Here is a 72,089-nt window from a genome sequence, read left to right as displayed (position 1 = left end):
TGTTAAAATGAAATCTGGAAATCTCTTAGGCATTTTTAGTTGCCAAACAAAGTAAAATGCTGGGGATTTACTTACAATATGAGTAAACATGGTGGACAGCGGACAGGTTTCTAGAAAATTACAAGTTCTGAGCATCTGGGGCTGATGCCCTTGCTCTTCTTCCTGGAACACTACTGGCTTCTTTTCATTATATTTGTTGACTACTGCAAACATTACATTACATTTGAGATTCAATTTTAGAATAAATGTTAGGACAATTGCTCTGGTCAAAATGGCCAACTGCAGGGCAGCAGAGAATGGTAAAACCTGATAGCAGTGTGTTAATAATGCCTTGCTTTTTTATTTTGCGTTAACATTATCATTTTTATGCTGTAACAGTAATTATCATTCTTTCCATTTAAGAAAATAGGCATCAAAGATAGGTCTCACTGTATATAAGAGAAGGAAATAATAATTTAAGTAATTAATATAGGTATTTAATTGCATATTGCCAAGTATAAAATTAAAAGGCTTAAAAATTGTGGAAAAAATATACAATATACCTTCGTAACATAGAAAGTATCAAACTACAGGTACTTAACAAAATGATGAGTCTTCACACTACAGAAACATTGGAAATAACTCCCTACACTGTCAAATAAATTATTCTCAGTCAGGCTGACGGATAGTAACTGCTAAGTTGTAGTACAAGTACAAATAATAATGAATGGAAGTTGGAGGAAACTGAAAGGACATGAGGAATAATCAGCCTCTCAAATAACCTCAGTTTGTAACAGAATCTTCAATCTGGTATGAGGGTCAATTTAATGAGCAGAGGCACTAACTCACAGCCTGCCAGCTGTCTCCTTAAAACTATCATAGCTGATCCTGCCACATTTGGATGGCAGAGGTGGAAGAAATTGATTTCTCCCTCACTATAACTGTCCATGGAAACGAGGAACTGCCAAGCAGGTAATATCTTGTGGTGTGCATTGAAACTTTTGTCATTGGTCAACCTCAGGAGGGACAGAGCTGCCAGGATTCTCCCTGGTGTGTTGTGCCCCTAGCAATCAACACTGACAAAGGTTAGTTTCTCAGAATAGATGAGCGGATGCAAATACACACACTATCCATCACAGTTTTCCTTCAAATGTCCAATATTTATTTATAGAACTACAGTATATATGTAAAAAGATGATATCCAATGTGATACATGTTGTTGAAATGCTGAAACTAAATAAACTAAATCAGAATCTTAAATTCCTTTTTTAAATATTCAGATTTATAAATGTGCTAACTGGATGTAAATATTAATCAATTTAAACTGATAATGGATTGGAAGAGCTGGGTTCGATCAACATAAAAAAAAGACATGCAGTGATAAAAAGGGATAAGGGAAACACACTTTTTTTGCCTTTTCATTCAGAATCGACTCAAATAAATAGATAGAAATCAAGAATATAGTAATATAATAATAATAATAATAATAATACTGAAAGCAGGGTAGTTTTGGATTAATAAAGAAATCAATGGAAAAATAACCAAGACTGTGCTTCCTATAGGAACAATACGTGAACTTCTGCCATGAGTTTCAGCAAATGTTTTTGCATTGAAGTGCAAAGACACAAGCAAAACAAAACAGTGAGAGACTTTGTGTCAAATAGGTATATCATAAAATATTTGCCTACGTAAATGAACAAACACAAACCTTTTTATTTCATCTACATAGGACGTTTCGGCGACATCACTGCTCCTCACATTTTTCACTAGACCAAAGACCTACATTGATTTGCGACTCACATGACGAAGGACAGTAGACGAGGACACGAGTAGGCGTAAAGTAATTAGCAAATTGGAAAGAACCTTTTCCTTGTGCCATGCCACACCTGAGAGACCTTGCTGACTGGTGACTTGAGTGGTTCTAATTAGCTGATCGTTTCTAGCTGACCTACGTGACTTAGCTTTATATCTGCGGCTCAGTCAAGCTTACCCGACACTGATGATAATTATTTAGACTGGAATGTTTGCTGCTTCTTAACTTTCAACCCACATCACCTGCTCATAAATAGAAATAAAGTATTTCTAAATATAAAACCTCTGTGGTAAGTTTTCAAATAGACTAAAGACAATACCTTGTATAGCTGTCTTTGCTGTAGATTGTGATTGTTGTCCTGATGTTGGAAGCTGTTTTAGAACAGGAGTCTGTGTTTTGGTACTTGACCAGCATATTGAGATTTCTGATGCCTCCTTTTATATGTTCTGTTGTGTACCTACACCTTTGCAGTTTTAACTGAGTGGATAATGGGTGTTCTTTGACAATTATGGTTTAAGTTTGCTGCTGTGTACCCCTGAAGTCTTCCTTTTGCTTTCCTATTTTTCCTTCACCTTTTGTACTTGCAACAAAAGCTTTGCCGTCCTCTACAATGTATGTTTTATTTCAAGGGAGGGAGCTCATAAACTATGCCGCCTCTTCTCAATGTCAGCTTTGTCCTTGAGGTAAGTAGCTGGTTCAGTTTAATAGAAGTTCCTTTTGAGTAAATAAAAAGGGTCACAAGAAATCGTTGCATACAGCACTCCTGTGTCTTATCATCTCTCATAATGCCCTGATAGAATTGTCTTTGCTCTACAATTTCTATTAAATTCACATTTATATTTAAATTATATATTACTGTATGTTTGGTATCAGATGTTTCATTTGTATATTTAGTCCAATCTTTTCTTGACATGGTGACATTTTCCAGCAAGGATTTAGTAATACTGTTACTTTGAATCTTCACATTACAAACTGATGTCTGAAGTGAAGAGAAAGTAGTAAAACAGTATAGTGTAGTACTTTTGTATTGATCCTCTGTTTTAGTGAGTCACAGGATTTTTAGCTACTGAAAACATATTTACAAGGTCATATATACAAGGTCATACTGACTGCGTCAATTTGATTTATTTTTTATTGTAATAGAAGATAAGTTGGGAAAATGTGTAAAGCTGTAAAACCATATCAGTTCGGAGATAATGTCTATATATTTTTTACTAACTACAACAAATATCTCTGTGGTGCCTCCCTACTAAAGGAGTCAAATAATTGCAGTGATAGCAGTAGCCCAGGGAAATATGTGGGCACAGTCTGAGCTATCAACTTAAGAGTTCCAGCATCATCACGAAATTAAGAAGTGTGTGTAAAGACCCCGAGGGACCCATGCTGTGCTCATGTCTCTGCCACTGTTATCTTACACCAAAGGTTCCCTCAATGACAATTTATTATTGCTCTCTCTCTCCTGTCACTGTCTTACTCTTGCCTCCTCTTCTCGCTTTGCCTATCTGTTGCAGTCGGCCCACAATCCTTCTTATAAAAGTGCCAGTGAACTGTGGCTGCTGGGCCTAAAAATATCCGCCCCTTGACAATGCTCTGTGACACGTCTTTCTGCCAGCTACCTGATCCATTTGAGTTTCTTTTCTGGCTCATCTTCGCCAGTCCCATTTCTTTCTCCTTGAGCTATGTCAGCCTAACCTGGATGTGCCAAAACCTAATATGACACTTAGGACCCATGTTTCCCCACTCAAAGTCACCACATTAGAGTCACAGTCAATATGGCTTTAATCTACAGGCTCTACTGAAGTGAATCAAACAACCTGTGTTAATTGTTCTTGCTCATAGTGGGCTAAAGTTTGCTTCATTTCTTTTTTTTTTATATTTGCTGTCGGGATATTACAGACATAATTGCATCTTAGAAGTGAAATTGAACACTCAGACAGGAGCCCCTGAAATGGAGACAATTTCCTCTTAAACAAATGTCATTGGCAGGGTATTCCTGTCTTGTTACGGTCTCAGGTTTCACGACACAAGTAATTTCCTGGATCGACAAATAGCATTGATTTGAGTTGCATTGAAGTCACCATTCAATTGCATTTCTTTCAAAATGCAATCAGGCATCACTCGCACTATTGATTTAAAAGTAGTCCTGGTTTGGATGAAAAAAACCTCTTGTGTCTAAATCCACTGGGTGTATTTCTTCATCCCATCAATGCATTTTGCCTTGACAGAGGATAAGATGTGTCAAGGACTCACTCGTGCAAGACAATTCAAAAACAATTACCTTTTTTCTCCTTTACTGTTGAATAGTGTAGTGTACTCTTTTTCATTTAACAAAAAAAGTGTACACAACCATTCGTATGTATTAGAGTTTCATAGATCTCTTGTGTAGGCGAACATGTTTTAATTCTATAGGATTTTGGCCGCTACATGCATGTTGAATATATGTACATGTGGGGAGGTGGTGTTTGTGGAACGTGTGTGTGTAAAGGATGGTGGGGGTGTGAGAGAAAAGATAGTGGGCTTCAGAGAGCTTCTTAATGAGTCAAGGTAATCAATGCCAAAGGAGATGGCTTTGATGGATGCCTTTGAGAAAACAATGTGTCGTGATGACCTCTGTCTAAAGAAAGCACAAAGCAAAGATTAAACAAGAAAACTGACCTTCAGCAGGTTGTTGCCAGCATGCAGTTGACCCCTTAGAATAGAATAGAATAGGGAGGGATGAAACCCTCTTTAATGGTCACACATGCAGAGCACACAGCACACACAGTGAAATTTGGCCTCTGCTTTTAACCCATCCTAGTACCAGGAGTCTAGTACTAGGAGCAGTGGGCAGCTATTGTACAGCGCCCGGGGAGCAATGGGAGTGGGGGGGAAGGGGGGTGTCCGGTGCCTTGCTCAAGGGCACCACGGCAGGGCAGGAGGTGAACTGGGACCTCTCCAAGTAGAAGTCCACACTCCATATTTAGGTCTGGTCGGGGACTTGAACCAGCGACCCTACGGCTCCCAGTCCAAGCCCCTACTGACTGAGCCACTGCCGGACTTAAATCACTTTTTGTGCATACAAGTGTTGATTTAAGCTTTCCTTGGCGATTCGAAACGGAGATTGGTGAAGATTTATCTTTCTGACTGGTAACAGATAAACTCCTGTGTGGTTTAGCCACACTCATTACAATAAGAAAATGTACAGCACAAAATAAACTAACCACATCCTCCAAGAAATGACAAAAGAGATTTGAAATGTTTCAGATGCCTTGATTAATTAACAACATATTTGTGAAATATGTATGCAAGGTAAGGCTTATTTTAACACCAATCAGCTAAATGGGCTCGGCTACAAATATATTTCTGATCGCACTGCTATCCTCTCCAAACTGTACAAAATGTATAACCCTGATGAATTTAGCAACACAATGGCAATTGCCTTTTCTTGAACTGAGAGGGATAAACCCAAAATGCCTGGAGGGGAAATTAGTTTCCAATGTAATTCAAGTGAGGGTGATGTCCTCCTTTGTTCACTCACAGTTATTTTCCTCCAGTGAGGGGATATGGTAAAATGCCTCATTCTATTATGTAAAGATGGTTACGTTTTGAGTGAATTATATACTATGCATGCAACACTCAGACACTTGAGTAAGGAATGTGTCTTCTCCTCATTCATGCATAGGGATTTTGGCAGATGTGTGGTCGACCTCCCTCAAAGTCTTGAATTTCTGCCTATATAATGATGTATGACACAAAGTCATTCCATATTTGGTAATGAAGAGAAGCCATTACATTACAGTGCATGACATGCTACCCATCTCACCATTATGCAAGTTTAATGGGAAGCTAACCGCAAGTTAATGGACTGCACGCTGTGTCTAAGAAATTGTTTTACAGTGAACGATATATGCATAATTTGACAAGAAACTTAGCTGGAAAATGGAAAATTGCACACATTTAGATGAATGTCTTTTGATGTGTTCTACATTGTAGTAGAGCAGCACAAGATTATTTTTTTTTAATAACTTTAAATACGGACTGACAACATTGTAATGGCTGATAAAATAAAACTAGCATACAATAATATTCAAAATACTTACAATTATTCTATCACTGAAAGTGTGTAAGACTGTTGAAATATCAACAGATAATTGCACCTTGAGCCATATATTTGAAGAAAGTGAAGCTGGTTTGACTCTAACTAAACAATGCAGTGCCTTTATAAAACAAAGAGGTATATATTTATTATATATGTATACTATTAGCATACATTTGTATTCATGTCTTTACTGTTATATTTAATTTATAAATATTAGAACGCATTTTCTAGTAAGCTCAGTCTCACAGTTGTCAATACTACCACTTCTCCTTGTGCTCCCTACACCTTTGCTACATGCAGAACTATCCCAGTCTCCCCACATCTCTGTTATTTACACATTAGGTTTCCCATCATGAAGCCACTATGTGTGCAGTTAAATAGCACAGACGTCAGAATGACTATGGCACGAGGCCTGGCTTAAGAGCTTCTGTCAAGAGTTGTCACACATATTAAGTCAATGTCCTTAGCACTTTAACATAAAGAACATAAACACTAAAAAAAGAACATGGCAATACTCATGAAGACGTTATCATTAAATGATCTTACACAGACATTACAATGTTCTCATACTCCACACATTCAGTCAAACATTATGCTTTTAAATGGCTACATTACTTAAGACCTACAGTAAATACAACTAGACCATAAACCATAATGATATATTTCTCTACTCAAAATACCCCATTAGTCCCTAATGGGCTGCAGGGTATTATAGGCTACTAAAACGTGAATATCTCTGCTTTTCCTTCTGCAGCTATTCAACACTTAAATGGTCGTGCATTTTTAAACACCCACAAACATCTGCAATTTACATATCATGCACCTGTCTTCAGAAAAACAGTGCGTTGAGAATAATTAAGACTTTACTTAATAGGGGAAATTGCATTAGATGGAAAATAGCATGCCTGCTGAGATAAACAGCAGGGGTTTGTCAGTATGCCGCATTGCATGCAAACCATAATTTCCAGAACATGATTGTCATCTTTGTAAAGTCCTTTAATGCTTAGTAGCAAGTACAGTATTTTTTATCTTGATTCTGTATATATTATTTTTGCTATCAGTCATGTTAACAACTTCCCAAGGAGTTACAAAAGTATCACAAAGCCCAGTGGCGCCATTTTGAGATGTGAACATGGACAGTTGGCAGGAAACAGACTATCATTCGTCAGGGAACATAGGGGACAAAGTGTGCAGTTAAATGTATGGATCACAAACGTGATGAGTACAAATGTTTAATACCATAAACAAACTAAATAAAATATTATAATATTGAGCAATATTCATGCAGTGATGTGTGACCTTTATAGGGTTCTTAATTGTGTATGTTGAGTTGAATATGCTCATCTTGAAAATAATTAAGCAATATCAGGATGCTTGGCAACTTATACTTTTGTACTTGTTTTCCAAGTTGAAATATACATCCTCAGTATAAAAAACAAATAAACAATTTAGTTGTCAAATGTTAATTAAAACGTTGTATCATAATGTGGAGAATGCTTTTGGCCAGAGGAAAAGGGAACAAAGGCATTTGGATAAGTTTGTGACATGCTTGGACATGGAAGATGTAATAGCTTGTTGTTGAGCCTGCTTGTAAGAAACCATTATAAACTATATTACTTTATCTGTGTGGGGCTTCAGTGCCAGGAGAAATAATACACTGGCCATTTCTCCCCAAATGATCATTAAGGGAAGATACATTTAAGAATGCTAATAAGCACATAATCAATGGAAATAGTTGGCAAAAATGAACACTTGCCAATGTCCACTTTAGTTTGGCCCTATCAAAAATGCTTCTCTCCATACATTTACAATATTTATATCATATTTTTGATTGTCATGCCTTGTCATACCCGAGATGTTTAGTTTTACATCACAATGCAATGTCTCCCTTGCTAAAGTTACATGGGGTTGCATCAGTGAAAATGTCAGAGGAGGATGAGAATACATTTGTATATGTCTTTTCATTTCTTGGCTTTTAAAAAAGGTTTGTTAGAGAATAATATTTGCAAGTACTTTGTATTGTGTTATTATCCGTTTATGTGTCCTATTGTGATATATTTGGTGACAATTTTTGTAAGTTTCCGGGAAGAAACCTAATTGGTTGTAGCACCTTCCCACTGTGGTCATCCTGTTCCACTTGTGCCATAACTTTCAAAAATATAAATACTTTTCCTTCCTAGTATTGACAGAATAATCCCCTGATGTTGACATCATTTTGAGCCACAATGTAAATTACAATTATATTGTGTGCTTTTAATGCACATGTAAGCCCGTACAGTTACCTGGACATTTTAGCAAACTAGCAAACTACCATAATGTACAGACATTGGTTGTGATGCACTACCAAAAAAGCACAATGATTGGTTGGTAACCCACATACCAGGAGGAAGTCAACCATTAGCTTTGGTTTCCCCAATACCAATTATCATGAATGATTGTAGATGACTTAAAATAAATAGGTTGAGATTAGCTCTCAATAGATGTGCACTGACTATCCTGAATCTTTAAACAACAGGCACTTAGATGGCCTGTATCCGTTATCACTCAAATGTGAGTGGAGTTGTGGTTCCAGTAAACAGGCTCAGTATTGAACTCTCGTCACAGTGCATCTGAGTATACGTGGGAAAACCCCAAAATGAGCAATTTCTTCAGGTATCACTATGCAAGTCAAGTCTTTACAAATCTCCAGTATACAAATTTGACATTAGATCTTATTTATGTTGTGGAATGAAAGGCTTGCAATATTCTTTGAAGAGGTAGGAATCACAGGGTCATGATACAATATTATTACAAGACGTTGCAAACAATGGTTTATTTGCTGAACCTCTAACTCTAAAGGAGCGATCATCCATTTGCCAAAATCCAAATGATGCTTCCTCTGGGAAGCATGAATGTTTTAACAACTACAAGTGCCTTGGATAATGAAGTGTGCAGTGTTGTGCATTAAAGGTATAGGAAATGGCTAATTGAAGAGCAAAAAGGGGATGACGACGCTGGTTAAGAAGAAGAGGGACAGAATGGAAATAAGGTGCTTTCATCGTGGATAACAAATTAAGCAGACATATCTCAATCAGTCTTCATACTTTTCATACCTGTGGGACATCAATATTTGTATTTCATCTGTAGAATGGCATAAAATGGAAAGCATCCAATGGTTGTTGAGATGTAGACCATAGACCATAATGATATATTATGTTGAGATATATCTGTCCAAAGTGGTGGGCCGGCCAATCGGCCAACGTTGCTTTCCCTGGAGCTATGCTACAAGCATGGCTAATACAATCTTACACCTATATACACTAGTGAGTTTAGGAACAAACAATTGTCTTTTTAATTTCAGGAATATTGTCTTTGAATCCGTTAAATAGAATAACTAAAATAAACATTGCTCTTGTGTCACCCTAGATAAATCCAACTTGGTTTACATTGATCAGCTTGATGCATGCTTGACTCACTCTTTTTCTTCAGAGGACATAAGTTAAACTGACAACAGTGCCAGAGAGATAAATGTCTCAGTTTAAAATTACCATTCCCAAGGTCATAGCAGCAGGACTTTTCAATTAGGCTCTTTTCTGAGAGAACATTTAAGTGAAGGGGATAAGTACTTAACAGAACAATGTAAGTTACATAAAACAGTCATCCTTAATTGAAATATTAAATAAGGTGGGAACCTGAAAACTTAAACATTTTCAAAATAATGGGTGTTCTTCAAAATGGTTCTATATAGATGTTCAGTGGTCATTTACAGACATGAATTTGAGATCTATCAATGGCCTTTTAGCTGGCAGTGTGTGATGCTTGGTTGTTTAATGTTTTTCCTGTCAATTCTGCGATCATAACTGACACATCTACTGTAGTGTCCCTGCTGGATTTCTTTGATCTGAAAGAGATGCATCAAATAAACATAAAAAAGGGAGGAAGACCACAGCCGTTTTTGAAAACTTTTCTAGGGATGAACCTGTCAATCTGACAAACAGGGAGAGCCACTCCCCTGTTTGTTGTTTGCCCATTAGTACAATGATCTCCATTTCTGATGGACAGTTTTGAGGATATCACCAACTAACAGCTGCTTACAATTTCACTGGATGCAGTTTTGGGAGTTAATACACTAATCTATAAAGATAGACTGCAGATATTGCAGACTACAGAATGTTTTTTGTTTACAGCCTTGCCCCATTGTAAGCTTGCAATAACTTGATTTTCAAGAATACCCTGCCAAACACTTTTAAGGAGTGGAAGTAAACAAAAGCTATAATATTGCCATTTTTCCTTCAGTTTATTGCATTGTGTTGTTGATCAGCATTTTCACATGCAATCAAATAATAACTTAATTTTACCCTGGGGAAAAAATCCAACCACAACTACTAAGTGACAATGCATTATTGAAAATCAACATTTAAAGTATGAGCCTAATAAATCAGACCTGTGATCATATTTACATATACTCCTCGGATAGTGCTAAACAGAAACGTTTCAGAGAAAGTCAGCTATGTGTGATTTTTAAAGGAACCTAAATGGAAACATACAGGTGTACAAGTATGGTTTTCTATAGTTGTTGCAGATGTGGTTAGAGCATGAAATTCAAAACCTGAAGAGCAATGTTGTGCGGTTAAAGGAAATAGCGTAAATCAGACTGTGTACTCATTGCATGGTGTACAATGTGTCATCTGAGTTACTTTAATAGAAATACCCATTGTGATCAATGCTGATGGTGAATTTATCATCCAAAACATTTACCCACAACATACAGTGCATCAAGAATCTGGTCATGGTTCTAGCACTATAAATAAATGCCAAAGGAAAAGTAAATTTCCTGTAAATTACATGTTATCATTTCTATCCATATGTCACTTATGTAAAGTGTTTGTGCACACCAAGGGAGGTGGGATGAAGTCGATTTCCATTTGTTTGTAGTGTGTGTGTCTGAAGCATGGCATGGTATCTGCACAGCTACAGGCAAATGATTTAAAGACTGCATTCTCTGCAGCTTCTACTTGCAGGATTATCTCTGAAAAGGTAGTGAGGACATTAGTGCAGTGATAGTATCTGTGACTCTAGTATAAGGTTGTTTGACGCGGTTTCCACATGAGGGCACAGAGTCTATGTTGTTGAGTTAGGGAGTGAAAATAAACCCTCAGCTCTTGGTTTCAGTATTTTATCTTGCTGAAAGCATTGTGTGTGTATTTAAACAGGATACATCAAACCATCTCCACTGAATGCACATTGAAAAATAAACCTCTGAGCTTCAGTTGACAACTATTCACAGAGTAAAACTTCATTTCATTTTATTCTGCTTAAATTTCCAGGCTAACATTGTCAATAATGCCATGATACCAGTTAACTGCACACACAGCTTTGATAGTACAAGCTATTGTTGAAATGATGCAGTTGCAAATAACTGTATTTTAAATAGACAACAATGCAGTTCAAGCACTCGTCTTCCAATATGTGGCTTCGATTGTGATACATGATTGAATTATTGTTGGCAACTAGTATGCATGCTAAGAAACTAAGCATTACTAAAACATACGCATACCATTTGCTGCAGACACTTTCTAAATGATTTCCTTTTCTGTCCCCAAGGAAAGGGTTAATTGCAGAAAAATCCATTTGTATACCCTGGGATTACTCCAAAGCTACCAAACTAGCGCTTTAGAAACAAATATCCACAAGAGTCATGCTAACCATCTACCCCCCTCTGATGAGAGGTGGATAGGTCTCGTTTCATCTGTGTCACAGTGAAAAAATGAGTCCATGGAGTGGTTATTAATTTCTGTGCTGCATCCAGTGTCCTTGTTTGTTTGAGAAAGACAAAGACCGCCTGCAAACATGTCTCTAGCCTACCCCGTATTTCTGTTGTGGTTCCTCTATTTCAATCTGCCCTCTTTAATATCACCCACCCTCACTCATAAAGCCCTCATCCAATCCTCCTCTCTGAGATGTTGTGGTGTCTGTAGCACCATCAGCGGTGTTCGAAGGGTCATTAACACAGCCATCATTAAATAAATGAAATCAATCCCAAAAACAGCTGGCTCCTGGGGAGGGAAGGGGATCTGGGAATATACCGGGAGGTTCAGACAGAAAATATTAATGGGGAGGCTGTTGTGATGTGAGTGTCTGTATGTACATGTGTGTGTATGTATGCGTATGTGCGTGCGTGTGTGGCTGGTGGAGGGCCTCATATCATGAGCTTTAGATTGTTCTCGATCCCCGCCACAGTAATTATGATGTAAGTGGAACAACAGCGTGAGGTGTGTGTGTGGTAATTAACCCCAGGCAGCTGAGAAATGAGTCTAATGAGGAGAGCGGGACGTGGAATCTGTTCAATCAATCCTTTCTCTCTTTCGCTCTCCTCTGGAGCATTTAAATGTATCAGTGACCTTGTAATGGTTAACTGCGACACACATTTGAACCCATTTAGCACATCACCGTCTCTTCATTTATTTTTCTTCACAATTTTTGTCACATTGAAGGGGACTCAAGGAGTCTGGTGTGACTTTGTGTTGTGAGAGTTTATCTCGTGTTTAATCCTACAGAGTATGAATAATTCTTCAATGCGGTCAGTCACATGCACTTGTCTCCATGTCAAATTAGTACAAAAAATTAATGAAGCCTTGAAAATGTTGTTAGATAATTAACATGAAAATGGAATATGAATTTAAGAACTACATTTCAAAAAGACGAGGGTAATAGAGTGAAGCGCACATTAGGGGCCATTGACTGAATGCCATTACACCAATATTATTATCATTTCAACTAAACAGCAAAAATTATTTGGTTCATTTTATTGCCTTGAATCAGTGACAATATTCAATATAATTAACAAAAACTTATATTAATTAAACTGTCATGTTATGCAATTAAACTGGCCTCTGGAGTAATTGGAAAATGCAGAACAGAATATTCTGTGAAAGATGTATATTAAATGTAATAATTTAATGTGTGTAAAACATGCAGTTTTGTGTGGTGTTGATTGAAAGTAAAAAATAAATACTTCATGCAATTTGAACAACTTGCTAAATACATTATCTATTTAGTCAAATATAAATGGTTGGACAATGTATCCCCATTTCATCATGTCAATTGTGAAAGTGAAATTAAATGTCTAATATCTATATGCACTCTGTCGACAACTGCCCATTTTTAAATGATATTACCTAGCCCCCAAGTATCATACCTGCACCAAAAACAACATGAAACGTGGCTTTGCTAGGTAGGTATTACATTAGAAACTTAACTAATTGTATCAGATGTTTAACTAGATTGTGTTAATTTGTGTTTGTACTATTCTGGTACATGGCTAAGGTGGCTTGTATCTGCATAGTTTCGCGTGCGTATAGCCCTATTATTTACACGAGGCCGATAGAAACGGACCCCACAAACGATAACGGGTCCCAAGGTGGATAGATTTGCAAACAAAACTCTCTGGGGGGTCAAACGAGTCCGTGTAATCGCCTCTATACGAATATTTCCTGAAAAAATAATGATAGCCCCACCTCTCCCCACCTCTGCTGCTCACTGCTGTAGCATGGCCAGTAGCCATCTGTAACGATCAACTATCAAAAATAGCTGTGTTAATTAAACGCACAAGGGGTTCTTGAATGAAATAATATTATAAAAGGCAAACCAGAATTGTTAACGCCCAATATACTCCTTAAACAAAATAAACAGAGTCAGATTTCATGCATTGATCCATTATATTGACAATTTTCCAGCCAAACAACACAAACAAAATTAAACAGTCCGCTCTGCGATACACCAAAATTGTCTTTACTGCCTAATCCAGGCCATTATTGTTCATTGCTCCTGCGCCCGTCGGCGGCAAAAAGAGAAATGTTTGTAGGCCTATTCAGGCTATAATCCACACAAAAAAAGGAAATACAGGACCGGCGTGTCCCAGAGGAGCGATCTCACCCGGTGTTTGTAGAGAATATCTCTCTTTCTGAGCGTGTCCTCTCCACGGAGACATGCTTCTTGGTCGGTCGATGCAATATCCACAGATTCGGTTTCTTTCAGTTAACTTCCCCGTTGCATTTATCCATATATTTACATGCTGAGGAAATTACTATATCCCGCTGAAAACCAGCAATCGCCACACACAAAATAACGATAGCCCCACCTCTCCTGCTCACTGCTGTAGCATGGCCAGTAGCTACTGTCAGTAGCTACTGCTAGTGCTACTGCTACTGACCATGCTACAGATGTTAGTACAACATCTACAGCTCGACCATGCTACAGATGTTAGTGCAAAATCTACAGTTCCTCTACCACAACCATCAGCAACAAGTGGACATGGAGAATTACATTAACTACTACATGTTGCTAAATCCACCGCGGGGCATAAACAGAAGGGTAGCCATGGCAACATTGCTGCGGGGCTGCTCCGGGGTCTTCTTCACTGCTTTTGGTGTATTTTGGCGGAAGTTACAGCGCCACTTACAGTCCTGGCATATGTACTACAGCGTTTCCAGCGGTCTCGTTTGAACAGACACGTTAAATGAAACGAATACATGTGAACGGAAGACTTTTTTGAAAGCGCATACTGTGCATAAACGCAAACGTTCCCGTGTGCACAACGCCTTAAAGTGGTTGTTTCTTCTGTTTTTCACACTATGCGAGAGGTATGATTAAACCAAGTGTTGATTACAGTCACTTGTCTTTCAGGAGAGGAAGAGCTGTAGTGGGGTTCATTTAGTCCAGTGGATTGTGGTGGGAGACTTGTGGATGTTTCGCCTATAATGCATGCCAGAAAATAGATTCAGGGTCACATCAGGGTCTTTCGGTATCTCATATGGAGCAGAGGTCGTGGAGGTGAGACACATCATTCCACACCTAGGGAATGGCGCATCAATCAGTAAAGTAACATCATCTTTCACAAATGGGGGTGTATACCTACCACAGCCAAACTCAATACGAAAGGCACTATTAGCAATGCCAATCAGAGCAGTGTTCATGCACACAACCAGGCCAACCTGCCAAATTGCAAGGCGCGTTCACACAGAGAGAATGCATCAATATAATTGGAAATTTAAACTGGAAACATGTTATTTTCAAGGGTGGTAATGCTGTGAGCCATACTGTGACTGAAATAGATTGAGCTCATGATGTAGAACATCGGAAAGTAAAACTACAGGGCAGTTCATAACTATTAGGACAGATTATCTGTGGCTCACTGGACATGACATTATTCACTGACTATGATGTGAGTGTCAACTTTTGCCTCTAATTTCAGGTTGTTTACCAACACATAATGATTTAATGCAACACTTTGTAGAGATCCCCATGGATAAAAGAGACTAAGAGTAAAGCACATTGATTGCGCTGTATGGATGTTAACAGCCTCAAACACCAGGAAAGCTGAGACTTGGCACTTTAATCTTAAAGTTATTGTTTCTTTTGAAATCCAGTTTGAATTAGTACTGAGCTAATACACTGAAATATATGTCACTGTCCAAACGCCTACAAATATGAAGTATATGTAATGCTCATATCAATCACAGTTACTGCAATCATTATTCTTAACATGTCCTACAGTAACTACGGGTGAATCAATATAGGATGTGATTTTATGAGTTTGCTGATGTCATCATGGATTTTGTGTTACATCAGGGCAAATCTATGGCTAATTTGGTAAGGGAGTGTTTGTTGAAGATGTGTTGGGCCTGACGAACCTCAGTGGACACACAAGGGGGCAAGACATTTATAAAGCAATATTGGGAATGCTGAATGAAAGAGGGTGCAGCTGCCTTTATTCATAACTGTGCAGCTCTTACACTGCGACTCTGAGGGATCAAGCACAGACACAATAACAATGAAAACTGCTGCATACAGATTATTTTTGTTTTTGCAACCTCGTGTTAAGAATCTTGTTGCAATTGTTTAAAAGTTTGAATGACCGTAATAAACGGACCTTTGTCTTATTGAAATTTCTGTTTTGGACCTTTAAGATTTGTATTTGAGTACCCCTGGTTTAATGTATCCAGTTTAAATAACACACACAATGGCTTCATTGCCCAACATGTGTTAACTCTAAAGTGCCAATTCTCCACAGCCAGGCAAGCATTGATCTGTGAGTTTTGGGTCCATTCTTTAGAGGGTGTTACATGCCCTCTGTATAATTTTGATCTGTGTGAATCAATAAACCAGAATCAAATAGAGCTAGAGGTTATTGATATCCTTTTCTGCAAACCTTAATGACACACTGTCCTTTCCACACAAGCTCAATTTGAACATTGAAATTATTGTTGCCGTGGATCAGCAAAGTGTTGAGACCAGGAAATGTTTCACAGCAAAGATGGATTATTAGTGTTTAACTGAATTATGACCACAGTATTATTTTGTAGTTTTAAATATCTACCATAACATCACTTTTTTTTATAATAGGATCGCATTACAAGTCTGTCACAAGCTTTTCACTTTGGCATACAGATATCTGGAGGGAGCTTGGAGTAGAGCCACTGCTCCTTTGCGTCAAAAAGGGCAAGTTAAGGGGGTTGAGGCATCTAAACAGCATGTCCCCTGGGCACCTCTCATTAGAGTTTCGAGGCAGACCCAACTGGTAGGAAGGCCCGGGGGAAGATGGATGAATGGATGGATGTTTTTTTGGTTTTTTATATAAAGAATATTGTTATTATATCCAATATGTTTCAGTAGGTGTTTTTCAATATATTTCACTCAGCCAGTCCCTGTTCTGTGTAATGCTGTCTCGGGCTGTGACACACCTTGTCAAAAGTTATTTTTAATAAATTATTTTAGGATTTAGTACCCTTCGAATTCTTCTTCCACAGAAATGAAAACAACATTTTGTCAATCAAGACTTTGCGATACTGATAAGTACAGAATAACTCAACAGTTATTGTTAGATCATGAGCCTTTCTTTACCTCTCAGTGAATGTTTTGGTCCATCTTTAAGAGTCTTTATATGGTTCTGCTTCACCCTGAATGTGTTCCTTTCTCACTGCCTAAGCCAGTTCCCATCTCCGTACCAGACCTGGAACCTGTATCTCAGTCTGATCCTTTGTTTTCTGTCCCTCAACCAAAGGCTGCGCATCGAACCAAGTCTGTTGAACATGTATCTGTCTCACTGTCATTGCAAGCCTCTTTCTCTTCTCCAGCTTTACCTTTGTAAGCCTCTGCTCAAGCCTGTTTCAATCAAAGATTGGCCAATGTGCATGTCATTGTTCTGAGCCATAACCCTGTATTGTATTTCACCTTTAAGCCTGGTCTTCCAGTCGCACATAATTTCATTGTTTTCAGCCTGCCCTTTGATTTTAAGTAGTGTGTATAGTTCGATAAATTGACTTTTCTGATCATCCTCCTCGGTGTTCCCGCCTGTTTTTCCCTGCATCTGGGCCACACTCCTGAGCCGTCCTTCCTGTCCCCTGGTTAGCTTCCTGAGGTTTCCCAGCACTGTTCCCCCAACATAGGTGTTCCCTGTCAGTTACCAGTGTCGAAGCAGACCCCCTTAGCGGTCCAGACAGTTTCTCCATTCCAGTGATCAGCCTACTGGGAACTGAATCTGCATCCCTGCTCCGTCTTATCACAACTGGGAATGGTTTTGGGTGTCAACTACTAGGACTACTCTACACAGCAGAATGATATCAAATGATACCACAGCTAGGATTACAATATGTAATTACTTTTGTAACTACTGGGAGAAATTACAGCTTAACATTATGACTCAAATCAGTTTAACTGACACATGTTAGGCATACCCAGGCAAATCCATGTCTCACTTTATTTTTAGATATCTACTTCACAAAAAACACATTGGCAGAGTCATGCCCAGTTATTTTAGTCATTGAGAGAGACTCTTCATATGAGAGTCAATTTAGTAAAGCATGACTGGTGGAATGTTTTTAGTGAATCAGTGATACATATAATCATTAAGAAATTATGTTTTCCAATGCATGAAACTTGCAAATGAATTGCTATAAAAAAAGATGAAAGCAATAATTCAACATCATTCTGTCATCAGCATCATCTTTAAACCAGAAATAATTGAGTTGTTCAGTAAGTTGGAAGCACTATAAATGAAATGTAACACATCATAAACATGTTACCCTTGAAGTTGACGGTTGTACATTTTCATAACAAGCCGTTACAGAGCAACATTATCATTCAGTCATATTTTTGGCCCAAAAAGTTGGGAGGGGGTTTAAGGTATCAATGACAGATTGAGCCACATTTACTGATGTTAGAAAGCCTGACAAATGGTTCAAGAAGGAAGAAGGAAACATCCAGACTTTAAAACCTGGCTTTACCAGCATGGACTTCTAACCATGCTTCTTTGGCTCTTCACAGTTCACAAGTTCCAGATCACTGCTCTAGAGGGCCTTGAGAGGAGCACATGTTGAAACAACCAATCATTTAGCCAAGCTCTCTTCAGTAGGCCTATACATTTGAAACTACATATCCCCCTTTATTCGGTTGGAATCCAAGGTGGCAAAAAGCAATCTTATTAATTCAAAAATAAACAAAGATTATTATATCTTTATATATCTTTTTATATATCTTTATATCTCTTATAGCAAGCTTTGGTTGAGCTGACTTTGCCGTAGGAGGAGAAATGCTAACGGGGCCACGAGAGAAAGGCCTTGAAGTACGAATCATTAGTTCAGGAGTGCAAGAACAAGAGATGGGAGGCATATTTGTTTCCTGTGGACATAGGCTGCAGAGCCAAATCAGTGTGGTGGTTGTTGTCAACTCAGGAATAGTGCAAAACATATGTGGGAGGACGCAGGGTGAGCCTCTTGCTTGGTACAGAGGAGGTAAGTGGTAGGAAACCGGAATCCAGGATCCAGGATTATATCGGCATTGACTTGGAGTGTCATGGTTAAAGCCCGCGTCACACTGTCGACACCAGATGGACACACGAATATGGAATTGTGAATTTCGCACGAAGATGGCCCCGAACTGGGTCAACAGCCAAGCAACAGCCGAAGCAAGTACGATGCCTACAGAAGGCCACACGATGGCACCCGAACCACACACGAAAATATGGTCGTAGACTTTACTGATGATTTAGAATGTATCCAGACTCAACAACCCAGTTATTACGGCATTTTGTGTTATAGTCACAACATTTAATCTATTGATTTGTGTTCACCAACACAATTTTCCCCTTTTTTTCGTGTCACACAGAACAATTTTAAAAGCAATGTATTTCTATTGGTAGTATCTTTCGTGCCTGCACCACGCCTTTTTGTCCGGTCGGGTCTTGGAAGACCGGAAGCTGTGTGGTTCATAAAAACATGTTCTTACTCAATATCAAGCCACGATTATTGTTTTTATTTTAAATCAAATAATGTCGGACTTCTTTTGCCGTCCGCGAGGAAAATAAATGGGCTCAGAGCCTTCTAATTTGTTATTCTTTTCTAAATAACACACTGTTATTTACTCAACAATAACACACAATTATCCTTGTTTTTATTTATTTGTTTAATTCTATAATCTCTGGCTTTTTTGCCGTTCCTCAGGAACTATATTTCAAAATAAAGTCACCGGAAACAGACGTAGGCCTATAAGGGACATTTCGAGCATCATTGCGATACACACCCCACTGAAATGATTACCCAAGATCCTCAGCTATGGTTTAAGCTCGGTGATTGGATGTTTTAGCCGCAATGCACGTTGGGATATGGTGTTTATGCAATATGAAATACGAAAAACTTAAAAAAAAGAAGAAAATAATACTTTAATCCGAGTGTGCTTGCTTTTCTCTTTGAAAGTCATCTCATAACGGCATTGTAATACACGGTTCGGCTGCATAAATATTGCACATCTGCCTTAGTTCTTTATTTATAGAGCCCTGATTAGAAGACTTCTAGACAAACTAGAATAACTGCCACCAAAACTGAATATGTGACGTGGATCATAAATATATCAGCAATTAAAACTACAATTCCCAGTAGAGACGTGCCATAGAACATGTTGCGAAACACAATAGCCAGTGTAGTTCTGGGGGGGAGGGGGGTGGGGCTGGACCCGTTCGAGTCCAGTTTTGGATAGTCTGCCGTGGTTTCATTCCATTTCAAAGAGCTGTCTGACGCTCGGCGTAACCTTGGCACACTGCCACTCCAACATCCAATCCCAGAGCTTGAAGATTAATCACGGGGTTTGTCAAGCAACGGGACTAATCTTCAAGCTCTGGGATTGGATGTTGGGGGGGTGCTAACATTTAAACATACACTTTATTCTTTACTTTCTCCGTCTTTATATGTAGATTAGAAGATGTTACTTATCTCCGTCATGTTGTTTCCATAGCAACAACAACTTCCTGTCAACAGCGTAAACTCGCCTTCAAAATAAAAGCATCTAAATAAAACAGGAAGTTAACCTAAATTACATTTAAGACAAAAACATTGTAATATCCTTTTCAGTTTCACAGAACACAAATCGGGTTATTTACATAATATGTTTACATGATTTTGTTGTGAAATAAATGCAATCTCGATGTCATCGTACTATAATATGATGGCTACACGACGGCATTGCGAGGGCTTCACGTAGTCGTGTTGCCTTCCCAAGACAATCGGGCAGCTTCTTCTTTCCTTCGTATTGTCTTGGTGAGGCGAAAAATGCCCGATGGCACCGATGATCAGACAAAGATGACACGATTTGACAAGATGTCCTCACAAGTGCCTTACGAAGGGCAAAATGGACACACAAATTCAACACGAAAATGAACCTTCGCAAGGTCCTTCGGCAATTTTTTGGCATGCCAAAGATTTTGCCATCGCTCACGAAGTTGCTGCCGTAGCCTGAGAAACTCCACCGGCGATCATACGATGGCTTAAGATGCCATCACGAATGGCCTGATGTTGTTACGATCAGAGCCGAATTTGAACATTTCCTTTACCGTGTGTCCATCTGGTGTCAATTGCCCCTGTCACACTGTCGTATGACCGCCGGTGGAGTTTATCAGGCTCCGGTGTTCGAGATTAACTGTTTTTTTAATGAACTGGTTTACAGCAGGCAGATGTGTCGGGGGCGTGGCCTTCGACTGAAATACACATTTTGATCATTCTTCTGTCGTTTACATAAATCTTTTGGTATATTTGGCTCGGTAGGAACACTGTGATGCACATTCAGTACGAGTGTGTGAGGTTGTGGTTACGATGGGGATATCTGGACGCGTACAGCGAGGACTACAAAAAGACAAACGAGGTGACCGGGGATTTCTGTTCAAAACATTGCAAGCTCGAATAAATCATTTAAACCAGCTATTGTTGCCAGACTTATTACTGAATATCGTTCTTAATGTGATACCAACAGAGTTGGGTGTAACGCGTTACAAAGTAACGCGTTACTGTAATAATACTACTTTTGTCGGTAACGGAGTAGTGTAACGCGTTACTTTTATAATTCAGTAATCACACTACAGTTACTAACATTACTTCGTTACTTTTATAAAATCAGTCATAATCACACTGACAGACAAGAGGGGTTTCCGCCGCAGGTTTATATGTACGTAATCTGCGCGACTTGCGCGTCCACATCTCCACGTGCAGTGCTGCATAAACATGGCAGAGTCAGCGATAACTTTCGAGGGGTGGAGGTATGCCCATTATTTTGAGTTTGTCCGAAGAACAGACAGGAATGTGACGGTGAGGTGCAAACTGTGTCCAGGCCAGAAGCTTATCCACTGCTGCAAACACCACGTCAAACCTCAACAAACACCTGCAAAGAACACATGCTAAGGTGAAGCTAATAGCTAAGGACCCCCGAACCCAGAGTGAGGATGTTGTGAGTGCGCCGCCGCCGACCGAAGCAGCACAAATTAGAATTTGGAGGACCGGTAACCAAAGCAGAGATGGACAGGCTTGAAGCATCCTTCATAGTAGAGGTAATGTTGCCCATTTGCACAGTGGAATCACCATCGCATCGTTCAGAGATATACTGCGCAAAATACAGATAGCAGGAGACAGAGGACAGCCATAGTCAGAGCTATCTGGATCAGTCTTATGCGACAATGGAAACTGTATGCAAGGGCTGGTCTGCCTTCACTAACTGTACGGAGGCTCAGTCACTGGTACATTTTTATATATAAAGCCATGTTAGGGAAACTTCCATCCTACATCTGCTCCCTGATCTCACGGCGAATTGTAAGTGGCTACTGCCTGAGATCGCATGCTGTGGTTTTATTAAATGTGCCAACTGCTAGGACTGTCTTAGGGAAAATAGCATTTAGATGCGCAGCTCCACTGTCCTGGAATAGTCTGCAATTAAAATGGAAACTGAGCAATCTGGTGCCACTAAATGTTTTTAAAGCTCGGTTGGATGCTACTGAATCGGAAGCTGTTGGTACCTGTGCATGTGGATAGTTATGTAAATTGTAATCCCTGTAATGCTACTGTATGATGTCCTTTTGTTGCTCTGTTATGTTTTTAATGTTTCATGTGGAACCTACTTGAGCAGGTCTCCCTTGAAAAAGAGATCAATGATCTCAATGGGATACAACCTGGATAAATAAAGGTTTGAAATGAAATGAAATGAACTAAAGAGAACATTTGAAACTTTAGCAGTCTGCGTGATCTGCCTGTAGGGAGGGGCGGGCCGGCCCTGCGAGTAAAGTAACGAGTAAAGTAACGAGTAAAGTAACGAGTAAAGTAACGAGTTACTTTATGTAGAGAGTAACGAAGTAGTGTAATATATTACATTTTTTTAAAGTAATATGTAATATGTAATATATTACTTTTTTTTAGTAACGACCCCATCTCTGGATACCAAGTCCATCTGAGACCTGTGTACACCTTCAGACAGGCTCCATGTGAAGCGTACGTTGTTAACTGACAGTTTGAAAGCAGCGTGGAGAAGTCTTCAGCTGTGGTAAACTGTGATCCGCTCAGGTAAACTGCGATCTGCCCAGGGTAAACAGTGATCCTGGATACATTCTAAATCATCAGTAAAGTCTACGACCATATTTTCGTGTGTGGTTCGGGTGCCATCGTGTGGCCTTCTGTAGGCATTGTACTTGCTTCGTCTGTTGCTTGGCTGTTGACCAAGTTCGGGGCCATCTTCGTGCGAAATTCACAATTCCATATTCTTGTGTCCATCTGGTGTCATTTGCGGGACAGTGTGTATCTGTGGGTTTTCGAGAAGTTGTGGGCCAGAGAGATAAACACTGAGCTAAAAGATACCATAAAGGTCAATACAGCTGAGGGGAATGTCAGCGTCAGCTGATAATTACCTGTTGGTTGTCACTATAAATTACTCCTTAAAAATACAAAGTCAAGTGATGAAAAAATAATTATAGCTGCTTCTTAAATTGAGTTTTGTTGAGCAATCCCTTTTCATAGAGTGAAAATACAGGGCGCATAAGATGTAGAGCAGAACATGTTTTCAAGAATGTGGAAATGCAAATGTGTTTTTCCCCAAATGAAAACAGGGAAAACAGACATCTTAATATCACAAGTGTTTACAACAGGTCTTTCATATATTAATTACACAAGGAGGTGGGCTTTGCATCGGTACATGACACCACAGGTTTCCCCCTAAGGGTGGAGCTGACAGATGAAGAAGCAATTCATATGGGAAAAATCTTGATGTCGCAATACTGTACTCTGTTGCTGCAAATCTTTTCAGGTGACAGGCAGGGCTGTTCCACAAACACACAACTTGAAACAGTTTCACCAGAGCATATACACCTAATCTGTTTCGTCTTTCAAAATCAGTTTGAGCATCAAACTAGTTCAGAATCAGAATCTGAATCAGAATACCTTTATTAGTCCCACGGAGGGGAAATGTGCATAGTTACAGCAGGAAAAAAGAGCCACAGACAGCTTAATGTTACATATGTTACATATGTTACATCCAAAAGTACTAAGTTATGATATAATACAAAATATTATAAAAACATTTAAATAAAAAAGTTACATCATTTTCAAAATACACATCCTGTAACAGTTAGGATTTAGCAGCCAGGTATATATTACACAGTTATTAACGGCATATATATATTGCACATATAGCACATCTTGCACATAGTTGGATGGTATTTAGCAGCAGCAAGTTACACAATTTACAAAATACACACCTTGTAACAGTTCTAAGGATTTAGCAGCCAGGTATATATTACACAGTTATTAACGGCATATATATATATTGCACATATTGCACATAGTTGGTTGGTATTTAGCAGCATGGGGTGATATAGTCTGTGTTGTGGTGTGTCGGGGGGGGGGGGGTCTACTAGGGGCTGTGCTGGTTGTATAGTTTGACCGCTGCAGGAAGGAAGGACCTGCGGTATCTCTCCGTGAGACAGCGGGGGTGCAGCAGCCTGTCGCTGAAGGAGCTGCACAGTGAGGACCAGTGGCGAGCCGTCAGGGCCCTCTAGGCCCTCTGGGAGGGCCTAAGATATTCTAAAAAATAATATTTGAAAACATTACAAAAAAATTGTCATTAGTTTTACCAAAATAACTTGATTTAATTGTATTTAAAATAACATTTCCAAATAAATAAATCCTTCGAATCTGCCTGTTCAGTTTCTGTTGGAATGTGAAGGGTTATATGCGTCTCTGCGAGTTATCTGAAGACGGGAGAGCTTGTTGGTCCCTCTGTACATTCACAGAGGGCCAGCTCAATGAGAGAGTAATGTCAAATGACAGTACAATTGACCAATCATATCTTCCCTCTAAATGGGTGGGCTTTATTTTCGCGGACTTTATGACAAATTCCGCCCGCTGTGAGGTTTATACATGTGTATAAAGTGGTGCAGTGACGCGTCCTAAAACCCGGAAGTAAGCTGCGCTCGGGTTCCCTCGACAAAAAAGCAATGGGAATTCTCCATAGGATTTTGGAAAATAGCTTGAAATAAGGTCTGTTGAACGAACCTGTTAGATAAATGCACGTTTTGTTCAGCCGGATAATATCCACGTCTACCCTACTTTGATTATTTTCGAATCATAAATCTAATCAATAGATTTATGATCGATAGATTTATGATTAGCATAAGTTCGTTCATGATGGCTCACTTCAGTGATAGTGATGACATCGTTGAGAAATTATTAACCGAGTCATTTTCAAGATTGAGTTACAATGATAAATTGGAGAGGCCGGATCAGCTGCAAGACCCCGCCAGGATGGACTTTGTGTTTAAGTGATTTGATCATCAAAGGTAGGCCTAAGTCATTTTCAATGTGGGCCGCCGTGCCGACTTAATTCATTTTTAATTGTTACTTTGTGGGTGCCCTGTCATGATAGGTGTTTATATAAATGGTGTTGTTTTGTGTGGTAGAGGGTCGCTGTCATTGATGTGTTTTGCCCCCCGGGCCGTTGTTTTGATATTCCGCTGAAGTATACGCTTAGACGTAATAAGTTAACTCTTCTTTTTTTTTGAGGGAAGGGGGGGGTCAGAGGGCCTAGGTATAAAAGTCACGGCTCGCCACTGGTGAGGACAGGGGTGTCCTCGAGGGGGTGGGACACATTGTCCAGCAGGGAGGACAGCTTGGCTGCCATTCTCCTGTCTCCCACCACCTCCACAGTGTCCAGAGGACTCCCCAGGACAGAGCTGGCCTTCCTTACCAGTCTGTTCAGTCTCTTCCCGTTAGCAGCCGAGATGCTGCTGCCCCAGCAGGCCACACCATAGAAAATCAGAGTCATAAAATGTCTGAAGGAGTGCCCCCTGCACCCCGAAATACCTCAGTCTCCTCAGCAGAAAGAGTCTGCTCTGTCCCTTCTTGTACAGAGCAGCAGAATTATCAGTACAGTCCAGTTTATTTAGCCCAGGTATTCGTAAGATTTCACAATCTCAATGTCCGCTCCCTGGATGTTCACTGGTGTCGGGGGGGAGTGTTGGCGCCGTCTGAAATCCACCACCAGCTCCTTGGTCTTTGCATGTGTTGAGCTGGAGGTGGTTCCTCTGGCACCAGAGGGTGAAGTCACATCACATCACGTTACTTGTTAGACGCTTTTATCCAAAGCGACTTACATACTCAATACTGTGGGCAATCCCCACAGGAGCAATTTGAGGTGAAGTGTCTTGCCCAGGGACACAACGACATGCTGACTGCAGTGGGGTTTGAACCCGAACACCAACGCACTAAACCACTGCACCACACGCCTCCTACGTCCTGCGTCAGCTCCCTGTACTCCCTGTCCTACTCGTTGGAGATGAGTCCAACGATGGCGGAGTCGTCAGAGAACTTCTGCAGGTGACAGGTTGCAGTGTTGTGGGTGAAGTATGCAGTGTAGAGGGTGAAGAGAAATGGTGCCAACACCGTCCCCTGGGGGGGCCCCCGTACTGCTGATGATGGTGTCTGATTGACACTTCCTGGTCCTCACGTGCTGTTGACGGTTGGTGAGGTAGTCCAGGATCCAGGAGGTGAGGTGGTGATCCACCCCCGAGAGCTGCAGCTTGTCCCCCAGGAGCGGGGGCTGGATGGTGTTGAAGGCACTGGAGAAATCAAAGAGCATGATCCTCACAGTGCCCCCAGCCTTCTCCAGGTGGGCGAGGGACCTCTGCAGCAGGTAGACGATGGCAGGCTGGTAGGCGAACTGCAGCGGGTCCATTGATGGTCTCACAAGGGGCCGAAGGTGTCCAAGGACCAGCCTCTCCAGGGTCTTGATCAGCTGTGATGTCAGCGCCACCGGCCGGAAGCTGTTGAATTCCTTGGGGTGAGGGGTCTTTGGCACAGGTACCACACAGGACGTCTTCCACAGTTGTGGTACCCTCCCTTGCTTCAGGCTCAGGTTGAATAGAAGCCCCACAATCCCACGCAGCTGGTCCGCACAGGATTTGAGGAGCCTCAAGCTGATGCCATCTGGACCCGCCGCCTTCCTCGCTTTACACTTCTGCAGCTCCCTCCTCACCTGGTTGGTTGTCAGGGACAAGGTGTCGGCAGCGGGTGGAGGGGAAGGGGCAACCTGGTCTCACCAGAATGCGTGACTCCACCACGACTCCTTAACACCGCATTGCGTGGTGGAGTCACGAACTTTGCTACATTTACGTGTCTGCACCACGCAAACAACCCCAATGTAAAGTGAATGAGGCTCCTTTGTCGTGGTGCACACACGCATTTCTACAACGTCCAGCAGTGAGCTTTTATTCTATAAAACGTTTTTAAAATCTACTTTATAGCTTGTAGTAACTCACAGGAGGCTTCTTTTATTTTATTTGTATTCATAATATTCATTTCATTCATTTTTATTTTTCGTCAGAATGTATTATGGTGCATTATTCACCAATGTTTGTTCTCAAAAAACAGTGCATTGTGTGTAATACAACTGTGATTTTTATTAAATTAGTTCGTTTTTAAGGAAGGCCAGAGCTTCAGCTGTGTCAAAGAGATTGTTCCCTTTAGTTAACGTTATTTAAAAGATAATTATATTCCTATTTGATTAAGTCCCCTTTATTGTATTACGGACCCAAAGAGCTGAGCGTCCATTCCCATTGGATAACAGAGCATTTGACACCCGGAAGTAAGTATTCTCCTTACTGTCCATTGATTTTATTTACAGTGATATCTGCACTACTCATCAACTCAAAAACACCAGATTATCCTTGTTAATTACACAACATTAATTGGTTTAAATTGTGTACAATGCTTTTGTATTTTCCCCTTTCGATTCGGAGAAACAAATATTTGTTCGTAGTGTGTGGATGGCAGAAGGCACTACACTACCCAGAATCCTCAGCTATGGGACTACACCATGTGCTTAGAACGTGTCCTACCCCCCCACCCCCCCCCCCCCCCCCCACCCCCTTAGGTCACAGGCTCCTCCAACAGTGCAACACAATAAAACAGATAGGCTACACAGAACAAATAGTGCAAGTAAATACAAAAAGAAAAATAGTAAAATAGTAAAAAGTGAAATAGTGCAATAAGAGTCTATATACAAGTGATTGGAATATGATATATTAGATAAATAATTTCTAAGTAGCAGCCAGATGAATGTTATGGATGTTGTTTCTAAGTTCAGGTGTTTAATAGTCTTATGGCCTGTGGGATGAAACTGTCCCTGAGTCTGGTGGTTTTAGTCCGGATGCTGCGGTACCGCCTGCCAGACGGCAGCAGACAGAACAGTTTGTGGGGTGATGGGGGTCTTTTATAATCCTGAGGGCTTTCTTTAAGGTTAACCTGGTATTTTTACTCCACTACATTTATTTTAGTTACTTTACAGATTTGGATTAATGATGTGAAATATAAACAACCCTTAAATCAGACTTTAGTTACACCTGAGTAAAATTCAGTGAATTCAGCCAACAATCAGGCGAGATATTTGGTAGTGGGTGCTTGAGAAGACTAAATATGTATCTGCAGATCCCTAAAGCATATTCATTACTCGTTATTCTCTACTAATAGTTAATTAAAAACTGTATATAATGGCTATTTTGCACATCCCTTTCAAGATTTTCTAAGGTTTATTGACATATCATATACACAACTACGGTGTAGTTATGCAATGAATGAAACACTTGGGTCACAGGTTCATCAACAGTGCATCACAAGACATCTATCGATATCTGTGTACCTCCACCATTAAACATATTCTGCACATTTCTTATACTATCTACATACATCTTATAAGAGTATAATTAATATGTATAATATCAGTTAAAATAAGTGCTTCAACATAGTTAACATTGAAGGAAAGTTGATTGTCAAGTTCCAAAACAAACCATGCAATATATTAGACGTTAAGTACTTTGTCAGGCTTAATATCTGTAGATACCCCCAAAGCTTTTTTCTTATTTAAAACAAGACCTTAACCTAAAGTATTCTTTCATGTTTAAATAAAGCCTTATTAGTTTGTCTGTTTTGCACATCCTCCTATCAGGCACAACTGTTTTATTGTAGAGATCACTTACAGTATCTTCTTGATATTTTCTATTCTATATTATTTATATCATTGACCTTCCACTTTCCCACTATATTAAGAGTATGTACTCTTAATATTTAAATGTTTTCATCAAATATAACACATTCAAAAGTGCTTTACAAAAATGAAAGACATTAAGAAAAAGGCATTTTAAAACAGTCAATAAAAAGCAACCCAATCTACCTGCATTGCATTACTCTAAACGTGTAATAACGTGCTTTAACCAGTAGGAGGTGCGGGTTAAAAAGCTGTCAAGTTTACAGTGTTAACAAAATAAAATATACTGCTGTTTCTGGTTTAGTTTACGACGGATATATTCTGTTATTGTTTTGATATTTGTAACACAAAAGCGATGTAAAAAACCCACAGCAACACAGAAAAGATGGTCTTAACATGACCCAGCGGTCTAGTAGTTAATAAAAAACAATAATATCAAAACAAATTATTACTACTAACTTTATTGTGAAATTAAAATAGAACGGTAAAAGAATAGTTTCCGGTCCATTCTGAGGCCCGATCTCTGTATATAAATAAAGAACTACGACAGATGTGTAATGTTTAATGCAGCCAAACCATTCATTACAATGCATTCATGTGATGACTTTCAAAGAGTAAAGCAAGCACTGCTGAATAAAGTATGATTTGATCTTTGACGAAACGTTTTTTTCATTGGAATGCAGTTGGAGGTCAACCAATCACAGAGCTTGAGGCAAAGCGGAACAATAGCTGAGGATTCTGGGTAGTGTAGTGTCTTCTACCATCCACACACTCCGAAAACATATTTGTTTCTCCGAATCGAAAGGGGAAAATACAAAAGCATTGTACACAATTTAAACCAATCAATGTTGTGTAATTAACAAGGATAATCTGGTGTTTTTGAGTTGATGAGTAGTGCAGATATCACTGTAAATAAAATCAATGGACAGTAAGGAGAATACTTACTTCCGGGTGTAAAATGCTCTGTTATCCAATGGGAATGGACGCTCAGCTCTTTGGGTCCTATACAATAAAGGGTACTTAATCAAATAGGAATATAATTATCTTTTAAATAACGTTAACTAAAGGGAACAATCTCTTTGACACAGCTGAAGCTCTGGCCTTCCTTAAAAACGAACTAATTTAATAAAAATCACAGTTGTATTACTTACAATATATTGTTTTTTGAGAACAAACATTGGTGAATAATGCACCATAATACATTCTGACGAAAAATAAAAATTATTATGAATACAAATAAAATAAAAGAAGCCTCCTGTGAGTTACTACAAGCTATACAGTAGATTTTAAAAACGTTTTATAGAATAAAAGCTCACTGCTGGACGTTGTAGAAATGCGTGTGTGCACCACGACAAAGGAGCCTCATTCACTTTACATTGGCGTTGTTTGCGTGGTGCAGACACGTAAATGTAACAAAGTTCGTGACTCCACCACGCAATGCAGTGTTAAGGAGTCGTGGTGGAGTCACGCATTCTGGTGAGATCAGGTTGGGAAGGGGGGGGAGAAGAAACAGGGGCTGATGTGAGAGGTGTCTGTTGCAGCTTTCACACCAGCGCTTTTCCCTTTCTAGCTCCTAGCGAGAGCTTTTCTGGTTCAGCTCCGGTTTCCCTTTTCAGCTCCCGCTCTGTTCACACTGCCCAGAGCTGCCGCTGCTGCGTCATGACGTCACAGTTTACGTCGCTGATTTCCTCCCACAACAACAACGGGCTGGGGACTACATCGGGTCGATGATCGTGTTGCTTTTAATCATACGAAGCCAGATTAAATTAAATAACGACTTCTCCAACCTTATACTTTTCTCCAGAGTGCCGTGGTTCATTGTTTATTAATGTGTTTCAGCGGCATTTACCGACCGCTGCAGTGCTGGCTGCACTTCCACGGGAGTTTATTCTCCCGTTAGCTCCGGGTTAGCTCACACGGCTCTAAAGTATTCACTGTCTGACTGTCACACAAGCAGCTGATACATATCCCCAGTTCCCCTTAAGTGAATGTGTGTCAGTCTGAATTGACGCTGTTTGGCATCACAACGCTGTTATGAAAGTTTCTCTGGTATAACATGGGTGATGTTAGCATAGCAACCGAAGCTAAACTGACTACTTGCTAAGCCGTTTTCTACAGGCACATTTTACCGGCGTATTTTTCATTATGATTCTACTTGTGATAGTTGGACATGACAACCTGTACAGCCCATGTATCTCCACAATGATCAATAACAGCGAACGGATGGTCAAAGTAAGGTTTCCTGCACGCCTCGACGTAAGAGACGTAAGCGACGCCGCGTCATAGCTCCGAAGCTCTTGCCTCTGGACCGACAATTTTTTGGAGCTGGAAGTGAACCGCATTCCGGAGCTATGATGCGCCGCCGCTGCGGTGTGAACAGGAAAAACCGGCGCTTTTCCAGCTCCAGCTCCGAGCAGGAGCTGGAAAAGCGCCGGTGTGAAAGGGGCATGTGAGCTGATGGCCGGGGGCTGAGTAGAGGTGGGAGAGAGGAAAATGGGGGGTGCAGCAGGGGGGAATGGGTTCAACGACTTGAAGATATTCAAGTCGTTTGCCCGAGATGGTTTTCAGGCCTCTCCAGACTCCGCTGACGTTCCTCTGCTGCAGCTGTTCCTCCATCCTCTTACTGTAGCTGTTTTTCCCCTCTCTGATTTTCCACCTCAGCTCCCTCTGTTGCCAGATCTGAAGGCCCTCTTTTTGTCCTTCAGGAGAGCCTTTATTTCAGGGGTAATCCAGGGTGTATTGTTGGGAAAACACCGTACAGTCCTGTTGGGTACAACGTTTTCCTCACAGAAGTTAAAGGTTCCATGTCATGGCCATTTCTACTGATCATATTTCCATTGTTGAGGTCTACTAGAATAGATTTAAATTGTGCAATTTTCCAAAATCACATTGGTTTCTCATACAGCATCTCTGTATAGTATGTGTATTCACCATGTATTCACTCTCTGGCTTGATATTGAGTAAGAACAAGGTTTAGAACGCTGTGAGAATGGGTCTGCGGAGAGCATTTCTCCGCGATCCCAACTTGTCTATTACCAGCGTTCAGGGAGCTCTATGCAAGTCAATGGGACTCCCTGTTAGTTAGCCAAGGGATCCTGGTGTGTCAGGTGCTCCGCGGACATATAATTTACAGTTTTTTACTATGTTCAATCTGAATTTTCTTTCAAATAAAAAACATCTATATTGATTCTGACTTTTCTACATCCAACTCACAGGTTTATCATTACTTTGAGAATAAAGATTATTAATTTAACCCTTTTAGAAGGGAAGATATGGTCATTTGTTCTGGGAATGTCATTTTCGAGCCTGAGACCTGAAAAACAGGCTCAGGTCTTAACAGGTTAAAAAAGGCGAAAGTGTATGTTGTTCTTCAGTTTACAGTTTGACTTTCATAAGATAAGATAAAGCATGTCAGGAAATCTATGATGCGTAAAATACAATGCTTCCATTGGGAAAATTCACTGTGTTGTGAGAGTATTGATATTTTTGTGTTTTTTTGCAGCCACGTGCAGGGATAGAGAGAAAAATAATACTGGTTGATTTGGAGTGCCTGCTTATGAATATAATGATCGATATTCACAGCTAATTTTGTTTAAAACGTGACAACCCTATACTGCAACTCTTTTAACGTTTTGTTGTCCCGCAAGGCACTGACTGATGTCAGGTTACTGACACTTTTTGCCCTGAGCCTACAAACCACAAGTGTTCATGAAAACATAGGTCAAATTGTCATTCCCTCTACACTCCCTCAGCATTCAGGCCACGCCAAAATATTTCAAAATCTTGTTATTTTAATTTTAAAATGGAATTATATTTCACTCACAGCCTTGCTTTTACCTCTTGTCTAATTGTGTGTTTCATGAATTCATGCATAATTATATACACCTTGTTGAATATGTGATACCAAATAAAGGATTAACATTAATGTTAAAAAAATGATCCCTGTTGGCCGCTAATTACATCACTACAATAATTATATTTACCACATTGTGCATCTCAATGCATCCCTGAGCAGTTACAATGTTTTTAGAAAAGCTATGGAAGGATTAAATGCACTCCAATTTTTTAATGAATCCTTAACAGCTGTCACCTGTTGGTCATATTTAAATCTTTAACTGATCATTTAGCCTTGATAGGCAAGCAATGGTGACTAGAAATGTAAATATGTCTCAATAGCAATTAAGCTAAATAAATCCTCTTAAAACCAAGGTTGAGCTCCTTGTTACTCACTTTTTCTGGAATCTGTGAATACATTTGTACATATTTGGATGAACTAGTACTGACCAGTATGTCTTTGGACAGTGGCTTAACCTCAAGTACCTTATCTGCAGCAGACCTTGCACACCCAATCATCAAAGAGCAAAGTAATCTTGAGCCTTATATGTGTGATTGTGGGAAAAGCATCAGAACAAAAGAACATCACTCTAACATCAAAACAGTTGGATTAGAGTAGAACATCAGAACCATTGTCCAGCTAAAATAAGAACATATATTAGGCACCATACATAGAACGTGCCTGCTCAATGCCTCACACAACACACACAGAAGAACAAACATATTACCCTGCAGAACATCCTGAGCTCTTTGAGGGATGATTTCAACTAAGTACTGGAAACCTTTCAAGGGATATGAGTCCTTGATGACTTTTTATCTTATTGGCAGCACATTCACAGGCACAGACAGATGATGGAGATTTACAGGATGATTCCACAATTGTTGGAGAGCCAGCTAGAACATATTGGTTCTATTAATGAGAGTCAAATGGGAAAGTGCAAGAATATCGGACTGCCTCAAATAATATCAGAAATATCACATTTTAGATTGTGAGGACTTGTAGCACATGCTAAAAAATCACAAATGGCGCATTTCCACTACACGGCCTCGCACGGCCTCGCTCGGTATGGCTAGGCCTCGTTAGGACTGGCTCACTTTATGGCGCATTTCCATTACAGTTTAGGAACTGGGGTAGTATCTATAGTAACGCAGTGTAGGCGGAGCAGTGACGTCATCTTCAATGAGAACCCCAGAAAAACAACACAGCCGTTAGCTGTTAGCACTCAGAGCTCACAGCTCCTCATATATGTTCAGAAACTAGACAAAAGTTAAACAAGTACAAACCACAGACTGCCTGTGTCATGGCGAATACAGTCGCTGCTTTATTTATGTCTGTATAGGCCGTTGTTGTGAGTGTGGACGGTCGGAGCATATACTGCGTTAGCTTAGCCAATCTCCATTTAGAACACACGCATTTTAAAAGGTTTTTCGCCTGCCGTCTGTCTGAAGACTTGTCAAAGCATTAATTCATGGTTTTTACTAACCGGTATCAGTATGTTGTTACTTCGGCATCATTTTGAAACGTGTATTACAATTAAATCACGGTCAAATATGTCCATCTTGTTGTAGTTGTAGCCCCCTTGCCAGCGATTCTCTCTCTAGTTTGCATACTCAGCCCGACTCAGCCTCGTTGTCTCTGGCCCTAGACCCACAATTTTATGAGGCCAGAAAAACTGTGAATTAGGACCCGCCGGCCGGTACTAGGCCAAGTGGAAATGCAACCAAAAACGGGCCGCTGACGTCACAGCCCTCTTAAACCATGCTCCGCGCTGTAGTGGAAACGCGCTTAAAGAAACGGGTGAACTCCTATTGAGCAAGCATGATGTCATACTAAGGCTGCTACTCTGTTAGAGGACTAGAACGCTTGTTTTGGGACACTAGCTAAAATAACACATTGTTGGATAAGCGACAGCATGCAGTTATATGATTAAATAAATGTCCCGTTAAATGGCCAAAGAAAACATGCCCTGATAACATTTTCAAAATGACATAGTGTTTTGCTTAACTTTTACAATGAGATTGAAGGGTAATATGCTATACCTTACATATGAGGTATACTACATTCACATTTCTCTGCATGTCTAAAAAGACAATAATGCAAATACTGTATAAACATTTTATTTTCATTTGTAATCTTTGTCTGTTGACAAGAGTCACTTGCAATATTTTCATATCTCATGCAAGCTTACAGACATGGCCCAAACCACTGGTGGCTTACACCATCACCATAAAACAAAAGCAAATGTCTACACACTTCAAACTGTTTCAAGGCTGTACACTTCTTCAGATCATTGTTTATCTCCTGTCTTATTTGTGATGTTCATTTTCCATGAGTAACGTTTGAGTCTGTCTCTTTGAACCTGATTGTCATGACCCACTTTAAGAGCCAAAATCAGACGCTGTTAATATCCCAAAAGGCTACCTCCAGCACACAAAAAATGATTGTTTCACATCATAATATAGTTGAAAATAAAGCAGTGTAATTAAAATGCCAGGATAATGTTCTTTATGAATCATTCATTGTACTTCTATAAAGTGGGTATTCCAGCTCTAACATAATACTAATAGGGTGGTACATGTTAAACTATCTGTGTGAATAATACACCTCTTGATAGTTGAAAGAGAAAAGGTTGTGCATTTTTTGTTTTCATCTTTTCCAATTGTGGTTACTGCAATCAGAGGGAGAAGGGGAAGGTGTGTCAATGCACGCCTGGATGGACTTTTTTGATCATCATCTTGAGCCTGGCTCAGCATCTGATGATGCTTTGAAAAATATCAAACCCTTAAAAACCTAAAAGACTCATATACTGTACGTATACACTTATCACTTGACAACTAGATTTGTGGTGGTGTCTCTGTCCGCAGAAACCCTGCACTTTGTCTTTATTTTCACTTATTATTATCTTCTTACTATCTTTCCTGTGTTTCAGGGCATCAACAAAAGCCTTCGGGCCCCGGCCAATTAGCCGTGTGTGTAGCCCATTCTCATTCCCATGTCGTCAAACTACCACTTTTTCAGGCCTCTCTGCGTTTCTTGTTCCAGGTCTCTGATTTTACTGATATTTATACACACACACACACTATATATATATATATATATATAAACTGTATATTTAAACAGTACATACTGTAGTTCAGCTGTATTTGACAACGAGAATGTTTTCTTACATGCTGTGTATACAAAATATTGCATTTGTTGTTTTTGTTAAAAATAAATTGGGGATAAAGTCATAGTGGTATGGATTCCACTATGTGGTAAATGGTATGTCGTATTAATACAAAAACAAAATCACACAACTTATGGGTTCATGGGTTTGCCCATACATTTGCATGACAATAAATGGATAAAGAACATCACTCCTGCAAGAAAAAAAGAACAAAAACACCATGATAATTTGGGGATGATTCAGAGTTCAATGACACAAATGACCAATATGTTCATTAAAAGCTAATTTAGTCCCCAAAGGAAAATGAGCTGGGTCGTTCATGGTCTGCCAGGCAAATCAGAGACAAAGGAGAGAGGAGAGAGCATTCAGATGTTTGAGAAGCCTGTTTTACTGTAAATGTCTTAATTATGAGAAAAATACACCCTTGAGATATCTACTGTACATTGTAAGATGTCATCCATCAACTCAAGGGTAGCTGGTGATGATTGGGATGGGATCAGTTTCATATTATACAGAAACAGACCAGTTACATTTGAGATGATTTAAACATGTCTTCAATGTGTGTAAGAAATGCAGTATAGCTTTCCAGGGCCCATGAGTGAATGCTTTGCTAACAGAAAGCTAAAGCCAAGGCTACAACCATGCAGGCAGCTCTTTAAGTGCAATGGCCCAAGTACGAGTTGATTAGATTCTGGTGGTGCTCCATATCTTGTATTTACACCATTAAACGTTTTTTAGCCAGAACCATTATGCAGCTTTAAAAGGCTAGAGTAAAAAGTCAGACATTTAGGAACTTCAAGTTGGTGCATTACATTTGCATGCCATTTAATCAGTTATATAAACAAACCGGCTGCTGTAGCTGCGTGTTTGCAAATCAGAGAATTGTCTGCTCATGTTTTAGAGGTCCTACAATTAGACTCCATTTTTACAAAATCGTTTGGTTTATTAGTGTTTAGTAACAGCAGACACTGAAAAGTAAGACCACTAATGAAATGGGCAGAACAATACATAATTTGTGTTTTTGTAACACTGATAACATGTTTTCAATTGATTATGAAGTTTTACAGTAACTATAACAAGTTCACCACCCATTGTTCTGATTTATTCCGAAACCTAAATATTCTGAAAAATATATTTGTTCTTGCAAAATATAGAAGCACATGGCTTACCTTTCAGATCTGTTTGTGAAGGCCTGAGATGCCCTACTCTTCCTTTTGTTTGATTTATCAAGTGTAGATATGAGTATTCAGATTTGTTATATTTAGTGTCAACATATCATGGTAAGACACTCAAAGGCAGAGTGAGGCTCATCCATTAGCCATATTAGGGGAAATTATATTGTGAGTAAATAGGTCCATTGGCGTCCTTCTGTATACTAAGCCATGTGCTTCTGTTTGTAACACACAGAGGGTGTATTTCTGAAGCAACCTGTCTTCAGAAGAAAGGCCTTTTGTTTTTGGGATAACGGGAGGTTGGTAAATGTCATGGAATTCAAATAATGGGCTGTTGGAACATTGGCATGGCACCATAAAAGTACAAAATAAAATATGTTTTGATGTTAAAGAATCATTTGAATATTTAAATGCATGTAGATGTTTTTATTTACTGTCTTTGATAATGATGTTTTGCCAATACAAACTCAATCAGGTACAGCTTATTTAAGCATATAATTAAATAAGATCATTCAGAACTTCAAAAAAGCAGTTACTGCAGCCAATTAAAAAAATGTAATTCCTAAGTTTACTTGATCTATCTACTACTGTATGTGTAACACTGACCCAAATAATATATTCCCACTAAATAATTGCTGGTACGAACAGAAGGAGATAAAACTATGTTTCACAAAGGCAAACCTAATTAAAGATTAACAGCTGTTCAGCAGATTATTATCATGGCTTGCCAATTTACTGACTGTTCTTTTAGATTTTAGAATTTGTATTGTCACAATTTACTCCTGTCAAAGGATCTTTATGCAGGTCTCTCAAGATCATCGTCTGTTGAACCTCAGAGTGGAAGATCACCTTATTGAGTGAAACATCACAAACATTTTCTAAGTGTTTAACTTCATGTCAAATACAGCCAATACAACCCTAATTACTTTTTTTGGTAACACTTTATATTAAGGTACACAAATAAACCATCAACTAGTTGTTCATTAACATGCATATTAGCAGTATATTGGCTCTTTATTAGTCATTATAAAACACTTATAATGCCTTATTCTACATGACCATATTCTACAAGTAATAAGCCATTAGTTGAGTTTTTCCTCAATAACCCTCTAATTAGTGCTTATTTATTGCAAGCAGTGTTGTAGTCAAGTCACCAATTCACGAGTCCAAGTCACTCTCGAGTCACCACTCTTCGAGTCCGAGTCCAAGTCCGAGACACCAAGGGAGAGTCGTAGTCGAGTCCGAGTCCGAGTCACCCAAGGAGTGTCCGAGTCGAGTCCGAGTCATCATTACCTGTGTTCGAGTCCGAGTCCAAGTCCGAGTCACCTAAGAAGAGTCCAAGTCAAGTCCGAGTCACAAGTCTTCATGTATTAATCTTCGTGGATATGTGTTGAAATGTAGCTGCTCCTCTACATTACTTTCATCCTGTCATGTTATACTAATGTGTCTATTGAACTGCTGTGAAGCGAGTTTGGCTACAATTCTTGTATTAGGTGCTATACAAATATAAAGCTTATTACTAATATTAATATTATTATTATTATTATTGTAAATGACCTTTAATATGTCTAACTATATTTAAAATGAGTTACCTTTTAGAGAAGTGATTACATTTGTATGCCAACATTTTTCTATGGTAAAGTTTTCGTTTTGCACTTTTATTTTGATAGTAATAAGTTCGGGACTCTTATTTTGAAGGAACTTTAACCGGTTAAATCGCTTTACCGATAAAGATTGAGCCCCAGAAAGCACATGGCTACTTAGCATCCAAAATGACGTCATTCTGCATGCTAAGTAGCCATGTGCTTTCGTGTTATCAGCTGAATCTTTATTTATTGATTAGATCACATTACTCTGATGATAGTGTTCAAGACAGCCTATATGTCCTATATAACCTGAAGAGTAAAAGGGTCAAGTCCGTCAGAAAGCAATGACTGTAAGTGTAAGCCTTACACTTACACTGTAAGGATTAGTAACATGTATCATGTTTATGTGATGACATTTGGAGATGTTTAAACACAATGAGAAAATGTGTTAGCATTCGCGCTAGCATTTGCGTTAGCATTCGCGCTAGCCTTAGGATACATGGTAGCGTTAGCATACATGCTAGCGTTAGCCATACTAGCCTGTATACATGCTTATTGCACAGCTAGCATTAGCTATATTTACCTTGTTTACACTTAGCGGTCCTATGTGTGTGTTACATTTGCATGTATGAGATCATTAAGTGCCTTGTAACTTATTTTTTTATAGTTTCACTCCGTTTGAATGTCAGTGGACTGCAAATAAGTCAATAAAGGAGCATGGCTGCTCATTCCCTGGCTCTCAAAAGAGTTTGGCTGGCTGATTAATCTATGTTCACACTGAGACAGTGTGGTATTATTGTGCTGTGTGTGTGTGTGTGTTAGCCAATAGTAGTGAAGCCCTACGGGCACGGTTCAGTGACTTCATAGGCAGACGAGATGTTATGGTAACGGGCATGTGAGCTAGGAGTGTCCTAGCATGTGGGCTACCAATAAAGAGACACGTAATTGTGACAGTTGAACTCACGTGTATTATTGAATAAAACGACATGGTGTCAGAAGTCCTGTTGACATTACGTAGAGTGTGATCGGAAAAAGTATTGTTTGGAGCCAATTGATGGTGAAAAGGAAGGAAAAGTGGACATGGCAGATGATAATGATAATGGAGATGCAGCGCGACCCGCGGCGGGACCGAGTGCTACGTTTAGCATCCAGCCACCGGAGCCTTTCGACTTTTCAAGACCGCAGGATACGTCGGTTCGAGAGATTTCGCCTCGCAAGTAATCTGAACAGTAGCTCAGAAGAGAATCATGTCAACGCATTAATATTAGGGCTGTCAAGTTAACGCGTTAATAACGCGTTAACGCAAAAAAAAAATAACGCCACTAATTATTTTAACGCGATTAACGCATGTGTATTTTTTGTCCTCGGCCGTAATTATTACATTACATACATTACTACATTCTGACTCAATAAACTACACACCCGCCAGAACACTGCGACCATCAGATGCAGGTCTATTAACTGTGATTTTATAGTATGTCTGCACTTTATGTGCTCATTTCATCATTCATGTATTTTTATATTCTAAAACATGTTTTCGATGGACGAGAGTGAAAATGGAAGGCACACGCTATTTGTTGTTTGTTTATATCAGTCTGTTCTTCTTCTCTGTCTTCCGGTTGTTGCCTATTTTGAATGACGAATACACACTACCGCCGCCTGCTGGTAAGGAGAGTTATTGCCACTCACGCATGCGCAGTTCGTACGTGCTCGGCTGAAGTCTTTGCGGTGTGTTCCAGTGCGACACATGGCCAAGACGCAGGAGAACTCGCCGATGCAACTGTCGGTGTCGGTGTCGGCGAGTTCTCTGGTGACGGCCTGGTGTGTCTGGGCCTTTACGTGTTGTTGTTAGCATCTGGTGCTAGCTAGCTGCGCTAACGGATATAAGGAGCTGTTTCAATGAAAACAGAGGAGCGACATTTCGCCGACAACTGCGCCGAGCACTTGACTTTATGCAGGTAGCCAGACAGTGGGACATTGTACGAAAAGTCAGCACACTCAGCACGGATAGTGCGCGCAACATGATTGCAGCGTCCAGGCAGCTCCCGTTCGAGCATATATGCCTTGAGCTGCACATAGCTCCAACGATCCATCACAGTGTCTCCACATTCTCACACACACACACACACACACACACACACACACACACACACACACACACACACACACACACACACTGTATTGTATTATTGTATGAGAGAGGTTCCAGGTTGAATTGAGGCGAATATTAATAATGTTCAGAGGTTGTTATTTGCCCCAGTTTGTGACTCTTACAACCTCAGATCCAGTGCCTGGATACGGTTCCAGGTACCTACTGTACGGACTGAGGCTGGAAAAAGGAGTCTTTCTTATTATGGTCCTTGGTCTTGGAATGACCTTCAATCACGCCTCAAACTGAGGGCACTTGTCTCTTTATCATGTTTTAAATTGAAGTTGTCTGAAGTCCTCACCACCAGCTGCTCTTGCAGTAACAAGTAGTGTACTTTTCTTACTGTCCTAATGTGCACAATGTAGTGACTGCTTTTTCGTCTTTTGTTTTCTTAGTTATGTTCTCTGTATTTTTATATGTTTGTGTTATGTGTTATGTGTAACGTTGCTGCCTTCTTGGCCAGGTCAGCATTGAAAATGAGATTTTATCTCAATGTTTTTTATCTGGTTAAATAAAGGTTAAATAAAAAAAATGTTGTGTTTAATATTCATGAGAATATTTGTCATTGTTCAAATGATAATAAACAAACATATAAAGCATATTTGTCCACTCATATGTTGATAAGAGTATTAAAAACTTGAAAAATATCCCTCTCAGGTCAACACACTCTCACTCCCTAAGCGTCCAGGAGCGACGCTTGGTCAGGGTCCTTTGGCGTCCAGTTGTGACGTGCCTAGGCTCCTTCAGCTTCATAAACGGACGCAAAGAGCTTTCAACTGATTGCAATGTATTCCCATCGGCGTCGGTATTTGACGCTTAGGGAAGCACGCCATTCGTTTGTGTCGGAGGCTGTTAAAGGCAATGTGAGCGTCCATTCCCATTGGATAACGGAGAATTGTACACCCGGAAGTAAGTATTCCCCTTACTGTCGATTGATTTGACAGTGATATCTCCACTACTCATCAACTCAAAAACACCAGATTATCCTTGTTAATTAAACGACATTGATAGGTTTTAGTGTGTGTACAATGCTTTTGTCACGTTTTGCCCTTCAATTCTGAGAAACAAGTCGTTTTCTATGAGTTTTGGATGGCCGAAGACATGACATTACCCACAATCCTCTGTAGCAACCATAGACTGTATAAAACAATTAAATAATACATTATTCCGAGTGTGCTTGCTTTTCTCTTTGAAAGTCATCACATAACAGCATTGTAATACACGTTTCGGCTGCATTAAATATGACATATCTGCCGTAGTTAACTCTATTTATAGAGCCCTGATGACAAGACTTCTAGACAAACAGGAACTGCCGCCAAAACTGAAAACTTGACGTGGATCTTAAATATATAAGCAATTAAACAACATCTTACATTTCTTTTCACACAATACGTCTCCTTGCAGTATCAACACTAATTCGGCTGACTTTTATATTTGATCCAATTGGTAGATAGGCTGTATTTACGCCATAAAGGTGCACAGCTGATAGAAAGGGACACCTACTGGTTAAAGCACGTTATTGCATTTTATAATTTTATTATTAGATATTAATAGGATCCCTATAAAGTATATTCTTTACTCGTCGTTATTCTCTACTAATAGTTAATTAAAGACTGTATATAATGACTATTTTGCACATCCCTTTAGGTTTATTGACATATCATATTATACACAAGTACGGTGTAGTTATGCAATGAATGAAAAACTTGGGTCGCAGGTTCCTCAACAGTGCATTACAAGACATCTATCAATATGTGTTTATTCACCACTACATTGTCATATTCTGCACATTTCTTATACTATCTACATACATCTTATAAGAGTATAATACATATGTATAATATCAGTTAAAATAAGTGCTTCAACATAGTTAACATGGCAGGAAAGCAATATATTAGACGTTAAGTACTTTGTCAGGCTTAATATTTATCTGTAGATACAAATTTCACTGTGTGTGCTGTGTGCTCTGCATGTGTGACCATCAAAGAGGGTTTCATCCCTCCATATTCATCTTCTATACCCCCAAAGCTTTTTTCTTATTCAAAAGAAGACCTTAACCTAAAGTATTCTTTAATGTTTAAATAAAGCCTTATTAGTTTGTCTGTTTTGCACATCCTCCTATTAATATCTAATAATAAAATTATAAAATGCAATAACGTGCTTTAACCAGTAGGTGTCCCTTTCTATCAGCTGTGCACCGTTATGGCGTAAATACAGCCTATCTACCAATTGGATCAAATATAAAAGTCAGCCGAATTAGTGTTGATACTGCAAGGAGACGTATTGTGTGAAAAGAAATGTAAGATGTTGTTTAATTGCTTATATATTTAAGATCCACGTCAAGTTTTCAGTTTTGGCGGCAGTTCCTGTTTGTCTAGAAGTCTTCTCATCAGGGCAGAGTTAACTACGGCAGATATGTCATATTTAATGCAGCCGAAACGTGTATTACAATGCCGTTATGTGATGACTTTCAAAAAGAAAAGCAAGCACACTCGGAATAATGTATTATATAATTGTTTTATACAGTCTATGGTTGCTACAGAGGATTGTGGGTAATGTCATGTCTTCGGCCATCCAAAACTCATAGAAAACGACTTGTTTCTCAGAATTGAAGGGGAAAACGTGACAAAAGCATTGTACACACACTAAAACCTATCAATGTCATTTAATAAACAAGGATAATCTGGTGTTTTTGAGTTGATGAGTAGTGGAGATATCACTGTCAAATCAATCGACAGTAAGGGGAATACTTACTTCCGGGTGCACAATTCTCCGTTATCCAATGGGAATGGACGCTCACATTGCCTTTAACAGCCTCCGACACAAACGAATGCCGTGCTTCCCTAAGCGTCAAATAACGACGCCGATGGGAATACATTGCAATCAGTTGAAAGCTCTTTGCGTCCGTTTATGAAGCTGAAGGAGCCTCGGCGCGTCACAACTGGACGCCAAAGGACCCTGACCAAGCGTCGCTCCTGGACGCTTAGGGAGTGAGAGTGTGTTGCTCAGGTACATTTAGAACAGAGAAAAAATGTGCGATTAATTTGCGATTAATCGCGATTAACTATGGACAATAATGCGATTAATCGCGATTAAATATTTTAATCGACTGACAGCCCTAATTAATATACAACCCAGTATCACGTAGGGATGTAACGATATATCGAATATCACGGTAAACAAATGTTTCAATACTGTTGTTCTGTTACAGCTAAGTTTACTCTTGTTTGCATTTTCTGGGCTATTCTTTGTGTGCCTATTGTGCCTAGTCGTGGTCCCTTTAAGAATCAGGATGACATCATCAGATGGGTGTGTCAGGTGATCATTAGAGAGGAAATAGGCAAAGCATGGCTCTGTGAGCAATGTGTCACGGACCGTCTACACAGCAGCGTTAAAAAAATCTTGAAACGCTTCTGCCCATTCACTTTGAATGGGGTGACGTCACTTTCCCTCACTTTTCGCCGAACTGCATTGTGGGCAGGCGAGCGGAGATTTTCAGGATTTTCAGGATTCAAAGTTGAACAATGTTCAACTTTTGAGGCTGAGGTGGAAGTGTCAGCCAATCAAATCCCGTGTACGCAAATCTGACAGTTCAAGCTCTAGCCAATCAAACGGCGTGTATGCTGGGAGAGACATACCGCAGGTCATTTCCTCATATTCCAAAAAATGGAGGAGAAATTAGCGGTAGCGAATCAATCACCCGGTGCTTTATGACCAGACCTACCGGGATATAAACCGGAGGAGCCAGGCATGGAGGGAGGTGGCAGAGACAGTGGTATGTTTTCGCCTGTTTTGGGGAGTTTATATCCAGTTTACTTCGGGCTTTTTTGCTTCTTATGTCGCGGGCGGGAGATTCATGTGATTGGTTGTTCGCAAAAAATCCCCAAGCTTCAGATACGCCCACCTCCAAGATTTTTTTAACGCTGCTGTGTAGACGGTCCGTTATTGTTTGTAAGAAATCCAGCTACATCTGCATACGTCTTAATGCCTTTGATCGCATCGTATGTAAGTATTGTTTATGTTTATGTTATTAACAATTACAGATGATTATTTTTAGAAAACATTGTATTCTGTGGTGTTTAATGCTGGAGATCTTCCGAGTTGTCTCAATATTGTACAAGGTTAATGCAAGGAGAGTTAAATGAATAAATGTACAAATGGTTGATTATATGATGCCATTTATAACTGTTTGAGTTCTAGAATTACAATAAATACATTAAAAAGTTTACGGTAAATATATCAAGGCAATTCAATTAATGTTAAAGCTGTGTTGATTTATATACATTGTGCATATTTGTGTATGTAGAAATGATCATAGAATTGATTATATTTTGTCTTGTTTATTTTTAGTTTCACACCATCCTTATATCATTAAACCTGTGGGCAAAGGATTCACGTCTTCAGAGTCTTGGTGTACGGAAGGAGTTTATCTGGCTGTTAAGCTATATACACTACATATACCGGGGACAGCACAACCGTCGTGAGACTGACAAAATCTACCGCGATTTTCTTTATTTTTGAAATTTTTTAATAATCTTTTTTTTTTAAACTCTTTTTCAAGGGAGACCTGTCCAACATGGCAGCAAGTAGGTTACAACATGAACATAAAACAACAGATAACACAAAAGGACATCGTATTTACAGGGCTACATGTACATACCTAGAGACATTGACAAGTACCAACAGTATATGTATATCTCGCCCTGTCAATAAGCCGATAGTTACGGCTGTAACTACGGTTCTATGAGTCCAGAGGCGGTGCTTTAGCACTGGATATGTCCATCGTGCGCATGCGCAGCTCGAGTACCAATAACAACAAAGTCACCTGTGACCCACGTGACACCGGCTATATCAGCCGGTGTCGTCAGAGGATCTGTTCCCAGAATCTTCTCGCGAGCACACAAGAGTTCTGAGTGACAGGAAACTCTGGCGGTCATCCGGGACTCATAGAACCGTAGTTACAGCCGTAACTATCGTTCTATTTCGTCCCTACTGACCGCCAGAGGCGGTGCTTTAGCACTGGATGACTTATACCAACCATGTCATGAAGAATCCAAGCCCTGGCTCACTACTGGAAGCAGCGGAGCTCGGCAAAAGGACTACACCCAAAGAATGGGGAGTGGCGACATTAACCCGATAACAACTGGAGAATGTGCCAGAAGACGCCCACGACGCCGCGGCGCAGATGGTCTCCAGGGGCGCCCCTCTCAGGGCAGCCCAAGATGTTGAGATGCTCCTTGCAGAGTGGTATCTCAGCCCAGATGGCAGGGGGCGGCCACTGGCCCCGTAGGCATGTGAGATGGTATCGACAACCCAGTGGGGCAGCCACTGGTAGAGGGCACACCTCCTTTAGTGCCGCTATGGCAAAAACAAGAGTTGCTCCAACTGCCGTATACAGGCAGTAGCCTCGATATTCGCCCTTTGGGCACCCACAGGGCACAGCAACTTCGACGTGCCGTTCTCCTGAATGTCAAAGCGTGCCAGCTGGGCAGGCTGATTGAAGTGGGTTTGTGGAAGCATCCTGGGCAGGAATGCCAAGGGCAACACCTGAGAGTCCCACCTCTGGCATGTATCGTTTATGGAGAGGACATGTAACTCCCCAACTTGCCTCCCTGAGGCCATGGCAAGCAGAAATGCTGCCTTCGTGGGCAGCCACCAAAGCCCCACCTGGGCCAGGGGGTCGAAGGGAGGAGATGATACGGCATCCGGCAGCAGGGGCAGGTCCCAAGCCGGAGCCCTCGGGGTGCTAGGGGGACGCTGCCATAAAGCCCCTCTTCAGGAAGAGGGACACCGACCTGAGGCACCCCGCCGTGGCGCCGTCGACCCGAACATGACGGGCAGAAATAGCAGCCACATAAATTCAGAGTGGAATGAGAACGTCCACTATCTAGAAGGGACTGCCGTCTGGGCAACAGTGTACCTGCTGTCCCAAGGAACATGCATATTCTTGCCCCTCAGTTGGGGTAGAAAGTACGTGAGTGCAAGCTGCACAGCCCGAAGCTCTAGCACGTTAACATGGCGTGCACCCTCCTGGGCAGACCACTGACCCTGAGCGGTCCTGCCCTGCCGCACTGCACCCCACCCTAAGAGACATACACCTATGGTGACGGTCTCCTGGCGGGATGGGATGGCGCCCATGGGCACGCCCATCAGGAGATAGACCCTGCCCCTCCAGCGTGACAGAGAGTGGAGACAACGCTGCAACGCTCTGACTTTCCTGTGCCTGTGCCACTTGGCATCCAAGAGAAGGCTGATCAGCCACATCTGCATGGGGCGCAACGACAGCGGGCCTAAGGGCCCAACTGCTGAGGCAGCCGTCAGTCTGCCCAAGGGCCGGAGGAACTGAATATAAGGCACCTTCTTGCCCGGCCCACGAGGAAGTAGGCATCCCTAAAGTCCACGGTTGCGAACCACTCCCCCTGTGCATGTGCTGTGGTCAGCATATGGAATGGCAGCACCTCCAGGAATCTGTCGATTCCTCTGAGGTCCAAGAGCAGGTGAAATCCGCCGACTTTCTTGGCCACGAGAAAGTACGCAGAGTAGAACCCCCTGGGCTAAGCAGAGGGTCTACTGGCTCGATTGCCTCCTTGGGCAGAAGGACGGACAACTCTTGGGCTAGAGCTAGGGCATCTGCCGGATCGCTGACGACTGTCATTTTGGCCCGGCCGAAGGCCGGAACTGCGGTTCGTACCCCTGGGTTAAGGTGAAAACCACCCAAGGGCCGGAAGTACAGACAGCCCAGTAGCTGAGCTGCTGCTGGGGGGGAGGCCGGTAAGGCTCTGAGGCACGAGGCCGCCTAGAAGGCCGGCAGCCGGGGGCACAACGGATGAGTGGGCCGCTGGGACCTGCGCAGACCACCACTGTAAGCTGGTGGCTGAGTGCGGCTGCTAGAGGGGCCCCTGGGCCTGCTGGGAGTGGGCACAGGCCTATAAAGACCCGAGAGCTGCTGCCTGGTCTGCCTAGCTTGGGCAGCACGCTCCAGTGCCTACAGGGCAGCAGCCCCAAACAGCTCCCCTGACTCGACTGGCACACTACGGAGGACATGTCTCCGACAGTGGTGACTAAGCAGGCCAAACCTGGCGACGAGTCTGCACCATAAGGACATGACTCGTCCCAATTCCCTAGCATTAGGGCAAAGGCTTGCAGTGATGCATCACTGAGGCCCAGCAAAGAAGGCTCAGCCGGAGCCTGCTGCAGAGAGGTAGAGACAGCCAGTATCAGATGGGAGAGGGAGTTCCCGTGCCGCTGTGTCGTAGGCCTTACAGAGCAGCTCATTTGTGACCCTGCACTGAGGCCGAGGGCACCTGGCATCCGGGGCCAGAATCGGCGAGGCGATGGCAGGCTCAATGGATGGCAAGCGACCCAGCCCCACCCTCGCCGGATCCTGCATGGCAGCAGAGTGGGAGAGGGCCCCGGTGTGTCTCTAGCATGCATGGAGCTCCCTCAGGTACTCCTCTAAAAGGACGAACAGTGGGAGTGAAAGGGGCAGGGTTATGCCTGAAGAAGGCGCTAGCCTGGGTCGGCCTGCGGAACCTGAAGCTGCAAGCGTACCAGGGCCGCACGAATAATGGCCGCCATGGAGCCGTCCTCCGTGCCCTGCAAAGAGCTCTGAGCAGAGGAGTGGGAAGCCTCTTCGGGGGTGAGCGGGGCCCCGCCCCCCTCCCTTTCAAGAAGAGGTTCAGCCGGAGCCGCTAGCGACATGGCATCCTCAAGCAGAGGTGTGGCAACCGAAGGCGGGCCAGGCGGCAAGCTAGTAGCCCCCACACCGGCCCCTGGCTGAAGGGCCAACAGGAGCGGCTTTGTCTGCTCCATGATGGCAGCTAACCGATCCACCTTAGGGGACAGCCCACATGAATGAGCCATTCTGTGGGTAGCCAGATGCAGCGTAGCCGGGAGCGGGTGCGGGAACACAGCCTGCACCAGCTACCTGTTTAACGGAAAGAGTAGAGCGGTGCTGCTACTCGCCGAACAGAAAGAGGGATGTAATTACACCCACGTTACCGGCAGAGGGAGCGGGAGCGAGAGCGCTGCCTTCACCTAGCTGGATTAATAAACAAGGCAGTCTAGCGTCTACCAGGAGCGGGGGCGAGAACACTGCCTTCACTGGTTAAGTTCGAGACGAATGCCAGATGCAGCGTAACCGGGAGCGGGTGCGGGAACACAGCCTTCACCGGCTACCTGCTGAACAGAAAGAGTAGAGCAATGCTCCTACTCGCCGAACACAAAGAGGGATGTAACTACACCCACGTTACCAGCAGAGGGAGCGGGAGCGAGAGCACTGCCTTCACCTAGCTGAGTAAATGAAAGTGTAAGGCTACTAGCAGAGGGAGCGGGGAGCGAGAGCACTGCCTTCACCTAGCTGGATTAAATAAAGAAGTTCAACAGGACAGCTTAGCCGGGCGGCTGCTGCTAGAATCAAGTACACGTCTACCAGGAGCGGGGGCGAGAACACTGCCTTCACTGGTTGAGTCAGAGACAAATGCCAGATGCAGCGTAACCGGGAGCGGGTGCGGTAACACAGCCTTCACCGGCTACCTGCTGAGCGGAAAGAGTAGAGCAATGCTCCTACTCGCCGAACACAGAGAGGGATGTGAATGACCTACACCCACGTTACTAGCAGAGGGAGCGGGAGCGAGAGCACTGCCTACACCTAGCTAGATTAAACGAAGAAGCTTAACAGGGCAGCTTAGCCAGGCAGCTGCTGCTAAGAATCAAGCAGCACGCAGAACACGCCAGATGTTAGCCAAGTGGCCGCTGCTAATAGTCAGAGTGATACGTTACAGGGCAACGTTACCGGGAGCGGGAGCGAGAGCACTGCCTTCACCAGCTGAGTTAAATAATGAAGCTAAACAGTCCTTGCAAGGTGTTAGTCAAGCGGCTGCTGCTAACAATCAAGCAAAATCAAGTCAAAAAACACAAATGTTTAAGACCAGATAACTAGCTTCCAAAGAAGAGAACAGCACAGAGCTGTAGTTACAGTAGTAACCATGGCCAGTGCCTACACGGCCTAGAACCGTAGTTACAGTAGTAACTATGGCCAGTACTTACGCGGCTTAGAACCGTAGTTACAGTAGTAACTATGGCCAGTACTTACATGGCTTAGAACCGTAGTTACAGTAGTAACTATGGCCAGTACTTAAACGGCTTAGAACCGTAGCTACAGTAGTAACTATGGCCAGTACTTAAACGGCTTAGAACCGTAGTTACAGTAGTAACTATGGACAGTACTTACACGGCTTAGAACCGTAGTTACAGTAGTAACTGTGGACAGTACTTACGCGGCTTAGAACCGTAGTTACAGTAGTAACTATGGCCAGTACTTACGCGGCTTAGAACCGTAGTTACAGTAGTAACTATGGCCAGTATTTACACGGCGTAGACCCGTAGTTACAGTAGTAACTATGGCCAATACTTAAACGGCTTAGAACCGTAGCTACAGTAGTAACTATGGCAAAAGTAACCGTGGCCGGTGAATGGCCACACATGCGGAGCACACAGCACACACAGTGAAGATTGTTCTCCGCATCTACCCATCCTAGTGCTAGGAGACTAGCACTAGGAGCGGTAAATACAACAATATAGCGCTACTGCAGTCGCTGAGAATGAAGCTTAACAGTACAATCCAGCAAGACCAAGTCAAAACCCAATGTTAAGACCAGATAATTAGCTTCTAAGGAATAGAACAGCCCGCAAGAACCATAGGCCATGGTTACAGCAGTAACCATGGCGTAGTTGCATGGCCTAGGACCGTAGTTACAGTAGTAACTCTGGCCAGAACTTACCTTACTCTCTGTACCTAACAAAAAACAGGCAAAATATGGCACTGTGGGCTTTCCATACAAATTAAATGAGAGACGCAGCTAAAGCTGGGAACTCAAATGCTAAAGATAGCTCGGGCACAACGCCACAAGCAGAACTTTCAAAAGAGCATCATAAGGGCAACTTTATGGGAGAGGAGGCGAGAACACTGTCGTCACCAGAAAGTAGCCAGACAATAACAAGACAGCAATCAGGACAACTTAGCTGGGAGAGGGTGCGGGAACACAGCCATCACCACAAGTTGACACGAACCTGTCCGTCGAGGCTCTGCACGGCGCACAGCCGGCTACAGCTCCTGGAGGACGCGTTAACAACCCGTAGCTCTGACTATCAGTCGCGAAGCTGCACGCGGCCAGCTGTATGCAGAGAAATCCCCTAGATCAAACGTTCAAACCTGAACGCTGTAGGCTGCAAGAATGCAGCCACGGTACTCTCGCGCAGCGAGAAGATGAAAGGAACAGATCCTCTGACGACACCGGCTGATATAGCCGGTGTCACGTGGGTCACAGGTGACTTTGTTGTTATTGGCACTCAAGCTGCGCATGCGCACGATGGACATATCCAGTGCTAAAGCACCGCCTCTGGCGGTCAGTAGGGACGAAATAGAACTCACCTTCTTGGCAAAAACGGTATTGTTTTTGAAGTGGTGGAGAGACAATGCACAGTTTTACCCACTGCTGTCACACATGGCCAAAGCATATCTCTCTGTCCCAGCAACATCAGTACCAAGCAAGAGAGTTTTTCCACAGCAGGGGATATTGTAAACGCCCAAACATCCCAGCTTCTACCTGGAAATGTGGACATGCTCATATTCCTAAAAGATAACCTTGATGATGCTGAGTGAGTGAGTTAGTGAGTTAGAGTTGAGTTACTTGAAAAACTAAAGTGAAACTTGATTTATTCTATTGCAGGGTCTGATTATTATATTGTTGACACTTTAAAATACTACTATCCTACTAAAATGCTGTACAAATCAGATTTAGTATTCACATTTTTTTTTCCTTTATTTTTCAATATCGCGATAAATATCGCACCGTGGACTTTTCATCGCGATATTATCGTACCGTGAGTTTTTGGTATTGTTACATCCCTAGTATCACGGCATTTCGTGTTATAGTCACGACATTGAATCTATTGATTGAGTCATTTGCTCCGCTAATAATCAATCAGATCGATGGATTCCAGAGAAGAGGAAACTTTAAAGGCCTTTTTCTCAAGATGATGACTCGGTGACAGTCATTATATAATGTGACATATTTCGCTTAATATTTGGAATACAATCGGGTCAATGCGACTGATTTCGATGGAGCAGGTCACATATTAAGACCAAAACTCATGTACAACAACTTCCTTACTTGCAATAAATAAGCACTAATTAGAGGGTTATTGAGGAAAAACTGGGCTGGATTAGTTTGCTGGTTAAGAGGGGTTTTGGACACTTTAGCTGGTCAGGATAGCTGGTTTGGTCACAGTGGTCTAGCTGGTCACCATTAGCTGGTCGGGATAGCTGGTTTAGCTGCTAAAAGCTGGTGGTCACAGTGGTCTAGCTGGTCAGGATAGCTGGTTTGGTCACAGTGGTCTAGCTGGTTACCATTAGCTGGTCGGGATAGCTGGTTTAGCTGGTAAAAGCTGGTGGTCACAGTGTTCTAGCTGGTCACCATTAGCTGGTCCGACTGGTATGATCTTGAGTAGAACTTTAACTGGGATTACTTGATGGTTAAGCTGGTCATATATGATGATGAAACACTCTCACCCAATTGCAGTAGCTCAATGAACATCTATCATTTCAGATCAGAGCACCTACCTTACCAGAAAGGTACCAGAATGTATAGAATGTCTGTAAATAAATACTCATACATCAAATGATTAGAAGCAGGAAAATAATTTATAACACACAATGAACATTAACACACATTTGAAAACATTTTCAAAACACCCATTACTTCATATTTTTAAGCAGTTTCCTTCAATTGTTTCTTTCCGTTTTTCACAAGGTCCTGTATTTTTTGTGAAATGTAGTAACCGGCCAACTTCTCCCTCTCGGTCTTCTCCACGTTTTGTGAATTCAGCCATCCTCTGAAGCACTCTTGAAAAGAGAAAGGAAAAACAGATTACATTTTAGCTTTGTGTTATGATTACTTAAATATGTGCACTGTGAGATGAAAAAGAAAAATGTATCAAGTTTAGTTTTGAACATTCACTGTGATTGGGTCTATTGTCCACGCAATACACCGTATTTAATTTTTTATTTAATATTCTGTTCTTGTAAATATCATATTCTATTATTTTACATGTATATAAACTTTTTGCACTACTTTTTATTTTGTATTTTTGTATTTTATTATATATGTTGCATTGTTGGAGTAGCTCAGGTCAGAAGAATTGCATTGACATTTCTACACTGTAGCTGCTGAGCATATGATGATAAAACCTTTGAATCTTGAATCCAACACTTTTTTCAGTGGAAAATCCTAAATTGTAGGATAGTTTGGCCATAATAATGCTTTATGATTACATTTCTAGTGAGAAGTGTATATTTTACTTTCAGAATCTACCTCCAGTGGATGTGTAGGATCTACAGTATGATAGATATATTACTTTACACCCGGAAGTATGTATTGTCATTCTTATTGTCGATAAATTGAGGGATATACACTATATTTTATTAACACCAGTATGTACTTTATACATCCACCTCGAGTGTTTGTCTATGCACCGGAAATAATTTAATTTTAAAGTTCAACGGCATATTATATAAACTATATCAGCGCCACACCTGCGTAACACATGGTGCCTCTTATCTGAACCATTTTTTAAGCGATTTGTAATCTATTCTTGTCGACTTGCAGCCTAAATACAAAGATAAATCCACTCTCCTACCACTGCTTACCTCTAATGAGCCTTGGTAGAACTAGTGTCCGAGTCATGGGGTCCAGAACGGACTGAAGACATGTGGAACAGAGGACAGGCATGGTTCGATGTACAGGGAACTTTTTGAACCTTTCTGCAGCGATAAATAAAGAAAACAAAGAAGACATTATTAATAATAGTAATGAAGGTAACAACAATAATATTAGTATAACTATTTATATAGCACTTACACAATTGCAAAGTGATTCTCACAACAAAAATAAAGAACAAAACAATATCAACAATAAAAAAACAAATGATTATAGGAATGTTAAGAGACAAAGAAATGATAAACATTCTGAGAGGCCGACTACAAAAGGTAGACTCAATGGCTCTTGATGACATCAATGAGCAGTCCCAATAGATGCTGCTGTATAAAAAGAAATAGAATAGGTCCAGATTTCTTCTATTTTGTGTTGGATGATTTGTTTTATTGATTGCTGATGGATGTATATATATAGGGTTTATTCAACAGCAGTAAAGCATTAAGTTGCTAAATTAACGTACACTGAACTGTAAAACAACTTACCACTATTTAGGAAAGGCTCTGATCAGGAGGGTTGACTAGTAGGACAGCAAAGAGGTGGTGTCATGTACAACCATTGGTAGATGTTACACCTGAAAGAAAGATAAGGAAATAAGAGAAGACAGGAGGACAAACATCCTCTTAAGTAAAAGACCAAATCATGTCAAGCTTTAACCTGAGCCTGTTTTTTCAGTCTTTACAATGCACTGTTGGAAAATACCTTCCAAAGGCTACATTCAAACTCAATACCATAAATAACTGGGTACCAAAGTGCTTTACCTGATAGAACACGTTCCACACGGAGCAGCAACCATCCGGCTCGGCCTTTTGCTGCATATCATCTCCTCCCTCTCCACTGTTTCCAGTAGATCTCTACTGTCCAATAAAACTGAAATTCCCCAAAAAATCATATTAAAAAAAGTTAAAAACAATAACTTGCTTTTGGCATTGAAATAGATTAGATTAGATTAGAATCTCACCTTTTTCCTGGATGTCAGAAAGGCGTTCCCTTCAAGTCCGCAACCAGTCATAGGGGTTCAAATGCAAAGCCTGAACGATGACAAGAGCGAGATTTACATTTTACAATTATATTTTTAATTCATACCAGAGCAGTGTGTACGACATGCAAAGAACAGATCAAATCCCCTGACAGACTCACACACTTTGGTGATGTCCTTATCTGATAATGTTTCATTTTTTAGCAGCAAAGTAACATTACTCAAAGTATATGTATGTTTTGCATCTCCTCAACAATGGTCTGTATCATTGAGTAGAAAAAAACTGTCCCCACAATTTCAGGTAGATTAACACACATTTGTAAGAAAAGTTTACAATGAAGCACAAAAACCCTCTTTGTATTAAGCTAGCTGCCACAGAAAGTACAGCTTAACATGCTAACCTTTGGTGGAGAGCTACAGTTAGCTAACTTCATGTTCAACACAACACCTCTAATGGCATTACATTGACGATTTTAAACAAAACGTAACTCTCTCAACTTGTAAGATAACGTTAAGTTAACTTACAACTTATAGCTGCATCACGTTTTTCAGGGGAAACACAAACTGCAGAAAACGTTAGCTGCTAAATGTTGTTAGCTAAGACAGCTAGCCTCCTAGCAAACGTAAGGTTAAGTTAACATTAACGTAACGTTGTAAGAAAGCAAAACGAACCTTCGAGAAAGGTTTTACTCTCAGACTTGGTGAAATTGTGTAGTGTTGCTTACCTCCAGAAGGACTTTTAGTGCGTTTCCCAGTAGACAGAGCTGTCAGAGCGGTGCCTCTCATACCCCTTTCACACCGGCGCTTTTCCAGCTCCTGCTGGGAGCTAGAGCCTGAAAAGCGCCGGTTTTTCCTGTTCACACCGCAGCGGCGGCGCGTCATAGCTCCGGAATGCGGTTCACTTCCAGCTCCAAAAAATTGTCGGTCCAGAGGCAAGAGCTTCGGAGCTATGACGCGGCGTCGCTTACGTCTCTTACGTCGAGGCGTGCAGGAAACCTTACTTTGATCATCCGTTCGCTGTTATTGATCATTGTGGAGATACATGGGCTGTACAGGTTGTCATGTCCGACTATCAGAAGTAGAATCATAATGAAAAATACGCCGGTAAAATGTGCCTATAGAAAACGGCTTAGCAAGTAGTCAGTTTAGCTTCGGTTGCTATGCTAACATCACCCATGTTATACCAGAGAAACTTTCATAACAGCGCTGTGATGCCAAACAGCGTCAATTCAGACTGACACACATTCACTTAAGGGGAACTGGGGATATGTATCAGCTGCTTGTGTGACAGTCAGACAGTGAATACTTTAGAGCCGTGTGAGCTAACCCGGAGCTAACGGGACAATAAACTCCCGTGGAAGTGCAGCCACTGCAGCGGTCGGTAAATGCCGCTGAAACACATTAATAAACAATGAACCACGGCACTCTGGAAAAAAGTATAAGGTTGGAGAAGTCGTTATTTAATTTAATCTGGCTTCGTATGATTAAAAGCAACACGACCCGATGCAGTCCCCGGCCCGTTGTTGTTGTGGGAGAAAATCAGCGACGTAAACTGTGACGTCATGACGCAGCAGCGGCAGCTCTGGGCAGTGTGAACAGAGCGGGAGCTGAAAAGGGAAACGGGAGCTGAACCAGAAAAGCTCTCGCGAGGAGCTAGAAAGTGAAAAGCGCCGGTGTGAAAGCCGCATCAGAAGAGCAGCCGCTGGGCGGAGTCACAGAGACGTTCAACTGATCTTCACTCCTCGACCGTTAGTGCCAGTCAAAACATACCGCCTTGTTTCAACCACTGCCGTCTCGCCGTTCCCCCGTGTCCCGCCCTCTCTGTCTGTCTGTGTCTATTTCAGTTTCACTAGCAAGACTGCTGGTAGACCAGCTTCACCAGCTTCACCAGCTTCACCAGCTTCACCAGCATAGACCAGCTAAAACCAGCATAGACCAGCATGACATCCATGCTGGGCTATGCTGGTTTAGCTGACCAGGCTGGTCTTGAACCAGCAAGAACAGCCTGGCCAGCTTGTCCAGTCTGGTAAACCAACTAAACCAGCCTAACACCAGCCTAAAACCAGCTAAAACCAGCTAAAACCAGCTAAAACCAGCTAAAACCAGCTAAAACCAGCAACCATCTTAAGCTGGTCTATGCTGGTTTTTTCAGCAGGGGTTGCTTGTGTTGGTGGATAAAGCTACTCCGTGTGTGGTGTCGCTGTGCCGCTGTCACGTCTGTTCCTTGATCTCTGCGTCACCGGCCGATTTGATATTCGTGTGACAGAAAAAAATAATAAATAAAAACACTTTATTGTCCAGCTGCGGCCGAAAAATCAAGAAGCAACATTACTACGCATTAATCGATTATGTTATGTCACTGCAACGATGCAGAATCGTCCATGTCGCATCGCAATGCATCGTAGAAACGATTAATTTCAACACCCCTAAGGCCTATCGTATTATGTTGTATTGGAGGGGGTGGGACATCCATGTTTTCGATTGAATTGAAGTGGGGAGAGGTGTATTTATTGTCGTCTGATTTTTTCTACAGAGTCTGTGAACCACGAGCGGCGAGCTACTGAAGCTGCGCCCGGTAGCTCGCAGGCAGCTTTTCAGTAGATCGACGTTTTGGAGACCCCTGATTTAGAGGAAATAATTACATCATCGCACTATATATTATAAAATAAAGAGCTGTATATTTTAACCAAACTCAAAAGGGTTTGACATGATTGTATTGAGATGTAATTTGACATAGACATCGAAGACAGTTTAATAACTAAGAAGTTAAAGAGTAAAAATCCTAACATGTTTCACCCAGTAAACATGATCTGCCTCATGGTTAGTGTAAAACTTAACTCTGTGAGGAGGACTGAAGTCAAAGATGAAAGTGAGGAAGACGAGGTCAGGGCAAAAGTTGGAATGCATCCATAAATCAGTGACCTAACCTCAATTCTTCAAACATGCAGTATATTTTACAGGCTTTTTTCCTTTCATCACTTTGATCTCTCTCTGCCTGTATCAAAGAGATTCAAGCAAAGTGGCAGGTAAATAAACGGTTATATTAAAAAACCTTAAATAATCGAATGTAGGGGGTCTTTAAAGAATCCTTGTATGTCCATGAATTGTGTCCATTTAATAGATAACATATTCTACATCTGTGAAGGCACAGTTTTTGCACAGTTTCTATAAATAAAAACATTAAACCAAATTAGACCAATAGAATCAGTAAAATACTATTAGTATTGGGAATTATTGGCAGGATTAGCATTAGTAATGGTTATATTACTAATACAACTTTGAATATTTGAGTATTGTATTCAATAAAATTATTTAACCTAGGTGCCAAAAATACAATGTTGTATTTAATTAACAAACTATGTAACTGAACCTTCCAGAAGTGGTAGCTGGTTGATGTCTTAACACATGATGCACTTTTCAGGTTCTAAGAGAGAGAGAGAGGACTCTCCTGCACCTTGTTGTGAAAACAGCTCCATATAACCGTTAGCGCAGCTAGCTAACCAGATGCTAACAACAATAATCCCCGCCACCCGTGCGCTCTCTCTCTCTCTTGCTCGCTCGCTCACACAAAATGCGCTCGTGCCACACACACAGGGCCAAGCTTGAATGACACACAGAGACCCAGAAGTACTTTTACTACTGTATCCTATTCTTTTCGATGGCTTTATTGTCAGTATGTCAGATGAAAAGACCGCCACTGGGCTTACAACTAACGACACAGCCACGCCAAAAACACAGCATGTGTACAGCTCATGGTACAGCTCCTTATGTGTAATGCCATTTTTGAAGTGCCAGAGCGACGTTCCGGTGCGTTCCGGCAGCACTACACCTCTCAGAAATATACTATTAAGAGCGATAAGAAGTTGCTCAAATTATTGTGCTGCCTAAAGTTTATGGCATTCTTATTTGATACCACCTTCTACTCTTTATGCATTAAGAAACACTTATTTTTGTAATTATTAATGACAATGCTAAATGTTTGAATTAAGTATTCTCTAAAAAATAAACAAAAATACATGCAATCAGTTTAGCAATCTGATTGCAAGACTTATTAGCCTGGATCAGAGTTGGGTGTAACGCGTTACAAAGTAACCACACTACAGTTAGCCTACTAACATACAGAATTACTAGATTCTCCCTTTGACAGACAAGAGGGATTTCCGCCGCAGGTTTATATTTACGTAACATTTGCGCGACTTGCGCGTCCACATGCATGAGTCAACAGCAGTGTTTCCCCTACCATTGTCTTGGCGGGGCGCTGCGCCCTGCCAAAGGAGCCCTGCGCCCAGCCTGAAATTCAAGGTGTTTTATTTTTATTTTTTTTAATTAAAAAAAAAAATATATATAGCACCAAATTGCAACTGAAGTAATCTATCTACGGTCACTTTTCACATTGAACATGTGCTCTTTTATTAAATAAACTAAACGCCTATGTTATTTATCCAATGTATGTGCATGTTTCAGTGTCCACTGCTTTGCGTATTCTCATTCTCCCTCTGCTCCCCACACACACACACACGAATGCACACGCTCACAATCAGAGACAAGAGCGGAGGAAAGGAGGAGAACAACAAAGTGTAAAAAAGTCAAACAAATCTGCATTATTGCCCCGAGCTCTGCTGTCTGCCCGTTTGTGTCCCCCCCAGTTTCAAATTAGTTTATTATTATTTTTTAACCTCAAGCCGTTATCGTCACGGAGAAGGACACACACAGCCTGCCCAGGTGGACGTGCGCGAACGCGACAACAAACGCAGCGTGCGCATTCTAGAAATAGCTCACAGATGATGAGCAGGTATCGCGGTTTTGAACTACAGTATTGAATTTGACAGAAAACAATGAAACGCCAGCAGAAGAATAGTCTAATGAGTTGGGTGAAAAAAAAGACAGGAGATGTGAGTTGGTTTATTCAGTAAATTAGCTCAGGATAATTGGATGTTCTGTCTACACCTGTTGATGTGAGGCTAATGCAGGATTTGCTAGCTTGATGCTACCGGCATTTAGCGGCAGTGACTCAACAAATTGCCTCTTAAAATGTATCGTCAGCAATGTATGACAAGCAGACTGCTTGTTTAATGTTAGACTCACACCAATAGCTCAATATGATCATAACACGATTGCTTTCATATCAGAGATCAGATGAGGTGGAGCTGCCTCCAGCAATAGAGGATGAGGCAGAGAGAAGCAGCAGCAGCACAGGGTTGCAGCAGGTATGTTATATGCTGTAGTCAGGTGATTTAAATGTATCAATGAAAGGAAGAAGTGTAGGCTACATGATAAGAAGGGAATACAGTTTGAATAAAAGTAATACAGTACAGTGTAACACTGTACTTTATTACTTTTTAATGTACAAATACTTTGTTACTGTACGATAACAATAACAATAATCCACAGCTCCTCTCTGCTCCAGAGAATAACAAAAATAAAAAATTCAAAGCACCCTGCCAAGGCAGTAAACCTAGGGGAAACACTGAACAGCGATAACTTTTGAGGGGTGGAGGTATGCCCACTATTTTGAGTTCGTCCGAAGAAAGGACAGGAATGTGACGGTGAGGTGCAAACTGTGTCCAGGCCAGAAGCTTTTATCCACTGCTGCAAACACAACATCAAACCTCAACAAGCACCTGCAAAGACAACATGCTAACGTGAAGCTAATAACTAAGGAGGACCTCCGAATCCAGAGTGAGGATGTCGAGGAAAGTAACGCACTGTAGGTGCGCCGCATTTGCGCTTCAGATGAGGCTCCCTCCGCAAAATGAAGCACCCTCCGCAGTCTGCGTGATCTGCCTGTTGGGAGGGGCGGCCCTGCGAGTAAAGTAACGAGTAAAGTAACGAGTAAAGTAACGCGTTACTTTATGTAGAGAGTAACGAAGTAAAGTAATATATTACTTTTTTTTAAAGTAATAAGTAATATGTAATATATAACTTTTTTTGAGTAACGGATCGCTTTCACTCATGTCAGGTTTTGTTTCTTTTGTTAATTGTGTAGGCTTAAGTTTTTCTTAAGTTCTCTTTTTGTTATGCCTAGTTTTTTCCTCCTTGTGAGAGCCTTTTGTTATTTCCAGTACCTACTCTGTTAAGAAAGTGACACAACTTCTGGTTCAGGCTCTCGTCATCTCACGGCAACTCCCTCCTGGCTGGTCTACCTGCATGTGCCATCCGACCTCTGCAGCTCATCCAGAATGCAGCGGCTCGTCTGGTCTTCAACCTTACAAAATGTTCCCACACCATGCCGCTCCTCCGCTCCCTTCACTGGCTTCCAAAAACTGCTAGAATCCACTTCAAGACAATGGTACTTGCGTACCATGCTGCAAATGGATCTGGCCCTTCCTACATCCAGGACATGGTTAAACTGTACACCCCAGCACGTGCACTCCGCTCTGCATCAGCCAAACGTCTCGCTGCACCCGCACTGCGAGGGGGACCCAAGTTCCCATCAGCAAAAACACGTCGGTTTGCTATCCTGGCTCCAAAATGGTGGAATGAGTTCCCCATTGAAATCAGGACAGCAGAAAGCCTACACATCTTCCGGCGCAGACTGAAAACTCATCTCTTTCGACTCTACTTCGAGCGATAGAATTACTAACAAAGAATTACTAACAAAGCACTTATATAATAATAAAGGACTGGCTTATCTAAAGCCAGTTGAGTAGCACTTGAAATGTTTTGGCTCTATGAAACCTGATGTACTTATATGATTCTGTTTTCTTCAAGTTTGTATCTTCTTGGTCGAATGCACTTATTGTAAGTCGCTTTGAATAAAAGCGTCAGCTAAATGCAATGTAATGTAATGTTAAGAGGGATTACCTGATCTGTGAAATTAAAATTACTTTTTTTTTACATTCAAGACTTTGTCTATGGGTCGTGCATTTGGGTTTATCAGTTTGTGTCGAGATCCTGACACGTTGTACACATTTCCACAGGTTCGACCATAGGGATGAGCATTCCAGGATCAAATGCTTGATCTGAAATGGCAGTTTTTATTACAGATTATGGCTATAAATACAGACTCAAACACAAGAAGACGTGCTAAATGTATTGCCCTGAACACCCACACATAAATACTACTCAAATATCAAATGACATTAACTTCTCTTAATCCCTGCTCTCTTATATTTGGGGAGGGCATTTTTCTATATCTTCTCTTTTTCCTCCTCCTCCTCCTACCTCCTTGTCTTCTAATTAGTCATTAATATCTGATCAACTCTATCATGACTTTGAATGGTCATTCAGCGGTTATAACCCACTAATTTGAATACCACTCAGCTCAATATTTTCAAGAGTGATAAACTACCCAAACATTAACTCAAAAACATAATTAAAAAGTGATTTACTCATCCCTCTCCTGTATGAAGTTTTCCCTCACCAGTTTATTTATTTCACTTTTTTCAGAGCAGGGTCTGCAGCTGCTCCACTCCTATACAACTTAAACAGACATAAAAAACAGTCGGAGGAAGACAACAAAATAAAAGAGCGCAACAAGCTACATGTGCATGGGTGTGTTTGTAACACACTGGTATCCAGGTACAGCACACAATGAGCCTGTGTGGAATGTGACTGCCCACTAGTGTTGGGGAAGGAAGTGCTTGAGGTAGGCACACGACATGGCCTGCAGCATCAGGTAGGGCTGGTCCGACTTGTAAACTCATAAACAAAATGTATATGTGTTATGGATGTCATATTAATGAATACCCCTTGTAGCTTAAAGACAAACGACCTATTCTATCCCACTGTTCATACCACATCGTTTATTAAGATTTGTCTGAAAAAAATCTTACACCTGGATGTTAATTACAGCTTTTGGCAGTAAGATTTAGCGTTGCGGGTGTGGTAAACAGGCTTAATTTGGCCTTCCACTCTGCAGTTATCATCACTTCCTCTGCCTATTCTCTATCTTTCAAAAAATGTTTATCTGGTTTTCCATGGGATTCATGATTATTTCCATTTCTCTATGGACATGCATTTGCTCACCATTATAAGGAGAAAATGGCAACGTAAGCCGCCAAGTTCTGATAAACACATGAATACATGAATATATGAGTGGGAGCCGTTGAGTGGAAAGGTTTGGGCCTGAGCTGTTTACATTATAGAGAGCAGCAGTGGAGAGTTGCTCTTTTATGGTTTAGGTTGAAAACTGTGTGTCTAGACGAGAGTCTCTCTCAGTGGATGCCATTAAAACCTGTCTTCTTCCCAACCTTTGTTTGTATGTACACATTTTATGAAATAAAGATGGAAATCTCCTCATTGAGGCAAAAAGCAATCAATATGATAATTTGTGTATTTTCCATTCACCTGCAAGTAGAGCAGCAGCGCACTGTGTTTATGTTCCCCAAAAGAGTGATTCTTTTTAATGGGTCCACTGCAAATATTTCTCATTGTTTCTCCATTCTGAATGACATAGGACAACACGGACATCCTTTCATTATTTTGAGCTGTATTGAATTTCAGTGCCCGGTGTATTCCAGACAGTATTTGTAATAGGCTTTGTTATAGGGGTGCACATTTGCCTTGTCAATCTGGGTACCCATTGTAAAACAGCAGCATTTTCTTTTCTCCAAAACATCAGGATGATTTATACCCTCTCATAAAAGCACAGTAAAACCCACAAGGTTAGTCAAGGGCATTCAGCCTTCCTGCCTGGCTCACTGTTCGAGGTGAGAACACTCATGTCCCTGAAAACACACACACACTCACCCAACCCCCCTTCATATCACATTTCACAAATATCCCATGATGCGAAGACTCTATGACCCTGATGTGCAAACGTGTTGGTGAGTGAGAGAGTGTTGGCAGGTGGGGGTGGTGGGTTTAATGCATTTACTGTACCACCCTGTGACTGTGTCTTAATGCAGTATGTTGTCACACATACATACATGCATGTACACATGTGTATCTTCTTAAACTCCAGAGGACATTTTAAGGATAAAGGCTGTAGCCTAACCCATTGAAACATGCTCTGCCCATATTTGCACGTCAACTCTGCAGTGAAAAGGGCCTCCTGCTGACTATGATGTATTGCATGTCACTAGGATACGTCCCCACAGAATACTAATGCAAGCATCTGTGAAAATGGTAGCAGTATTTGTGTGCTGGTGAATTTCTATCATGTTTCCTTTGTGTATTTTACTTGAGAAATGTAGGTTTCTTGCTACCTGAGAAGTTAGATTGGTTGGGTCACATTCATTTCACCTTCCTTTGGAGTAAGTAAGGTGATTGTGAGAGTAAAGCTGGGGTTTAGCGTTTTGTAGATGCAAACGACTGGAGAAGGCTGCAAAATAATAGTGATACAAAGGCTAGAATTTGATGTTAAAAAAGAGCCTACGGTTCTGCTCAGCCTGTAATTTATTCCTTCTCTGCTGCGAGCCGCCTCAGAAGGACACAGAGAGGATTTGTGGTGATGGGAGGTCTTAAACTCCGTCTGACCCTCAAACCATACCTGAGAAAGCTCAGTGAGTGTTTTTACATTAGATATGCAACTTGTGGTGTATGTTGTTGATGGCAGTGGGGCATTAATCACGGAATGTAATAGAAAGCTGAGGGAGTGCAGTGAAGGATAAGGGAGGACTGAGATCTGCCAGTCTAGTGATTTGCTGAGCGTGTAAGCTGATGTCAGAACAAGGCAGAATTTACGGGTACATCGAGTATCCCTTATTGTCTGCTGCCATCAGCTGAGTGGCCATTAGAGGACTTACAGGGCCGTTCACATTGTAATGGTAAACAATAGAAGCTATTCATCATTCACAAAAGAAAATCTCTGGTAAATGTGTAGAATTATTGTTCTGACAAAAACAAAGTATTGTTTAAACATTATATTTAGAAAAAAAAACACAGCTGTGTAGTCAATACGCAAAACAAAGCTGTTGTAGATCACATCTGTTCATGGTCGCAATTTCTTCATTTAAATACAATAAAATAGGCTAGCAAATTAAATGAGATCCTTAATTAAATGCCTCTAGAGATAAATTAAAATTGCATCCTAAAGCCATAACGCACAAAATTATATAATGCTGCTTTTTAAAATAAAATGTAGCATTGCATCCATTCTTGAGATTGCCATAGCACTAATTAGGAGTGAATTATTCTGCAAGGTATGTACAATTTAAGGGAACATTGTTTGTTCATTGTTATTAAAGTAATATTTTGTAAACTGTTAAACTGGTTGTCTTGTTTGTACTTTTGATAAGTTATCGATCATTAGCCAGCTACCTAAAGTAGACCTTATGTTGGATGTTGGCAAATGAAATAACTATTACAGGAGCTACCTGTAAATCTCTTCATTCCATGAGGAGGAAAAGGGATGTTATGTTCAGCGCACCTTTCATCCAGGGGAACTCTAAACAAACTGGGCTAAGTAAACAGGCTTACGATGCGATGGCTACACTGTTTGTGTATATAAGTGTTACAATCCTTGTCACTTACATATTTCACCACTCAGCTCAATATATTACCATGAGGGTGAGGGAATGGTACACCATTGGCTGCAGTTTTTGGAAGTTAAACAGCTTGTTGATAATGTAATGAGCATATCTCCCTACTCCTCTCTGACACTAACACTCCATCCATCAGTTTCGATTCAAATTGTCTAATTTAACTGGCTCACGTCTTTACACCCTAAAGTCATCTTCCATCCTGCCCAGCTGCTTGGTCTTGTTATAATAAAATCAGCAGCAAATATGTGGCCTTCAACACATGTATTTCGGTTTATTCAAGGCATTAATTTTGCGGCTGCCAAAAAAAAAGAACAAAAACGAATATCCGAATAACGAAATTGAAAACCGAATAGTAGGCCAACGACCGAATATTCGGATCTTCGGATATTCGGGTACAGCCCTAGTTTGCAGTCAATGCGTATATGCTTATGGCAGATAATCGAGAAACTCATTTAGGAAATGACATTGTTTGCAATGGATGACATAGTTAGGTGTTTACCTACTAAGGCAATGTGTTGTATGAATGTTAACTCAGTAAAAACCATGACACATTTATCTGCATGAATGTGATGTAAATGGGTGAATGATGACTTAGTATGTAGTATGTCAAGCTCTTTGAGGGATAGTGAAGAGCTAAATGAACATAGTGTAAACATTTCAGCAAAATTAGAGTTGTTTTGAGATGATTTTGATTTTATAGGCGACAGATATATGAACCCTTTATGACATTTAATAAACAGCCTGTCCTCCTACAAAAAAATACCAAATAGGTCGATTGTTCAGCAGCTTATTACGACCCATAGTCACGTTTTAAAGTGTAGCACCTCTAGTGGTCGTGTAAGAAACAACATGCTCCCGTTGATTGCAAACGCTCCGGAGGGTCGTATATTCACAAATAACCCTCTCTGGAAAATCCTAAATTGTAGGATAGTTTGGCCATTAAAATGCTTTTTGATTAGATTTCTAGTGTATATTGTACTTTTATAATCTACGTCCAGTGGATGTGTAGGATCTATAGTTTGATAGATATTACGAAGATGATTTGAGGTCTCGCCAGGAGAACGTGTACTACGTCTTTACGCAGCGTCCATGTAAAGTTGGCGTCAACCCTCACGGGGTGAAAACAATATTTCCGGTCTCAAAGTTTTCATAATAAAACCGGAAGTATTCCCCTCACTGTCAAATGATTACACAGTGATATCTGCATTACTCATCCACTAAAAAACATCAGTTTATCCTTGTTAATTACACAATATTGATTGGTTTAAATTGTGTACAATGCTTTTGTGTTTTTAACCTTCGATTCGGAGAAACAAATAGTTTTTTCTGAGTTTATACACTACAGAGTTTCCGAAGGCACTACACTACCCAGAATCCCCAGCTATCGTTTGGGACTACAACATCCGCTTTGCTTTACATACCCCGTGATTAGTCCTCAAGCTCTGTGATTGGATGTTGGAGTGTAGTGGCAGTGCGACAAGGTTACGCCGAGCGTCAAACAGCTCTTTGAAATGGAATGTAACCACGGCAGACTATCCAAAACTGGACTCGAACATATTGTAGTTCTATAGAACTACAATATGTGAAATATTATAGCCGATAATGTATATATATATATATATATATATATCATACATATTATATATAATACATATGTCATATATCAACAAATCAGATATTAATGTGTATACACATTAATATCTGATTTGTAAAACATCACAGACAGAAAGGTATATCCGTCATTTAATGGTAAGCTATTGAAATTGTGATTCCATAGATGTGTCTCCCATCAACCAAAACCCCTGACTATTCTCTCAACTCAGTATTTACATTCTTTAATGCAAAGAAAATCAGTAATATCTTTAAAAACTACAAGTCCCTTTCTATCAGCTGTGCACCGTTATGGTGTAAATACAGCCTATTTACCAATTGGATCAAATATAAAAGTCAGCCGAATTAGTATTGATACTGCAAGGAGACGTATTGTGTGAAAAGAAATGGAAGATGTTGTTTAATTGCTGATATATTTATGATCCATGTCACGTATTCAGTTTCGCTGGCAGTTCTTCCAGTTTGTCTAGAAGTGTTCTCATCAGGGCTCTATAAATAAAGAACTACTGCAGATGTGTAATATTTAATGCAGCCGAACCGTGTATTACAATGCCGTTATGTGATAACTTCCAAAGAGAAAAGCAAGCACACTCGGAATAAAGTATTATTTTTTTTTAAAAATGTTTTCGGATTTCATATCGCATAAACACCATATCCCAACGTGCATTGCGGCTAAAACATCCAATCACCGAGCTTCAAGTTCGATGTTCAAAACCTCTGAAAAAAGAAATGTGACTCAGAATCTAAAGGGAAAAACCAATGGGAAAAACACAAAAGCATTGTACACAATTATACCAATTAATGTTGTGTAATTAACAAGGATAAACTGATGTTTTTAGTGGATGAGTACTGCAGATATAGCTTTAAAATCATTTGACAGTGGGGGGAATACGGTTTTATTATGAAAACTTCGAGACCGGAAATACTGTTTTCACCCCGTGAGTGTTGATGCTAACTTTACATGGACGCTGCCGCATATACACGTTCTCCTGGCGAAACCTCAAATGATCTTCGTAATGTCTATCAAACTATAGATCCTACACATCCATTGGACGTGGATTCTGAAAGTACAATATACACTTCTCGCTACTAATCTAATCAAAAAGCATTTAATGGCCAAACTATCCTACAATTTAGGATTTTCCAGAGAGGGTTATTTGTGAATATACGACCCTGCGTAGCGTTTACATTCAACAGGAGCACTAGAGGTCGAAAACTTTAAAACGTGATTATAGGTCGTACTGAGCGCTTGAACAATCAACCAATTTGGTCGTAATAAGGGCTTGAACAATCGACCTATTTGGTCGTATGAGTTGGAGGACTTGTTGTTAATAAAATGTGCGAAGAGAAGTACCATCTGTCTAAATATTTTCCTTTCTTCTGCAGTTACTCATCTACATCAGTTTATTCTCCAATATATGGTACTGGCATATAAAGTCAGCTTGTATGAGCATTTGGCAGAGAGCATCGGCATGTGGTTTTACATGAACTAGTACTGTTTTGGCTTAGACCATTGACCAAGAGTCCAACTGGCTTATTTTCCAATTGGGAACTCATGTTTGTACATTCTGTCTATGTGTCTTGTCTGAGCAGTAAGACAACATGATGTGCTTGAAATTATGTTCAGGAACAAACTAAATGTTAAAGTTGTACTGTTCACTCAGAGTATGTATTACTTGGTAGCACTACTCATAGGTTACTTTCCTAATTTTCTTGTACACATACGTCATGATTTTATTTGTAATCTTCCCTGCGATCCTAATGAAAGCAAGCTAAAGGACACACTGTGTGTCCCATTTCTATTATGGAAATAACACAAAATAGTGGAAGGCTAAAATTCACATTAATGAAAACAACCCTGATATTTCAGACAGGAAAGTAGAGAAGTCACCTCCTGGCAAGGTGACATCCTGACTTTTACCCTCCCTGGATAGCCTGGGATAAGGAGGGAGTGGGTCACAACAAGCCTTTCAGCCACAGCCAAGGTTTTGATGTCCTGAGCCAAACACTGCTGCTTACTAAAGATAGACGGCTCTTATCAATTAGTGGCTGAAGACACCCCGCTCTCAGCACCTTGGTCAGATCATTTGCCCTTGTGCTGGGCGATTGGATTCCCACCTCCCTATTTGTCTGCCCCTCCTACTGTCCTTCACAGTTTGGCATAAACACTGTGCAGTCTCTCTCCCAGCTGCTTTGATGCAAGAGGTAACCTCCAAGTACAGTACATGCATAAAGTAGAGAAACAGCAACAAACTTGTTAGTGGAGGATGAACATCCTCACAAAATACATGTGCTTAGGCAGCATGAGAAACATCCTTGTAAAGTGAAATAGACATGAGTATGAGTGGTTGTTTTCAACATTTTATGATTCTGTTGAATTTGCTAGTCTGCTGTCTATTCTTTTTTATGTTTCTTACCATAACGGCTATAAAAAAACTTGTCCTTCCTCCATGCAAATGAAAAAGTGACATCTAAATATTTTAGAAGATACAATGGATAGATTCCTTTCTCTGCTAAAGATCCATCCATTGAAGAGGCTTTTGCAGTGTTTGAATAACAAATCCTTAGAGAATGAACTTTTCATGTTCTCGTACTGCTTTAATAAACATAAGAGCATGTACTGTTGGCAGCTCGACTCAGCTACAGCACTGTTCATCCAAAATATATCCTTTATCAGGAGTACAAATTCAATCCACTGCTTTGAAAGATTTATAGATTCATGCAAGTTTTACACCACTGGGAGCGCTAATGGCTTTTAGTGCTGGGGCCCCAAGGAGTCATTGTGCATGAAAACCAGAAAGCGCAGAGCAGCACTTAAGCTTACCGCAATGTCAGGTTTCTGTCGGAAAAGATGCCTTTGACTTGGAATACTAGTTCTAACCAGCAGGTTTTTGAATGAGAAAATACAAGAGTCTTCGGCCGTCAGCACTTACTTAGGCTTGCTATCTCTTCCTTTGTATGACAGGACTCTGTAACTGTGTACTATTTTCTGAAGAAAAAGCTTTTCATTCAATATTTATTTATGTAAAAATAAAATATTCAGTTTTAATAATGAATGCCTGACATGCATGATTTCCGTGCTTGTTTGATTCTATCCCTGACTTTTTCGTATTTTGGACAGTGTTGTTTGCTTTTATACCTTTATTATTATGCCTTTAATACTTACAGTAGGTTAGAAAATGTAGTGTGCTACAGAGGATACCTGAGAGGACTAAATGTCTTTTTAAGAAGATGCAAGTCAGACATGCACCAGTAGAACCTTGAGCACCCAATAAATCAACCAGCATCTTCTGCCACAAACCTGTCACCCTATTAGGGATAGACAACTGTGAAGACAGAAGGTGTGTACGGTTGATATGTGGCTGGGGAGTTTCAGAGGAAATATCCGATAGCAAGAGGATGCTGGAATGGTTGGACACGCATGACAAGAAAATATGAAACACAAAACAACAAAAAAACACACAAAAAAAAGCCAAGATTCTCTTTTAGCCTGTTACTACCTGAGTGCTGAGTGAAGTCGGGGGGGGGAGAAAGGACATGGAATAAAAAATGCCACTGCTTACAATTAATAATTCAGTAGACAGCAATGGCATAAAAATAACAGTCGGAAAAAGCACTGACGTTGGACCTGACATCACAGAGGCTGTATTTTGTCATGTTTGAATGTTGTTGCCCTGTAGCATGTTGGTAGTCGGGCCACTACTCCACTGCAGGTTTTCAGCTTGTTTCAGTATAGAAGAAAAAATACATCTCTGTATGGGTATTTCACATTTCTGTAAATCACAATTAATCAATTGATTTGATCAATATAAAGAAACATTAAGATTATACGAAAAAAAAAAAATATATATAGATATTTTGCATGAATAAAAACAATTATTATAATAAATGTTTTCAGTTTTTAACACTGTATGTCACTTCAATTCAGCGGTACCAGACACATATTAAAATGAGCATACTACATAACAATGAATTAAAAACAAACATCAGAGGTGCCTCTTCATTCGAGACTGGAATTAAAAGAAACTTTTAGGTATTTTTTTGTCCTCGAAGATGGGCTAAACTTTGAATAAAGGAGACTCGCAGGCCTCCCGCTGAGATTGAAGTCTTAGTCACAAGCATCTCAAAGCCTTTCCAGCCACCGATGGTGCTATTTAACCTTCAAGTCAATCTATCTGACTTTGAAGCTCCTCGGAAAACGTATCTATATGCTGCACAAGATAACTTTAGGAGTCTGACACTAGCTGATACTCCCACACCATTTTAAACACATTTATAAGCAATTAACCATCCTAGTTACAGCAAATCCCTGACCATGCTCTGCACACACGAGCACCAACCCAGAGCACAACTACTGACACTAGTAAAGGAAAAATCGGTGCTAGAATCTTAACTTACTGTCGCCTCTTCTAAACACTCTGATCATTGGACCATCTCAAAGGTAAAAAACAACGGTATTTTAGTTAAAAGGAGTTTGAGTGTCCTGGCCATGTTAGACTGTAGTGAGAGTCACGCACAAACGCAAATGAGATGTACAGCCAGAAGATATAATGGATCCATAAATGAAGGAATTTATACAAATGATGTTAGACTCAATTGGTTTGATGAGAACTATTTGGGGATAACATCTGGGTTTGAAGGGGAATGGGTTGTGTTTTAACTGCATTATGATCAAGGATGCAACAGGCTGCAATAGTATACATTTATAGGTAGTACAATTTTTTGATTTATTTATGATTTGATGTCCTCAATAACATGTTGTTGTACGGTTACAGCAGACAACTTTTGCAGAGGGGTACTGATATTTAAAGTTTTTTTTTGGTACCCTTAAAAAAAATGAATGTAAACTTTTTGCCGTAGTAAATAAGGATCTCCTTGTCTGATTATGACAAACCCAGTGTAGGCAATAGGTGAACTGATTTGGTCTGCTTCAGTGTGTTATTACAATCAACTTGGAGGGACTTGAAACCTGCATGAAATGGGTAATCCATCACAGTGAACAACAGGCTGCCTTTGTTGTGGTCACATAAGGTTATAGACACTCAATAAGTCTCAACAAGAGTAACAACATCAACAATACGAGCAGGGAAGTTTATGTTAAACTGTCAGCAACTGATTTTTGTAATACTAGTTTTATTGTTAGTTGCAGTTTATATAGACTATACTTATATAGACTATCATTTATCCCACTGAATTGTATCATTTTTGCCAATGCAATGCCAATAATACATGTATTCCTATTTCATTTATATTTAAAGTGATCTCTGTCTGTTGACATTTGTGTGATTACACCATATTGAGAACACACAAAGCTGGATCAGCATCCATGTACATATAAACAGTGCAGAGGGCGAAGTTGCACTTGTGCCTGTATGGCTGTAATGTGGATCTTGCTAGATTCTGATTGCCATCTCAGAAAAAACGCCTGTGTTCAAAGAAGAACAATAAATAAACAACGGTGTTATTTGCTATATATGCACTGAAAAAAGCTGATTTGGTAAAGTAGTATGTAGCAAACAACAATTGATAATTATTCTACGTATACTATAAATACAATCAAAACAAAAAATTCCCTTATTTTAATACGTTTTGATTGTATATAGCATTTATGTCATGTACAGATAAGCAATGATAATTGTAGTGTTGTTTATGTTCAAAATTAACGAGACAGCATCACGCAACTTACAGGAATTACGGAAATGT

At 40.7% G+C, this 72,089-nt stretch overlaps 2 long non-coding RNA genes across 2 annotated transcripts; both read right to left on the bottom strand.

The window, feature by feature from the left end:
- Positions 1-52,026: 52,026 nt before the first annotated feature.
- Positions 52,027-53,895, bottom strand: LOC117471824. The gene is made up of 3 exons (XR_004554813.1): positions 53,855-53,895; positions 53,306-53,419; positions 52,027-52,501 (listed from the first exon to the last, which is right to left on the bottom strand). It is a non-coding gene; the product is annotated as an uncharacterized LOC117471824 (long non-coding RNA).
- Positions 53,896-54,141: 246 nt separating this feature from the next.
- Positions 54,142-55,090, bottom strand: LOC117471877. The gene is made up of 3 exons (XR_004554819.1): positions 55,074-55,090; positions 54,331-54,400; positions 54,142-54,239 (listed from the first exon to the last, which is right to left on the bottom strand). It is a non-coding gene; the product is annotated as an uncharacterized LOC117471877 (long non-coding RNA).
- Between the last annotated feature and the right edge of the window lie 16,999 nt (positions 55,091-72,089).

This window comes from Trematomus bernacchii, unplaced genomic scaffold (genome assembly GCF_902827165.1).
Source record: "Trematomus bernacchii unplaced genomic scaffold, fTreBer1.1, whole genome shotgun sequence".
Lineage (NCBI taxonomy): Eukaryota > Metazoa > Chordata > Actinopteri > Perciformes > Nototheniidae > Trematomus > Trematomus bernacchii.
This window is presented reverse-complemented; position numbering and strand designations above follow the sequence as displayed.